Genomic DNA, 72,089 nt, shown 5'->3' with positions numbered 1-72,089 from the left:
CCCCTCGTTCATTATCGGTAGGAAGAAAGCGGATGCTGTACGGCGTGCATTGCAAGTCCTTTATTATGGTGCGTTCCAGTGTGTCCCATATAAAAATTGCGTTCAACAGTCAAGAAATATGTGACCAATGGTCTCAGGTCTTCTACAGTGCCAACAGTTTACAGTCCACGGGACGAAGATGCCTTTTTGCTCGATCAACTGCTTGACCGGGAGAGTCGCAGTGTGTACTTGAAAAAAAAAGCTTTTCACAGACGGCCTAACCGGCATTCGCTTTACCCTCTTCAAAACATCCTTACCCCCTCCATATGGATACAATGAGCGATACATTGGCACTGGCATACACACATCGACGATATCTTTGTACAGTTTCTTCCGCGTGACATTGCTCAGGAACTGTACCGAAAAGCGTGCCTGAAGGAAGCGGAAGGACAAAACGACCTCCCGTAAAAATCCGCGCCCGCCTGGCCCGTTGGCCAGAGTAGATGAGACAACAAAAAACGGCAAATGATCACGCAGTCTGGTTTGAATTACTGTCCGCAGAAATCCATCAGTTTGGTCTCGCACAAACAGAAACCTGGAAACCACTTGCTTCAAAAACAGGTGGGCTAAACCCAGCCCTCCACTCTTCACTGCGCGAAACAGATTGGTGTCACTCGTGCGCTCCCATGTTGAACGCCATATATACACAGCAAACACTCGGTGCAGTTTTTGTACGCTACCTCCCGACGCACACATGACTTGCAGAGCATACCAAATCTTTGCTACAAAAAATAGATTGCAGAAAGTTGATCTCGCAAATATAGAGAGGTCCCGCCCTACGAACGTCGCTGTTTTTTCCTTGATGTGTTCCGCTTAGTGCTTCCAGTATTCTGCGCTGTCTTTATAGTGCTGCAGAGGCACTCCGAGATACTTCGTTGGCGAGAGCGACCATTGCATATTCTCAAACACAGCTGGCATGAGGCCCCATTCACCGTGCCAGATACCGACTGATTTGCTCTAATTGATACTACTTCCCATCATCTTGCAGAACTTAGTTGCCACATTTACTGCCTTGCTGACACTGGGCTTGTCGGCGCAGAAAATCACAATGTCATCCGCGTATGATAAACGCTTAACTTCGCTTTAGCAAAACCTAAAACCGGTTAGCCTTGTTCTTTATAATGCCTAAAAAAATGGCACGAGCAACAAAGCAAATAATAAAGGTTACAAGGGACACCCTTGCCTAACAGACAATTTCACTTGAATTGAAGTGGTTGCCTTATTTATTATAATTCTGGTAAAATTATTAGCGTAACATAGCTCTATCTCCTCGAAAAGTATCTTGCCGACGTTGATGTGTTTCAAGACACTAAAAGGGACTTCGTGGGCGACTTTATCAGAAGCTTTTACTAAATCCAACTGAACCATTGCTACCTTCCCACAGTACGAATCACAGCACTCTAGAACAATTCTTGTCACCTGTATGTTCGTTTGGATAGAACGTCCTCTAATGCCACATGTTTGGTGCGGTCCCACTAGCTGTTGTACTACCCGTTGCAGTCCTTTACCTAATACTTTCGCAAAAAACTTATAATCTGTGTTAGCCAGCGTTATCGGTCGGTACGCACGCACCGACAACAGTGCAGTAGGGTCATCAGATTTGGTAATCAGCACCACATGCCTATGTACAAAAGATGGAGGCAATTATTTTGTGTTGTATGCTTCCTCTATCACACAATGCAGGACCACTGCCACCTTATCTTTAAAAGCTTTATAAAATTCTGAAACGAACCCGTCCGGTCCTGGTGCTTTTCCGGTGCTTAAGTCATCAATAACACTTTCTATTTCTGTTATGGTAATTGGTGCCTCTAAGCTTTCTTTCACTTCTTCTAGCTTTCGCATGAGCTTTAAGAACTCTGTTCCATAACCTTCTACGAGTTCTGGTTCCCGGCCAAACCGTTCACAGTAATAATCTACGAAAGCGCACTTAATCGATTCGCTGTCTCGCACAACTGTGTCTCTGAACGTTATCGCTCCTATTTCGTTGCGTGCAGCATAGCACCTTTCGTATGATATGGATAGTCGAGTGGGGGCTTCCCCTATGTACAATATTTCAGCACGCGCCCGTATTGCTGCTCCTCGGTATCTTTCTACATCGATTATCTCAAGTTCGCTCTTCACTTCTTTTATTTCTTTATCGAACCGATGCGGTGATGAAGATTCTTCGTTCAAAAGCAGTCCAACCTTTTTTTCAGTCCATTTTCTTTTTTCCTATTATCTTGCTCCGTACGCTGGCTCTTTCTATGGCAGATATTTTCGCTTCTTGTTTCAATAGTTCCCACGCATCAGTTTAGCATTGCGTCTTGCATGCAAGCACTTCGTTCATTTTGTCTTGCATTTTCTGTATAAAATAATCATCATGAAGAATCTGAACATTGAACTTCCACAGATCCCAATTGAATTTAGGTGGTTTTTTCGGACCCAACGTAGGAGTGACCAAACTGTGATCCCTAAAGGAAACATTTTTAACATCATAGTTCGTACACGCCGGCACCAGTGTTGCCGAAACGTAAATTCAGTCTAATCTGTCGAGGCTGCCTCGCTGCTGATGGGTAAAGTACTGCGACGTTAGATTAGACAAAGTAACCCACATCTGCCAGTGCTCTGTCTTCTACACACTCGCTCAGAAACACTCAACTCGCGTCTCGAACCGGTGCCTGTCTCGCTCGATCTTCTGATCTGCAAATATAATTAAAATCCCCAAACATGACAATGATCCTTTCATCACTGTTTAGATGTCGATCAACACTTTCAAAAAACATTTTTCGTTCACTTGCACTATTTGGAGCATATAAATAAATAACTCGGAACTTATTTGCATGTAGAACAAAGTCACACACAATGAGGCGGCCACTGTCACTAGCGTAAACTTTCTCTATGAACACTTCAAGGAAATTTTTAACAAATAAAGCACATCCACCCGCTGCGCCAATAGCGTGAAAAATGCACACATTATACCGCGCTCTGAAAGGTTCCTCCATGCGGTTCGTTGCCTCTTCACTTTCAACTTTCGTTTCTTGAACGGCAATTAAATCTAAGTCATGTTCTATAAAAAGTCGGCCAAGTTGGTACTGTTTCCTACGATTAGACAAGCCGCGCACGTTGAGCGTGCCCACGTGTAAACTTGTTTCTAGGTTGACTGCCATTTTTCATTAAAGAAGAACCCGAACCACACAGTATCACCTTCACTAGAGGAATCTATTATCAAAGTAGCATTTCCAGCAACCTGGACAGTCGCTCGCGCCCTTCGGCTGATTGAGGCGGCTCTTATTATGTCACCGCAAGAAAGTGTCTCTACCTTAGCCATTGTCGCTCACCGGCGGGTTCAACACACTCACTTGGCGTCGGGTCACGTCGGCGGCAGCACCGACGGCTTCCGCTCGGGCGGAATTTTGGGTGCCGGCTTCAATGTTGATCTTCGGGTGGGCGTAGTTTTCACAGGCGGCTCCCCGCCGACTTCTTTGCTTGTGTCGTGCGTGTCGTTGCCGCTATCGTCGTGAAGTCGCTTTGCCGCGGTGGCTCCGACGCTCGACATCACGTCTTCCGTTGCTTGTTGCGTGACGGTCGCAGTGTGAGAGGCGTTAGTCATCTTTTCGGGCTAGTCGTTGGTGGACGTTGTAGCGCTCCCCGGCTTACCCTCCTCTGTTGGTGCGCTCTGTCTGTGTCTCTTCATCCGCAGGAGGAAGTGGGCTAATGGCGTCTTGAGCTGGCGGTTCAGTCGCACCACCAGCTGCATCTTCTGCGTCGGCCTGATCCATGAGGTGCTCAGCTTGGACTTCATTGCTTGTGCCGAGTCCTGTTACATTGGCGTACGTTCGAGTACACTTGCTCTCATCATGGCCACAGCGCTTGCACACGGTGCAGCCCGGCACATTGCACTCTCGCCTGAGGCGGCCTCGACTGTTACACCTTAGGCATAACGGCGGGCGACCTGGTACGACCACTAGGGCAGTACTTCCGGCCATGCGTACTTGATGTCGCACATCCTCGATAGTCAGTCCGGGCTTCAGTTTAAGGCCGACTGTGCGCGTAGAAGGGCCCTTGTCAGCAATACCTTGATTCGCCAGCATTCCCGAGACAGGTCCGTCACTTTCCCGTACGGGGCCAGCGCAGAACGATTATCTTCGTCTGGAGCGTTATGCAGCCCCCAGTGCAGTTTAACCGCACATCCTGGTTGGTCGGGTCAATTACAAGGCATCGTTTGTCCTTAACTTTCACTTCGCCAACTTCCAGAATTTTCTTCGTCGCTTCTGGGCTACTGAAGGTGCCCGCCCACACGTGGTTCATCTGAAACGCCCCCAGAGCTAGCACCTCAGGGAGCATCCCCAGGCGAACCAACGTGTCACGAAAGTCTTCAACACAAAAAGGCCTGGCTTTCAAATCACCGTGAAGAAAGACGGTCTTCAAAACGGACGCACCTGTTGGAAATTGCGGCAGCACAACTTGATAATTCTGGGAATCTTGAGCAAAAAATTGTTTCCGCGGCCCAGCAGGGGCCGCTGACACCGCTCCAATGGAGCTCATGACAACGCGTTCGTTCGCTAGCGCGGCCGTAAGCAGAATAAGAGTCGCGCACTCTAATCTCGAGAAATTTCTTACGTAATGCGAGCGTGCGTTAAGGCTCGATATGAAACAACGTTTGGCGCACGCTCACTTCTAAGCATGTTATCCCATACAAATATACCCCTATTTTAGGCACTACACCCCACTGCGTTGGAACATCGCCTGTGCACTCATCATAACTTCGGTAGTGCTGCAAAGCTGAGATGGAGTATAGTAAGAGGGCTCGTGTCGGCTGCGAGTCGTTTAAGGCCCCAAAGTGAGGGAGAGCCGGGATCGCCACTGCTTACTTTAAGCACATAGGGCTTCAACGATGTCGTGGCCTCACACTCGTGGCCCTTTGTAGTCGAAGCCCGCGGGGCGATTTACAAAGTCTCACGAGAGTGCAAAGACTTCAACCGTGCCTTGGCTCGTGGCCCATGAAGTTTCGTTTTTCGTTCAACCGCAATCAATGGCGGTGAGACGTACTATCTTGTAGGTCACGTCACTCAAGTCAGGTATGAATGGCGTAACGCCCATTCGTAGTGCACCGAAAGTTCCTGGTGAAGGCCGCGCCGCCGTGACAAAAGGCGGCATCGTACTCTGTGGTCCCGTCAAAAAGAGCGCCTTTGTGTAGAAGACGCACCAGGAGGTAAACGAAACGATTTATAAAACGACAGAAATAGGAGCCGAACCCATGAAACTGCAGATCTCTTTTACGTTCATCATCATCATCATCAGCCTCAGAAGAAAGCGAAGAAGAACGCGCCGCTCGTATTGAGAAACGGGATGTAATACCTTTGAAACGGGGTGGATTGGCACCATGGTCGGCTACGCGTGAACACACGCTGCCTAGCGGAACTATCGCCGCCTAGCGGCATCTATCAGGGAAATTACGAAGCACGTCTACCCATTTTCGAGTTGTACCACTTCAAGATACGTCCCAAAACAAAATTTTCTACTTTTGGGGGGTCAGTGTGGGCCTAGAGTTCGGCTTGCGGTGCGATATGGTAACGCTCCAATTAGTAATTGCGTGTATACAATGTTTACGTATTATGTAATTGTGGTTTTATTTCTATATCACAGACAATAGGGTTTTATTTGCCTGCCAAATTTAGTATACAACTGTCCCCGGTTGGGTGCCCGTTGTTGCCGAGGTATATATAGCGGAACGAATGCATACAGGTATACCGGTCTCTTAACGGGACAGTTTTTCTACCAGTTTTAGAATATTTTTGGTAAGGGAGGATAGGAATGAGAGGGCACAACCAATTTTATAGACCGACATCTTGGATTCGAGAAACCGAAACTATGCCGACATTTTGTCCCCGGACGTCATACTCACATAGTTCCACCATATTGAACCGTGACGTCATCATTAGCACGTGGCAGGTGGTTGTTTCTACAATGCTATTGTAGATGGCGCTACAGCTGTCAATGTGAGATGCGTTGTTTTCTAGTCGAAGCCACAGATGGCGCTTTGACTTCAGGGTGGTAGGAGACCTCACGAAATCTCGAAACGTGATGAGTAGTTTCTGCCACAGATGGCGCTGTGATCAAGGGTGGTAAGAGGCCCCACGAAATCTCGAAACGTGATGAGGAAGAGCTAACGCTCTTAAAAGCCGATGTCGTAAGGTGCACTGAAAACTTCAAGCAAGGCAGGTGCTAAGCTGGGCATAAAGGGTTTGTAAAATTCACTACTTACACCGTCCGGGCCAGAAAACTTCTTTCGCTGTAGAGAAGAAATGGTCGATTGGACCTGATCTAAAGTAATAGATCCCTCAATGACGGCACGCTGCTCATCTTCAAGACGAGGAAATCCTTCTTTAAAGTGACAGAAATCGAGCTTATAGATTGGGTTACCACTACCACCAAAGAGCCGCAAATAATAGTTACAGAAAACACTAAGAACACATGGCGTGTCAGTGTATGTATCTCTTCCGTAACGAATTTCTAAAACATCCTCCGGAAAAGTAGCCTGCCTTTCATTATTAAACGCGCGGCGAGATGGTTGTTCATTAACGAACCTCCGTGCTCGAGATCCAATCAACGCACCCTGATATTTTTCTGCGCTAAACTGTCGTAACTGCGCTTTAATATTGTTGATGTCATCAAGATACAATCCCGGAGCAATTCTTTCAATCTCACGCAATTTGTTAGGGGTGCGCTTCAATTCACGAAGGTGAAGGCGCTTCTAGAATGTGATCCGTGATGCTTCATTAGCAAGATTTTTAGCCTGTTGTTTAAAAATATCTCACTTTTGAAAGACTGAGAAATCTGCACGTCCCACGTATCTTGGAACCAAGCAGATACAGCACGCTGAAAAAATTGGCAGTGTTTAGGTCTGGTTAAACCTGGAGTGACGCGATAGCTACAGCAGGTCGAGTGGAAGTCGCTAAGTCGCATTGCACTCAGTTTTTCGCCGCTCCGTTTCACTGGATACGCTTAGGTTCGGCTTGAAAGCGAAGACACAATTAACACAATTGCGCCGCCACACTGAAGGCTCGAAATGCCAGAATAATGTAGCTATTGCTACAAAATATCGGCCTCACCCAAAAGCCATGCATAGTATGTAATGTGTCAATAGAAACGTAAAACCTGCCAAGTAGAGCATTCGAAGAGGATTGCAAATGCGTGAAATATTACTCTCGCTTTTTAGTTCGCCAATTTCATCAAGGTTGTGCTCATAAACTAAGTCGGAGAGAACAGCAGAACTAGGGTCATAACGTCCGTGATATCGATATCGATTCTCATGGTTACATACACGATAGAAATCTCCGAGTAGTGAAATTACCCGATCCGTGCGCAGTAGGTTTGTCAATGAGAGAAAAGCCACTTTTTAAGCTTGATGCTTTATAGGCGCATATACACAAATAATACTCAACTGCTGAGCCGAAATGGCGAGGTCACAACATATGAGCCGCCACTCATCGTTAATTTCAAGTTCAAGTTTGTTGTTAATAAACATACAGTGCATTTGAGTATGTATTACAGAAAGAGGTTCAGGAGCGGAGAGCTGTAGAGGGACCTCTTGTGAGAAAGTTGTATTAATTTGTAAACGTTAGCTTTGCAAAGAACAAACAACATTTACAGCGAAAGAAGAAACAATAATGGCAATGCGACCGGTCATTCATATCCAATGCATTGCTCAAAAAAATGCAAGGATCCTCCAGACAAGCCTTTAGAATGGCTGACGATATTATATCCCGGTACAAACACCTCAAGAGAAGCTGCTGCATCTTCATCCGTAGCCAGCTTAGTCTCATAAATTGCAGCTACATTCACGCTACAGCTTTCAAATCAGGGCTATAACTGGTACAGCCGCCGTCGATTCCGCAAGCCTCTAACGTTAAGGGTAGCGACCTCAAAAGCTGTGACCTCCGTCATTTTTCTATGTACAATGTTCAACTCCATCTGCCGAAGCGGGAAGCGCCGCCGGTGAATTGGCGGCTTTTTGGGCTGTCATTGTCCTCTTTTTACAAGGCAACTTTCCTTTGCTCTCCGCCACTGTTACCCTGCTCGGATCTCCACTGAAACCGAGCTTCTCATCAACCGGACGCTTCAAAGGCGCGCTATCGTCCACGGAGATCCCTAGATCTTTTCTTTTCGAACACTCCGTATCGAGTTAATGCTGTCCATGTTGTTCGGGGCATCACTGATCATCATGCTGTCATTGCATATATAAAAGCTGAGCATATTAGAGCAAACAAATGTGTATCTAGGCGTGTCTTCTTTTACGACAAAGGTGATTTCACTAAAAGTTTCGAAAAACTACTAGATCACTTGCCCGTTTTTGAGTGGTTTTTTAATGAGTGTGTTGTGCACGAATTATGACGTTTATTTGTGATGAAACATTTGGAACTTAGGGATGCACACTTGCCAACTACAGACTCATCTAGGCTGAAAAAGCGTACAAGGCCATGGGTGACGTCCAGTATGGTCAGGATGATAAGAAAACGAAGGCGCGCGTATCTCAGATATAAGAGAACAAAGAGCGACGATCATTTCAGAAGATTGCTTGAAATAACGCGAGAGCACAAGTTAAAACTCAAAAGGGCGAAAGAACAATATTTTAAAACACTAGATGTTAAAATGAAGAAAAATCCTCAACTTTTTTGGCACTACATAAGGGAGTGTGGGTCAGACTCAGCTGGAATATGTAGAATAACTTGTAATATTCAGATCATATCAGATGACACAGAAAAAGCAACTTGTTTTAATAAGTTCTTTCAATCTGTTTTCTCGCCTAAGGATAAGAGTAGTCAGCGACAGTGCACAAGTTATGCACCGTTAATGCAACCAGTTGAAATAAGTGTAAGAGGAATAGTAGCGCTAATACAGAATATAGACGAAACAAAGGCATGCGGTCCGGACTGCATATCACTCCGTTTACTAAAGAGCTGTGCGCATCCTATTTCCAAATATCTATATCTTATTTATACAAAATCTTTGGATACAGGCTTCTTACCCGATGACTGGAAGATAGCTCATGTTGTCCCAGTTCATAAAGACGGATCAAGAAAGGACGTCTCGAATTACAGACCTATTTCTCTAACATCAATTTCGTGCAGAATCTTCGAACATATTTTATACAAAGCTATAATGAATCACTTGGTAAAAAACGACTTATTAGTAAAAGCACAACATGGGTTCCGCAAAGGTCTGCCTTGTACTACACAACTTGTAGAATTTTATCATGAACTTGCATCTGAAGTTGACGACGGCGGGCAGATAGACTGTATATTTTTGGATTTTCGGAAGGCGTCTGACCCTGTGTTACACCCACTACTTATCTATGAATTAACAATGTTAAACTTAAACACAGCTGTAATGACGTGGATTGAAAATTATTTGTCTAACCTCCGCCAACGTGTAGTTCTGAATGGCAAGGCCTCAGATTGTGTTGAAGTGACATCAGGTGTCCCTCAAGGATCGGTCTTGGGGCCGCTCCTGTTCTTGGTGTAAATCAATGATTTCTCACTTAATACTTCATTAAGTGAACGTCTGTTTGCAGATGACTGTGTTTTGTATAGAAAAATTAACACTGCAAGTGATGCTCTTCAACTCCAAAGTGATTTAACGCTAATACAGGCTTGGTGTTTGCAATAGAAAATGTATTTTAATACAGCAAAATGTGCCGACATTTGTTTTTCACGAAAAATACAAAATTCTGGCTCAGCATCACATAAATAATGCAATAGTTAGTCAGCAATGCACATATAAATACTTAGGCGTTCTAATGTCGTATGACTTTTCATGCAGTGTACATGTGGATCATGTGGTTAGCAAAGCTGGTAGGGGGCTGAATTTCCTTTCGACGTAATTTAAACTGTTAGCAACAAAACCTCAAGAAAACGGCTTTCATGTCGTGTGTGCGACCTATCTTGGAATATGCCTGTGTTGTATGGGACCCTGCACAGCAATCCTTGATTGACAAGCTGGAGAGGATCCACAACAAGGCAGCAAGGTTTGTCTTGGGAAGGTACGCGCGAAGAGATAGCTGTACGGAAATGAAAACTTATTTGCAATGGGAATCCCTTGCTCCTCGTAGAAGGAAGTTAAGGCTAAAATTATTCTACTCAATATTTCACAATTGAACCGGCATAAATCCGGAAATTTATTTTAAACAGCCCTTTTACATTTCAAAACGACATGATCATTCTTGCAAAATTCAAGAGTACCGAGCCAGGGAAAACTTACTTGCCGATTGATTTTCTGTCAAGACTTTGCAGCAGTGTAATTATTTATCGGAAGTGCAAGTGTGCTCTGTTAATGAAGAGGTTTTTTTTTGCAAATTTGTAACTCCCTGCTGTAACGCCTTCGGGAAATGCGGGGTAATTACTGAATAAAGAATAAATGAATAAAGAATAAAGAAGTGTCTGAGGCTTACGCCAATTATGTCTGGAGCACCACATCTTGCGCAGCTCGAAGGTCGGCCGCAGCTCTTTGCAGACGCCGGTCGTTGATTCCAGACGCAGTGCACTAAACCTCAGCGACGCACTACCGAGAGAGCAGCCTGGATGCACATCCACTGTCTCCTCGGCAGCCACCGGTGGCAGTTCTTGAGATACTTCTGCGGCAGAACGCGGCTGTGTAGCCAGTTCAAAATCATGTGCGCCATGCTGAAGCTGGCCAGACTCCGAAAGCTTAGGGTCGGGATGTTCAGTAGGTGGCGGCTTGATGTCTTGTGAATTGCCTCGCGTGGAACCTCAGTGTTGAGCTCCCGGAAGCGTCCACAACATCCAAAATGTCCATGATGTGCTCTGACACATCGTCTTCTTTGGACCAGGAGCCCTGACGTAACCTATCAGCGTACATAATGCCACAAGTATCCACTCTGTGACCAAAGCAACGACACTGCGTGCACCACGGCGTACGGCACTGTCGCCGGACGTGTCCAAGTCTGCTCCACCGAAGACACAGTGGAGGCCAGCCGGTATGGCTACCAAGGCCTGAACCTCAAATACACTACGGGTATGGGGGAAACCGCAACTTTCAGCGCGATCGACACTTCACGCTTTGCACTCTCTAGATACTCTATCTAAGGGCAGCGCCACTTTTCATGCTTCACTGAATGAACAGCGCCATACGGTTCCAAAGCTTCCACAATCCGGCGATGCTCCATGTGGCCCGGGAGCCAAAGCGGATTCAACTTAATGTTTCTTGTTTCGGTATAAATTTCGTGCATTTGAACTCTTTCACGCGCAGCTCCAGCAAGCCAACAAGCTTGTTTCAAGACGCTATTCTCATAAGTCGCCATCAAAACATGGTTCATTTGATATTGTCCAATGCAAACAATATCACGAAGGTCCACAACACGGGCGACGGCATCCCTGAAGTCAGCGGAGGCTTCCTATTCCAAGACCATTGCTCGATTAGCGGCCATATCAGTGCCATTGCCTCTCTAAAGCTTCACCGCTTCACCTAATACTGCCATCCTTAATGACCCATTCACTATGGATGAACTTCATGCGGCATTGCAGCTACACATAAAAGATCGTGCCCTGGGCCTGACGGTATAAGCTACACTGCTCTTTCTCACATGAAAAGTAAGGCCAAGGTTCACCTGCTAGAGTTTATAACACCTCCTGGGAGACCGGTAGCCTTCAAACGTGTTGGAAGCGTGCGCGTGTGATAACTATCCTCAAGCCTTGAAAACCATCATTTGACTTAAACGCTTACCGTCCCATTGCGCCTCTATGCTGCGACGAAAAACTGATGGAGAAAATGGTACGCTCCTGCCTTACCTGGGACCTGACGAATAGAGGAATTTACCCTTCGGCCATGTCTGGTTTCCTAAAAGGACGCAGCTGCATTGAAAACGTTATTGCCCTTACCAATTGTGTCAAACGCAGCAAAACAGAGCGGTCTATGATAATTGCTGCGTTTTTTGACGTGAAGGGAGCCTTTGGAAACGTCCCACATGAAGCAATTCTCCCAGCCTTACAATCAATTGGTATTGGTGGACGGATATATAACTGGCTTTGTGACTATCTGCACGGAAGATCGATTTTCATGTCAACAAGTAAAGGTGACACACCTCTGCATCAAATTTCTTGCGGAGTGCCTCGGGGGGGGGGGGGGGGGGGGGCCACCCTTTTCAACATCTCACTTGTTGGCTTGGAAAAATTCTCCCCTCCTACATTTGAAATATCCCTTTACGCCGATGACATCTGTATATGGTGTTCCGGACTCAGCAGGCGCATTGTGCATGCCCGATTACAGAGAGCAATAGGCTGCATGGAAATATTTTTAAGCAAGGTCGGCCTCTTTATGTTGCGAGATAAAAGCTCAGCAATTGCATTTTCAAGGCGCGATATTTCACGCTACGTGCTGAAAGTTGCTGGTACCCCAATGCCATACGTCACATGCCATAAATTCCTAGGGATGACATTTGACAGGTCGCTGTCATGGTCCCTACAGGCACAGCAGCTTAAAACCAAGCTCTGCTCTTACGCCTCTATCTTCCGTATGCTCTCCATCACCAGAAGAGGCTGCTCTACACCTTCATTACTGTGGCTATATGGTGCGCTCTGTGAAAGCCTCCTACGCTACAGTATCTCAGCTCTTCAGGGTATCTCGCAAACAAATATCCAACTCCTTGAAGCTATGCAAGCTAAGGGCTTGAGAATCTGCCTCGGCCTTCCCAAGGACACCTACATAGTCGATATTCTAGCAGAGTGCACACGTCTATCTGCATCAGTACTGCTAACCCAGGAGTTGCTTCGTGCCCAGATGCGGTTCTTCGCTCGTGCACCTCACCATCCACTCGCAGCGTACTACATAGAGGAAGTTTCGGACCTTCTCCCACCACGCCCTGCCCTGTTACGACCTGCGCCAGCACCACCAGCTCCCTGTTACGACCTCCTCCCCACCTTGGAGGTACATAGCAAGCAAATCAAGACAACAGTTCCTAGCACAAAAAGAAAAACAACCACCCCCGGTCCTGAACTTAAATATTTTGCTCTTTAACACACTTATGGATGCTACAGTGCGCACCGTCACATTTACACAGATGGCTCTGTCACATCAATCTCATCAGAATTGGTGTCTGGGTTCCCTCAACGCGCACCTCAATTTCGGCGGCTCTCAGTCACCGCACCGCGACTTCTGCTGCTGAGCTGGCTGCTCTTCGAGCAGCATTTACTTACTTTCTCCAACAACCACCAACAACGTCCCAAGGAGCGCAGGTAATTGGCCCAACAATGGAACGGTATTGGCAAGGCTTGCCCTACAAAGGTCCAGGATGGAACCATCCTGTTGCAATATTGGGCCGATGACCTTTGCTGCTTGGGGTGGGCTATTTTCAGCGACTGTCATGCTGCATTACAGTCTATAAAGTCATCAGGAAGCCTTCAGGAGCCGGTCGTCGACTACTTAAAGAGATTCCACTCCGAGGCCTGTGCGCTCAGCCGCCGTGTTGTGCTGCAGGGGTTACCCACTCACTGTGGCCACGCAGGCAACGATCACGCTGACGGTGCAGCGAGGTCGGCGCATCGCGACACCTCCTTGCTCCTACCTATAACATTTTCTCGCAGTGATGGAGCGAGGCTTCTAGCTAAGGAATCCTGGAAGACGCAGCGCTCTTTGTGGTGTGATCCGCAGCGTCAATATCGCTGCGGCCCCACTTGTGTGTATCGACCCACTTGTGACTTCCGCATGCTACGCAATATAGATGGACGTGATCGAAATTGCCTCCACCGAATTTTTCTTGATGTTGCCTTCACTGAATCATATTCACATAAAATTGGTTCATCAAATAGCCCTCTGTGCTCCACATGTTGTGTTCCCGAGAATCTTCCACATTTGATCTCCCGCTGCAAAGTCTTCAACAATCATCGCAAGGCACTTTAAGTGCTTTAGGACTCTGACAGGACGGCCCCGTGCACCTGGAGCATGTCATTGGACCCTGGGGGGACGTGGCTGCAGGTGTGCGCGGGAAAAAAGCATTTTCGTGTTTTTAAGAGACAAGGGTTTGGTGGACATTCTTTGACAATCATGTGTGTGTGTGTTTGTGAGTGCGTGAGTGTGCTTGATTTCGCCATTCACTCTTTATTTTTCTCTTTTTCTCTTTTTTCACCATCCTCTTCTCTAATCTTCTCTTCTTTCACCCTCACCTGGAGCAGCATGCCAGGCCGACAACCAGGCAGACCTCTCCTGTTCCAATAAAGTTTCTCCTCGTCCTCCTCTCTGAAGTCAGGAGCTTGTACGGACGGCCATTTAAGCCACCATGCGAAAACACGGTGTTGAGCACTTCATTACCGGATGGCAGACGAGGCAGCACAATTTTGTTGGTGTCCATGATGTTTTTAGAGGTTGCAAGTCCTCGGCGGGCCGATGTGCAGTTTCCAGCAGATAGCATGGTGAAAACGTGGCAATTCCGAGCGACCTCTTCTTCTTCTCCTCTGCGCCACGACATTTCGATGTTTGCAGGTAAATAAAGGAGCGTCTGGAGAGTGCAGAGTTGTCCTAGAAGCGCGAGTGAGTAATTATGGCCATATAAATTGCAAATATCGCAGTTAACCGAGCACAAAAGTAGTTTCCCGGTAAATTTTCTTCTTGCTTGGCGTGTCGTAGAGCCATCATGTGGCATCCACTAAAACCCCCGTTGCAATGTACGACGCTGGCCCAGCAGATGGCGCCATAATACAAGCCCGAATACTTTCGCATTACCGCGCGTAACCTGTCATAATGAATCCTTGAATTTTAGCCCCCCTTAACAAACTCGATTTACTTTTCGCGGGAGTAAAATCGAACAATGATGTTCTTATCCTGCTTAGCTGACACACGGTGGGCAGCATCACTGGGTCACAGGGCACAATTTTTTTTACAATTTCTTCAAGAATGGCTACTCAGTTATCGCCCTGAGTAGTAGGAACCCCTCTGATTTCCACATTGCTCATTCGGGAGTATTGCTCCAATTCGGATACTCTTTGAGCTAACTACTTTTCTTGGCGGCTTAGGTCTCTGTGGTCCTTCGCGAGTTGGGCTTGCTCGTCCTTCTTTTAATATAATTCAGTGAAATGCTCAAGGCTGCTGCGTAGCTCACCTGGGTCCGTATTCAGAGTTTGTGTCATAATAAAAAGCGTCATAATCTGCCGCAGCGGCTACACCTCATTCGTCGGAACTCTGGAAGCGGATGTGGTGGTTCGGATGTAGCGAAAAGGCTCGAAGAAATCGGACAGTGACGTAAGAAACATACCGTGCGCTCCTCTAGCAACAGAGGCTCAAGGACAGCCAACATGGCGGCGCGATCTGAACCGGAACCTCTCGCTTCGAAGTGAACTTGTCGGTGTTACTGCGTTTTTCAGCGCGTGAACTGGCTATAAATTGCGTACGGCAATTTCGCTTCGTCTTATCTTGCCTATAAGAAATTGGATAGACGAGAAATTTGCCCGTTTTTTATTTTGCTGGACGATTCAGTAGCTTCTAGACCTAACAAGCACCGGTTTGTTGTAGAAATTGTTCTCTTCATTCAAACCACATGGCGCAACTATAACCGGAGTTATCTCATCTGCGTATGTTGTAACATAAAGCATAATGACCATCAAAATACTTGCGTTTACTGCCCGCAAACATGCATTTCCTATTCTAGAACTCTCTATTAACTGTTAAAGCGTCCTGCATCATGATCCTGTGTAATGTCTGCCAGCGTGAAACCGCTCGTGTGTACGGATGGTCAGTCGTCAGCGACGCGCTGCTACACCGACGCGCTTGACATTCCAGAGGTGGTTTTTCAGCGCCCCTTACTGTTCTCGATAACCGCGGTGGTGCGGCTCGGTATTGAGCTCGCGAGTTAGCTTGCAAGTTAGTTTTCAGGCGTCAGTGTCGGCATGCCTGCACTTCGTACCAGGGCAAACTTTTGAAAACTTCGTCTGCGAAGACTCCTAACGCATCTATGAATAGAAACACAGCAAAAAGATTTTTTAGCTCATCCCTTTTATTTAATGGGTACAAAAAAATTAAAATATTGATGGTTGTTTAGCTCTGGTTGAACGTGGAGTGACGCGATAGCTACAGCTGGCCGAGTGGAACTTGTTCAGTTGAATTGCAAAGTCAGTCTTTCGCCGCTCCGTTTCGCTGGGCGATCCTTCTTCATCTTCATCCCACTTGACACGGCGCATGGGCACAGGTGTGGCAGCTCGGTTTCGCCGGCAGCAGCAGCTGCTCCGCACCACGTGCCTCGTCACGTGACCAACAGGTGAAGTACCACGTGATCAGCCACGGCGCCGCGCCACCGGCAGCTGCTCCGTACCACTTGACCAATCACGTGACAGCGTGGCGGCGCAGCCACGGCGTGGCAGTGCAGCCACGGTTAAGCAGCGCAGCCACAGGGTGGCGGCGCCGCCACGCTGAAGGCTCGAAATGCTACCGTAATGTAGCTATCGCTACAAAACTTGTAAGCGGTGTCTCGCGGCTCTTGCGGTGCCTGCGTCAAAAGAATGAAAAACGTAAATTACCATCTGCACAACCGTCCGATGACAGCGCCAACTTACCTTCAGCGATGTTGCAGACGGCAATTCGGCACGGCGTATTGGTTCAGCACGGCATGGAACGCGCATTGTGCAGCGTTGTGGTGCATGCTACAAATTTTCCTCTCCGTTCCCTTTTACCCTCAAGATAAATCTAAAACGCCGTGTTATGCGAACGAGTTAGCTGCAATATAATTACCATAGGCGATCGACCGCTGTAGCGCTGCCTTCCGTCACTGAAAAGCCATGCGTATTGCGTACACTATTTTCTTCTTTAAGTACACCTCCGGTCATTACGGGACAAAAAATGGTTTCTGAATTATTTTTCATATTTGTTGAAGTCCAGTGGGCAAATAAAGCAGCTTTCTTGCTACCACTTTACAGTGGAATCCGATGAGCAAATAAACTTGTGGCTGAATGTTTCTTCTCTCGCAAGGGTCTCGTTCCATTTGTCGGCAAAGAGCAATAGTGCCGCTGGAAATTTCCTTGCAGCAACTGCAACGCAGTGACATCCTGCCGGCGCTCACAGTCGCAACCGAACCGACGGCCGCTTCCGGCGTTTTGACCAATCAGGTATGGCCGCTTCGGCAGATTAAGACCCTTTTTATTATGACAAAAACTCGGAATACGGCGCCTACTTTCGCAACGCGTTCACATCTTTTGAAATCCCTGCAGTTTTACCCATCATGAAACAGCAAGTGGCAGCAGAGCGCGGCAGCAGCACAAAAAGTGATATGTATAATAGTAAGTAGCACACGCACCTGCGTAGGCGTAGAGTGAAAGTTAGGCGCTGTTGCACCGCCGCAACCACTGCTGCCAAGTGGTAGTCGGTGGGACGTGGCGCTGCTCTTGCAGAGGGGTCCAAAGGGAGAGGTATGGGCAGGATGCAATTTGGGGGCGCTGATAGGCAGTGAGGTGCTGCTGGATAGTCAGGTGGTGGCTAATGCTAAGTCATGGGCTGTCCGCTACACGTGCGCTACTGCAGATTCTAGAGATGCGTATCCGACCTGCGTAGACGCAGTGCTGTAGTTACGGGCTGTTGCACTGCCGCAAGCGCTGCTGCCAAGTGGACCTTAAGGATCACTTCTTCCAAGAATGAGACATCTACCTTTGCCCTTCTGAAAGAAATATGTCCGAAGATACCCCACACACCTTTTAGCAGGGACACTGTGTCCGAGCAAACGGAATTACGCCGAGAGTGAAGTGCAGCCGGTAGAGCCCGCTTATGCCACGAGGATCCCCCGTTGTGCCTACAGACCTAGTTGCAACACTGCTTGCCAGCGCCGCGCAATCACCTTTCTTTCGAAGCGTGTGCAAAACCGCTTTCCTTAAGCAAGGCCATCTTTGACCCGGTGTCTATCAGCAATTCCAGGCAGCAACAATTTATCTTGCAGCGCACAGTAGGGCAATCCTCTTCAGCAACACAAACTACCACATGCACACAAACCACCACATGCACACTTCATTATCCCCTGCTTCCTCCCTATGGACCTCAGGCTGGGGAGGGCTTCCTAGTTTTTTGTCATAGCACGTGGAGCCTCTTCTTACCCTTGCTTGGGACTGGTCTCACCTGCTCCAGTTTGTGCCTCCCCTCGGCGTATGTTTGGGCAGAGCCTTGCAATATGTCCGCGACTCTGGCAAGCGAAGCCCACGATTTCCTCAAAATTTCTCACGCCGCGCCTGAAGCTTTGTGGCGGTCTCCGGCTTACAACGAAGGGGTGCTGCTGAGTCCGCGCTTCATCTTTGCGTTTCACCCGCTGCGCCAGCAGCTCTTATAAGCAGTCTAACCGCTCTCTCAAAAGTGCAACCTCGGGGTTTGTCTCTGTTCTCTCGGCGACGCGTATTCTCTCTGTGCTCACCTTAGCGCCTCATTTTGTTCCTCATCCCATGCGGCCTCCACAGCACGGTCAAGATCGCTTGGCTTGTGCGAGAGGACGAACCGGTGCACGGGGTCTTGCAAACTGGCCATACACATAGCTGTCATCTCCTCGTTCAGTAGTTCGTCCTCGTATTTCTTCTTTAGCTGGTCTCCTTCCTCCTCCCTCCTTAGCGTATGGTGTGCTAGGCGATGAAGTCTCTATTCAAGCGATCGCAAGTCCTTCCCTACCATATGCCCGGCCTTGCGGGACCTCTGTAGACGCACACGACGGGGTTCAGCACCGAAGTACTCGAACGCGAGCTTCTTAAATTCCGAAAATGTCTTTGTGGGCTTTACATTTTTGTTTCGCCATGCAAAATCGTCAGTAGCCCCCATTCCCAGTAGTTACGCATTAGACCATGCTCCCGTTTTCCCAATGTCTTCTAGCATGGAAAAAAAAATATTGATGCGAACCCCCGTCTTATCACTCGTGAATATCGGAATAACGCTTCCTAATGCCAGCATGCTTGCTCCGAGCGTTGGCTGTGGAGTGGGGGCTCCCTCAGATACAGAAATTTTGTCCGCTCAAACTCTTCGTGTCTCAAGTCTCTCAAATAGAGGTCGAAGTACCACTATCAGTCCTGTGATTTTCCTTGGATAAAACTTTGAAGTCAGGAATGTCGCAACTTTGAGAGGACCTTTGTTTTTCAGAGCCCATTTCTGACACCACATGTGACGACTCCAATGCAGCGTGTGTCCGCACCGAACGGAGAGGCAAAAAGACAGCACTAGACTCCGTAGGAACAAAAAGGATATGCTTAAAAATTACATGTTATCGAGTACACAGTGCATAGGCTTGGGCGCCCAAGCTTACATGCCACTGCCAAGGCGCCGGAGTCTTCGTAAGAAGGAAAGCAGGGACTGCAGAGTGTACCTTGTCCGTTGGCTGAGGCTCAGCTTCTCCACGAAGGCTTGGTCGCTTGGGGCCCCGGACGACCGACCGCCAGGGGTGTCGTCTCAGACCTCCCTCGTCCCCCACTGATCACCTTTCCCCGCTTTTTCCCGTCCATTCTGGCCATACTTCATTCCAGGCTGGAGCGTCTCCATCGCCCTCCTCTCAGAGCCGGCGACTGTGGCGTTTCCCGCCCAACCCACATTTTCCCACCGGCTTGGGCCTGCTCTCCTAGGGCCGGCGTCACTGTCACTCTTGCGGAGATGCGCTTGACCACTTCAATGATTCTTGGCGTGGGAATAAAGATGACGGCCAGGCTGTCACCCTTCAGACACATAATGAGCCTTCGCCCCTGACACCCAACGATTGCTGGCACCCTAAGTCTCTTATCCCACAAAGGGAAGATGTCGCCGGAGATAGCGGCCCTCCACAGATGTGCAGTGCACTCTCACAGCACGCTCGTGGCATGAAAGCAAGCAGTCTCGCGTTACCCAGGCCGTCATGTCCGGCGTGTAGCATACAAAAACGCAGCTCCAAAGTCATGGCAGCGCGCCAGACCTCTCGGTGACAAAAGGCGAGCGCCGGTCACTGGCGATCCACTTCGCGCTAAGTAAGTTGTTACGCAAAAGCCTGCCGCATCTTTCTCACTTCAGGTGTCACCCTCTTCGACGGCAGCATTTGGTAAAACTTTGCCGCTTTGTCAGCACGGTCTCGCCTTTTTTTAAAGGATACAGGACGCACTGCGTCCTGTTTTACCGCGAGTACCACGACCGAACGGGGTGGGCGTAACCTGTTCGAGAACTCTTTTATGCTACCGGTGACATCAACATTGTCAGAGCAGATGCCCTTGTTAAGCTATTGAGCACATAATGAAACGGAAAAGAAAGGCTCGTTGTCACATACATGTAGTGCATACAAAGGATGTGAACAGTCACCGAAACCAAGGATAATATTATATGTGCTGATCAGTGAGAAACTGATGGTGTAATTATTCTGTCGCGAATAGACAATCCACGACCCGAAACCGCGACGACTATAGAGGTCATAGGTTCGAATTCCACCAGCAACATGCAATTGTTTTTGTTCCGCTTTTTAATTAGATATCGTTCAGCGACAAAATAAGCCCACTATCAATTTTCTATTGATCAACATCCCAAATTAAAATTAATACAAAAAAGATAGACACATTCTCCTATCCTCCATGATTTCGATGACTGTTCGCCTCTTTCGTATGCACTACATGTATGCCATAATGAGCCCTTGTCTGCTCAATATCATAAGGGGGCCTCGGCTCTGCTAGTTTTGTTGCCATTATAGCAGCATAAGAGGGCACTCGCACAGCTCCAGCCAACCGCGTTCAGTCAAGTTTCACGTGGCAGTCGTGGTCACACAATACGTACTACGAGCGCCGCTATAGGCTATGGTGGCATTGATGAATACTCTCAAGGTTAGTTTACAAGCAATATAAATACCTCCGAAAGCAAAGCACTGGATAGTTGCCGCTGTAGCTCAGTTGGGAGAGCAACGCACGCGAAATTTGGAGGTCGTGGGTTCGGATATCACCAGCTGCACGTGGTCAATTTCTCTTCTGCTTGCTTATCAGTTATGTTCCAGCGATAAAACAATTACACTGTAAATTTCCCATTGATCAACCCCACAAATTAAAGTTGATAAAAAAATAGAGAGGCATTCTCCTATGCTCCTTGCTTTCTGTGACTGTTCGCTTCGTTCGTATATGTATCGTAATGAGCTCCTCATTTTGCTTCCCTTGTCTGCTAACCTAACACCGCGTGCTACTGATTAAGATTTACATACTTGAGAAAGGCATCGACCAACAAAAACAACTCAGAGGTTGTACTATCGGGAAAACGATAAAATGTAACTAAGACAGTGCGACCAGTATAAACATAACCATTTCATAACCATTAGTCACAGCGAAAATTCTGACCAAGACTCACAGACTAGTCTCCGCTTCTCTAAACGCAGACGGCCCCTCCACAGCCGATATATAGGCTCATTAGAAAAGGTGTTATAACACGCATGCTACATACGTCTTCGGGTCATGTGTACCTTGTTTCAGTTCTCATTAATACACCCATACGTAACACCGCAGACACGTTCTGAAGGTGAGTAGATTTATTCTTCGCAGATCTCATGTTTAAATGAAAACATCGAATTGAGGTTTCGCAAGAAGAGAACGGATCAATTTCGATTTGTTTTGTATGTGGTGTTCATTGCAACCAGAACGTGCCAGCACACTGATAATTCTCAGCTGCTGCACGAATTCAATGCCACTAAATCACCTTGAGAGTACTCACCAAAGTTAATCACAAATTAACAATTGTCAAAATGATGCTCCAACGAGCGCTGCCACCGCCCACACTAGATGGTGCCGCTGAAATCTGTTTTAGTAACAGGTGCGCCTTGTGTCAGGCCCTCGGCAGTTGGCCACCAAACATCACCAGGTCTTTGCTTGTCACGTAGCAGCACGCAGCCCTCGTGTCAGCGAAGAGCGTTTGGCGAGCTAAATGGAATCATACACGATGAAGTTTCAATTCTCCAGATGATGTACCGACGAGCGCCGCTGCCGCTGGGCTGCACTGAGCCTTCTGGGGAAAAAAAACTGTACATGGTAACAGAAATATGGATGTGACGCTAAAAGAAAGGAAGAGGCCAGAAAGGTCCAGAAAACAAATGTGATGTTTAAGCTCTGTTTACTAATCACGTCGTTAACCTTGATTTCAGGATCATGGCAGAGAGGGTGTGGAAATTATTTGACGAAAACGCATATACAACCAATGTGTTCCACATTTACCGTTGTAATTGTCAATAATTTCAATGGCAATCATTGAAAATGCAGCCCTTGAATACTGCCAGGGTGAACCTTACAACATCGAACGCAAGAATACACAGATATAATACTACAAAATGAGAAGCAGACAACAACCCATTCTGGTTGTTATGATGAAGAATTGCCCTTTGTACCCTGGATTTTTTTGTTTTGGTCGCATATTTTTTCTGCACCATGTTGGCACAATGTCTAAGCCCTTATTAACACATTGCAAAAACTTAAAGCTCGTGGTGAAAGTATGAACCTATTTACAGGTACGGTGTCAAAATAGGACACCAGGGAACGGTTGGTGTAAATTACGAAAAAAAACCGCTTTGGATGCCCAATTCACAACAAAGAAGAAAGCAAAAAAATTTCCTAATTTGCAGCGCGGAAAAACTCTACGCAAGGTATTTTTTTTCACATTGTGAAGGATAGATGGACTTGCAGTCGCCACAACAAATGCCGCTCTCTCCTGTTCACCTTGCATTTTGTATCGCATCTCCTCGTTCTTTTCACTGACAGGCATGCGTTCAAGGCTAAAGCTGAGAGTACGTCACTTAAACATCATGAAAGTTCAAAACTTGCGTAGCCTTCCTGGAAACCGACAGTGAAAAAGATCAAGGCTTCCCGAAATTTGTAACGCCGTGTTCTATTGAGCTTCATGAAGCGCTTCAGTAACGCTCAGCACAAAACACTGCACATATAGGTTACGCTCAGCACAAAACACTGCACATATAGGTTCTCAGCTTGCGCCAGGCACAAAGCATCTGGCTTGCGGCAGCTTTCAAGCCAGATGTCTACTATATAACAATTCATAAGCTGGAAGGTAATTTGTCATGTCTGCATCTTGACCAAATGCTGTTCTGTACAGGCGACAAGAAATTCCCTCTCATCAATGGGCTCATGCGGGGCGGATATATATCGGCCGGGTAAAAAGCGGTAGCTGTGCGGTAGCAAGTTAGCGGTAGCTAGTTCTTTCAAACTGTGTATGAGCACACCAAATGCGTGTCCCGCAGAAAAAGCCAAACATGCTGCATTGCTCCAAGCTGGACGAGCGGAGGTTCGCGAGTTGCATTGTGAATGCCTCGACCGCTTCTTGCAGCTCACTGCCGATGCTCACAGAAAGGGGAGAGTGGTAGGAACAAAGTAATAAAAGCAGACCTTCAGGTGTCTATTTGTTCTGAATATTGCTTTGCTCCCGTTGCTGTCTCCGACATCCGCGTTGCCATTTGCAGGGTTTATCCCAACGTTCACCTTTCACGACAGCTAAAATTTGCATTTTCCAGTTCATCAGAGCTGACTAATATTTCTTCTATTTGGCCTCATGAATAATCATGTCAGCAGTACAACAAACTCACCAGTATAGGTGCATCAACTTCCTCTAGAAAGGTTACCTTTCATCAGTCAAAGTTCACCGCTAGCAACCATTGAGCTCTGGTAGTCGTGGTGAGGACCAATGAGCTACGACTTTCCTCTGTCAGCAATAAAATTCCACTAAGGAAGGGTGCCATGTAGGGAGACGCCATCTCGCCAGGGCTATTCACCACCTGTTTAGAGGATGTATTCAGAGCCCTGGACTGGGAATACCTCCGTAATCTGTGGTACGCTGATGACATTTCCTTGTTAAGTCACTCAGAGGATGAACTGTAAAACATGATGAATGGGTTGAATAGGCAGAGAAGAATGGTTTGTCTGAAAATTAATACGCATGAAACCAAGAAACGTTCAGCAGTCTTTACGAGAAATCCTTTTCCACTCATGGCTGCAGTTTCCGATTATCTGCGCCAATGTTTTCTTGTTACAGATCTTCCGAGCCATTCCTGTTCTTTTCTTTGGTGATCTAGCTTCGCATTGCACTGAGGCAGAACATGGCTGCTGACGCCAAGCACAACGTGTTCCCCTGGTGCCGGATGAGGAAAATGAAAAACGACCGTGAAGATAAAAATTTCACGAGCTCATAAAAAATATGTTCAAATTGCGGGACTGTATTGCGCACCAACGTGCCGTGCTTCCGTGACAAGTGCGACACCTGTGTGATGGAAAGTTGCGAGTGGCACTGTTCCGCCACAATCAATTTCTGCTGCTTTCGTATGCGTCAGCGCCCGAGCTCACACTGCTTCGCTGCACGGCACTCACAGATGGCAGTTTCACATCCGGCTATGTGCGCAGTTGGTTCTAATTGCGTCAGCAGGCTAACTGCATTACAACTAGAAAGAAATAAAAGAAAATCATGCCTGCATCCGTTACAACCACATCTTCAAACGCTTGTGGCACAATCCACCGATAGAAAATGCAGCTGTTTCAAGCGAGTGCTTAGGTTCCTCAAAAAACTACAGATTGCAACGGACGCTTCACTTGCCGGAAGTCCGCAGGTAGGCGATGGGCTAGGTTTTGGACTTGAAGAAAAAAACATTGAGTGGCATACCTCTTGGAGGAAACTGAAAATCGACGTATCATACCCATGATGACTGCCAAGTGCGTGGAATAGAAATGGTCCCGCCCATTTTACAAATAATTTTACGGAAAGCAACTTTTTATGAGTTGACGCACAAGCAACCATATAATTAGTGTGTCTGGAATAACTCGTGGGCCTAGCCATCATCCTACAGACGGGTTTATGACCTTTCGAGGGGAGATTTTGTGTGCAGGGGCAGTAGTGCAGCAATACTTGCACAAAACGCCTCTTAAAGTTTCTTCTTACAGTACCACCAATCATTGAGGGCGCTAGGAAGGTACTAAAAATATGTTTTGGTATGGAAGCACGCCAGATTTCATTATCAACTTTTTCTGTATTTTTGTATGTAAATGTGTTGCTGAGAACTGTGAGATGCGATATGTTAACGGTGTCATTGCACTGTTGTTGAGTGATGAGCATGTCAAGTTAGGGGACAAGGGGGCCGACACTGCGCCCAGCATGTATTCCTTTCATGTCAGCCTCGTATCAGAACTTGCTACCTAAATAAGATATTTCGTCTTTGTCTGAAAAGGGGGTGGGTTCGGTGTGGTTTATCCTGCAATATTTATCACGTGAGGAAAAGTGGGCCGGGGATGTGGCCATGTCACTCTTTAAATCCACCATGGAGGGGCAACAGAACTGAATGAATTTTACTTGAGGCAGCTTTCCCCAATCGCGACCTTTAATTCATATTGACTCCATCTTTTTGACAGCAAGGACGAGGAGCTTCAGAGCTGAATTCTTAAGCTAATTCCATGTTTACTGCTTCCATTTTTCAATAGCAAAATGGCAAGATCCCTTGTGGTGGCTCTTCTGTTCGCAATGATGGCTTATGGTAAGACCTCTTGATACGCGTCAGAAATTTTCAGATTGGTTTGCCCGTTTCCCGTAGCCGAAAGGAAAATATACGTACGAACCAGATGTATCGTAACATACCCGAAATGGCCTAGGTGGATCCTTTTCAACATCGAATCCGCTACTCAGTGTCCACACCTCCGGGGGTCGCGCCTTTGCCATAGTGGTTAACTGTGATCAGTGCCAACTGAAGAACTGCTGGCTGCAATTTTAAACGAAGTTTGCTCTCTAAACGGATTATGTACGTGTCACACATGCGCCAAATATGCATGTGTTTTGGCAGTCAAATAGATATTTATTATGCCACTAATGATTAATTTTTGTCATTTGTGATCTTTTTTAAAGCTCTGGTTCTGAATAATTCTTCAATGGAGCCAAAAAATGATAAACGTGCGGAGGGTAAGATTTCGTTTAATCTGTGCAGAGGCAGCCCTCTTTTTGGTTATGTAGTTTTTGCCGAAACACTAAATGCAAACATGCAAGTGCAACCAAACCAATGTATTGTTTGATTCACTACGCTTTTTGCTGTCTTTACTGGCGCCAACAATCAATTCTATTAATAACGCATATCAATGAAACGTGTATACACTTATCTGTTTAATGAGCAGAAACCTGTTTTTCTCTTATAAGCGGAGAGAAAGTAGCTATCGCGCAAAGAGCGAAAAAGAGCCAGTGGCCGCGCGAAGCATGAAAACCTCGCCTTAAGGTGCCACAGCGCCCCCCCCCCCCCCCCAACCTTGCTAACGTTTTACTGAAAGCTACCATGGACGCATTCGCATTAACAAAGGGGGCGGCCTCGAGAATTCGTTACCTAGCCGTAGACCTAGTGGCCCTGGTGGCCCTGGAAGTAGTTGAGTTCTGTGATTATGGGAAAATTACATTCGCATAGCTGCCCATAGTGCTCGCGTATTTCAATTTTGCGGCTTTATTGGGCCAAAATTCTCGGGTTAACGACTGTCGCGCCATCTCTCGTGTTCAAACAAAGAGCTGAGCGCTGCTCAGAACAGGAACGTACCACTGTGATAAAAGTTGCACGGTGCCACTGAGAGGTCATAGCATCGCCAGTTTGTTAGACTGCGTAAAGTGACTGGAGGAAACGTCAGGGTTTCGAAGTCGATTTTTGTAATTTCTTTCATGAAATAGTTCTGGTAACATACATAGGTGCATTTTGGCAGCTGCATCGTTACCGCTTGGGTGTCCATGCAGAGGGCGTCCTGTGCTACCCTAGCACCATTCCAAGTGGTAGAGGAGAGAATGACCAAGGAAATCCTGACTCGTCTGGAGCAGCGCACGATGCAGGCCATGGTGCCGCAACCTCGGGAAAAGCTGTTGGTGCTGGCGATGTCGAACGAGGCCGAGGGCTCGGGGATGCGATCAAAAAAGAAGTCGACGTTGTGGACAAGGGCGCTGAAGTCGTGAAAAATGTTTCCGATCTGTGAATGCCGCAAAAGACGCGAGCGATTAAAACTGATACGTGTCCACAAATTATGCAACGTAAAATCTTCGAATAAAGCAAGATAATTTGCTCTACGGATCTGGAGCAGGGTGTGGATGCACAACTTTTTCAGTTCCGTTCGGATACGGGCTTGACGGGAACACTCATTTCTGGTTCCAGTTCGAAGCGGTGCGAACCGGTTCAGCGCATTTTAAAACCTCGTTTCTTTATATTTGTCACGCAGCTATGGTTCTTTCCTTTTTTTTAAAGCAGTGACGACTTGGCCCGCTTGACATTGTAGTCCATGGCAAAAAATTTAACAAGAGTGGCTGATGACTATACTCCGTTTCATACAAGTGCAATACTGTGAAAGTTACGGTAGAAGTCCGGACGGGAAAATAAAGGGAGGCGTGTTACTCCACGCTTGTTCTGTGGCCGAGTGGTCTAAGGCACGAGGAAGGTACAGCGTGACGCCAGCAATAGGAGTCCATTTGATCAAGTTCATGACAAATGTGTCAAGTAGTAAGGCTGCAGAAAAAGGATTCACTATGTTTCGCTCACCCCAAGGAACGCACTACTTTATGGTCACGGATGCCGGCAGCGCAAACAAGTGCGCTAGCTTTGAAAGCGTTGCACCTGATGTATGAAAAGGAGTATAGCCTAGTTCAAATAGGCAAAAAAATTAAGTTGCCTGCGGACTTTTCGATGTATTTAAACTGTGAAGAGGATTTCTGTTGCATTTCTCTCAAGCGCTTCTTAAGATTTATGTAAATACAGCTTCCCAAAAAATTTGATAAGTATAAGATGGTTACGAGGATAGAAAATAATTTTTTGTGCAAAAGAAAGCACTTTGTGTTTGTAATCCTCATACGTTCATGAAGCAGTAAACAGCGGTCACTTTTTCATTTAGCAAGAACAGTTGACAGGGCTGCAGTGGATTCCAAACGTCTTTCCTTCACTTCCAATTGTATGTGACTGTAAACAAGTTTGGCAAGAAGAAACATCAAGTATTGATAATAAAATGATGCCTACGAATGCAGTTAAAGAGGTAAGGTGATTCCGACTTGTGACACTTCCAACAGCACTTCGCGGAACCGAGCAGACATTGCCACAGCAGAGGTCCGCCATGACACAAACTGATGGCGTGTACACACATCTTGCAGTTAGAGCGAATACACTTATAGAACGACCTAGGCGCTCATGGGTTGTGTATAGAACATTTGAGAATTTTTTAGCAGCAGCTGTGTAGTGGTCTTTTCGATGGTGGCGTGGACCGAACACTAGGCACCTCCACTCCCTATTTAGGTTTTGAGGTTTATTAAGGTAATACATAGTTCTTGCCCTTGAGGCAGGGCGAAAGGAGGGAACACATCCTCCTGACTAGGCCCTGGCCTCGGAGGGCACCGACGGTACAGCAACAGCGGCGCGTCAGCAATCGCTCTCCACAACAACAGTTATACAAGAACAAGCAGCATTATTACAACAAGCAACATGCAACAAGCAACAAGCAACAAGCAACATGCAACAAGTAACAGGTAACATTAGCAACAAGAGCAACCAACAAGCAACCCCTAATCCCCACCCAGTCTCCCCGTAGCAGCTTATTGCACCTGCCGACCCCACACTGTCAAAGAAGCATTCTCACACCTCTAACCCCATCGCCCACCTGATGACTGTTGATTGTCGCTGGCAAGCAGTCTCAAGGGAAGAAATATCTGATTTATAAATGTGAAATCATAAAATCATCTAACCCCATAGATGGTATAAAGCTGGCAGAGCTGTCAAAGTTATCCAAAAAGGCAATGGTAACCGATAACGATGCATATTATAGAGATAATCGACCGTGAGCTAATAGACAGTGGTATACAAACAGTGGCCACGAGAGAACCAGGCATTTGGAAAAAATGCGCTGGGGGATAAGGAGGGAAATGTTTTTACGAGCATGAATAAGAACTGAGAAGTCATGCATAGAACTGTGCAGTAGCCGAAATAATTAGGACCATATGTATGATGACGGAAACATGCAGCGATTGCGTAGAGGTAAAGCATCCGCCTCGCATGCAAGAGGACGATGGTTCGAACCCCAGGGCCGCGCAATTCTTCACTGTGTTTGAATTGTATATCCAGGCCTGGGGTGCGGCCTGATCTCGATCACCAGAACCGACAACGCATTCCCTCACCAGATCAGAATTCGGCCACCGCAGTGTAGTACTTCGCCATAACCTTCTATGAAAAAAACAAATAACCCTCGGCTCTCAGTCCGCAGCGGCTGCGGAGCAACTGACCAAGGCGGTGGTCTGACCTGTAACACAGCGGAGGTTGCTAAGAATCACTGGCTCTGGAGAGGTTGCAAGAGTGAACTGAACCTTGCAAAATTTAAAGCTAGAACCTTACTTATCGAGTGAGGGAAGCCCAAGAGTGCTGCTCGAAAAACTAGCGGGCATTAAACGGGATGTCATAGGGCTGTTGGAATTCAGGTAGCAGCATCCCACCGCTGCCACCAGTTGTTGGGATTCAGGTAGCTTGACTGGGCCGGAGAAGAGACGAGGACGATGGGAGGAAGAAAACTAGGAAAACTTTATACAAGGACTGTTTACATTATGTACAAGTACGGGCAACGAGAGTGCTTCTCAGTAAAGAGAGCTTCTTAGCAGTCGGGAGCCTCTGGTATCTCTGAAGAAGGGGCTCTCCCCTGGTACCAAACCAGCAGCTCCTTAAATACTCTTCGTATTCCCCAGATCCCAAGCGGGGTAATAGAGTTCTAAGAATGATGTCCAATCCCACGATGGCACTGATGGTACCACACACGGCAGGGCGGTCGTGATGTTTCCTCGCAGCTCGGTCGAGGGACAGGGAACAGGACCCGGTCACGTTGTCTTCCACGCGCCCTCCAGGTTGGCACGCACGTGTGTTCGGACCGCGCCCATGTTGACCCGGAAGGCGCCTGCATGACACAGGAATGCAGGCTGTCTCCCAGCAGGGGTTGAAAGATCTTGTACTGGTGACCGGAACGCTGAGGCTCTGTCGAAGGTGCGGCACTCGGGCAATTGTTCAACCCCAGCGTGACCGAAGGGGACAACACAGATTCTCACTTCGTCGTCTGAGGACCGGAACGAATACGCTTATGGTCGTCGCTGCTTCCGGCATTCCTGATTGATCACGTGGGGACGCTATTGTCTCTGCACCCGATGTTCCTGCAGCCACGTGTCTTCCAGAGGGCTCACCCACCCTCGCGGAGGTCCTCAGGGAATCCTCCCCATGCCTAACTTCGCCAAACTCTACAGCAGGACGGAAGCGCGGGCACAACAGGGCATAGTGAAGTTAGGAGGACAGGTGAGGCGTATACAGTACTAAAGGACGGGCACATATTCTGCTGTCGCAGATTAGCGGATAGAAGAGAACTAGGTGTGGGATTCCTAATCCATAACGATATAGCTGGCAACACAGAGAGGCTGTATAATATTAACGAGACGTTGGCAGCTATCGTAATTAAGCTCAACAGGAGGTTCAAGGTAAAGGTGGTGCAGGCCTACACGCCTACATCCAGCCATGATGAATACATTGTTGAAAGCTTCTATGAAGACGTTGAATCTGCAGTGAACAAAGTAACACCCCTGTACACTGCACTGATGGGCGATTTCAATGCGAATGTGGGAAAGAAGCAGGCTGCGACCAGGCTGTAGGCGTCGATGGGATATGTTCTAGGAATAGCAGGGCAGAGTTATTAGTAGAGTTTGGAGATAGAAATAATTTACGGATCATGAATGCCTTCTTCCAGAAACGAGAGAACAGGAAGTGGACCTGGAAGAGCCCCAATGGTGACACCCAAAAAGGAAATACACTTCATAATATGCGCTCACTCAAGCTTTGTGCAGAATGTGGAGGTCGTCGGAAAGGTACGGTGTAGCGACAGGAGAATGCTAAGGTCTCGAATTAGCCTAGATATGAAGAGCGAACTGAAGGAACTAGTGAAGAGGAAGACCCTTTACGGGTTGACTTTAAGAGAGAAAGCAGAGGAATTCAGCATTTCGCTGCAGAACTGATATTCGGCTCTAACTGAGGAAGACGATCTAAATCTGCAAAAAATGAACGATAATCTCCATTCTAGTGTTACGGAGTGTGTCCTAGAAGTAGGTGCTAGAATTGTTCGATAGGGTACCAGCAACCTGTCTCAGGAGACGAAAGATGTGATTATAAAACGCCAAAGCATGAGGGCTTCAAGCCCTAGAGACAAAATAGAACAAGCCGAGCTATCAATATTAATATATAAGCGCAAGGGGCAGCCGACGTAAGGAAGTTTAAATTGGAGAGATTCGCGCATGTGCTAAAGAAAGGAGGCAGTCTAAAAGCGGTGAAGAGGAAACTAGGCATAGGTGAAAACCAGATATGTGCGCTAAGAGATAAGGTCAATGTTATAAGCAATATGAATAAGATAGTTAATGTAGCTAATGAATTCTACAAATCTATACTGTAGCCAATGTAATCAGAACCTCAATGAGTGAGACAGCAGTGAAGAGCAACGCGTCATCCCGTCAGTAACGAAAGATGAAGTAAAGAAACCTTTAGGAGCAATGCGAAAGGGAGAAGCAGCTGGTGAGGATCGGGTAACAGCAGATCTGTTGAAGAACGGAGGGGAGATTGTCCTTGAAAGACTGGCCACCCTGTATACGCATTTTCTTATGACCTCGACCGTGCCAGAAGCTTAGAAGAGCGCAAACATTATCTTAATTCATAATAGGGAGACGCCATGAACTTGAAAAATTGCACACCGATCAGCTTACTCTCCGTTGCCTACAAGGTATTTACCAAGGTAGCCGCTAATAGAGTCAAGGCAACCTTAGACTTCAATCAACCAAATATTCAAGCAGGCTTTCTTAAAGGATATTGCACAACAGATCAGAATCACACTTTCGATCAGGTGATAGAGAAATGCGCAGAATATAACCAACCACTATATTTAACGTTTACTGATTACGAGAAAGCGTTTGACTCACTAGAAACCTCGGCAGTCATGCAGACATTAAGGAATCAGGGTGTAGAAGAGCCTTACGTGAAAATACTGGAAGATGCCTATAGCAACTGCACAGCTACTATATTCCTCCATAAAATGAGCAATAAAAATTCAATGACAAAGGGCGTCAGGCAGGGAGACACGATGCTAATGCTATTCAACACCTGATTAGAGTAGGTATTCCGAGGCCTGGATTGGGAACAGTTAGAGATAAAAGTTAATGAAGACCTAAATAATATGGGCTTTGCTGCAGACATTGCCTGGCTGAGTCACTGAGGAGATAAATTGCAAAGCATGATGAAAGGATTAGCCAGAGCAGAACGATGGGTTTATAAATTAACATGCAGAAAACAAAAAAAAATGTTCAACATCCTAGCAAGAGAACAACGTTTCGAAATTGGCAGCGAGGTGCTAGAAGTGGCAAATGAATTCGTCTTCGTAATAAATGAAGGCTATATATAAAATTTGGTTTTATTCTGCGAATTTCTCTATCACTTGATTGAAAGTGCGAATATGATCTATTGTGGAATATCCTTACGAAAGCCTGCCTGATCATTTGGTTGATTAAAGCCTAAGGTTGCCCTAACTCTATTAGCTATTACCTTAGTAAATACCTTGTAAGCAACAGATAGTAATCTGATCGGTCTATAATTTTGCAAGTCCTTGGCGTCTCCCTTCTTAAGAATTAAGATAATGTTGACATTCTTCCAAGCTTTTGGTACGGTTGAGGTTATAAGGCATTGCGCATACAGGGTGGCTAGTTTTTCTAGAACGATCTGCCCTCCATCCTTCAACAGATCTGCGGTTACCTGAGCCTCACCAGCTGCTTTTTCCTTTCCCATTGCTCCTAAGGCTTTCTTTATTTCTTCTTTCGTTGCGGGTGGGATGACGGATTGTTGTTTGCTACTGTCTATCATTAACCTTCCGATTACATTGGCTACTGAATAGATTTGTGTAGAACCCTTCGGCTTGTTTAACTATGTGATCTATTGCTAATGACATTGTCCTTCTTATCTCTTAACGCATACATCTGGTTTTTAACTAAGCCTAAAATCCTCTACAGCGCTTTGAAGCTACCTCCGTTCTTTAGAGCATGCTGGATTCTCTCTATATTAAACTTCCTTATGTCTGCTACCTTGCGCCATTTATTAACTTCGATATCTCTGCTAGTTATATTCTGTCTGTAGGGCTAGACGCCCTCATGGTTTGACGTTTCTTAATGTAGTTTGGTGGAGCAATTCGAAGCAGCCTATTTGTACACATAGCAGGAGTATGCACTTCGTGGTTGCCCATTCGCTCTGTGTGGGTCATATTCATGCGAGCTGGCAGCAGTGCCTTAATGAGATCTTTCTTCTGCTGTGATAGCTTGCCGGTATCCTGTAGAGCCTTCCTACGCCTACTTCTATATACTGTAGAGCCTTCCTACGCCTACTTCTATATATATATATATATATAGAAGTAGGCGTAGGAAGGCTCTACAGGATACCGGCAAGCTATCACAGCAGAAGAAAGATCTCATTAAGAAACGTCAAACCATGAGGGCGTCTAGCCCTACAGGAGTCTTGAGGAGTCTTGAGAAAGGACAGGCTCTGTCCGAAACGTCGACTCAAAATAAATCTATGGCTAAATGAAGCGTTTTCAACTTTGAATTTTTGCCTCTAGCAACCAAATACGTTTATCTTTCTATATATATATATATATACATATATATATATATATATATATATATATATATATATATATATATATATATATATATATATATATATATATATACATATACTTTGAATATTCTGTCACCTAAAGAAAATTACTTATAAAGCAGCAGAAAAACATCCATGCCACTGGTGGGATCCGAACCCACGACCTCTGAATATCGCGTCCGGTGCTCTAGTGCTTGGTTTCGGTGACTGTCAGCTTCCTTCATAGGTCTGTCAAACGGGCCCTTCATTTCATTTGCCCTATATATATATATATATATATATATATATATATATATATATATATATATATATATATATATATATATATATTCATTTGCCTTGTCTGCTAATATATATATATATATATATATATATATATATATATATATATATATATATATATATATATATATATATATATTTCAAAGTTGAAAACGCTTCATAGATTTATTTTGAGTCGACGTTTCGGACAGAGCCTGTCCTTTCTCAAGACTGAGGTTACAGGGGTTTTCTTCCTCTTCTCAAGGAGTTGGCACTGGCACACATGTAGGACACATGAACAAAAGAAAGAAACGGAGGCAAAGAATACTAGAAAAGATACAGATAGAAAGGGAAAAAAGGGAAACAAAAAAGAAAAACGTGTTGTCCCCCGCCGCCCACCCCGCAGCCGCGGGGAGCCGACCCTGAACGAGGAAAAAAAAAGAAAGGAAAACACGGAGCGGAGGGGATAATGGCAACCCATCAAGGCAACAGAGCGGCGGCGTGTAAGGTGCACAGGAGCAGACGGTGGCGGGATCGCCCTACACACAAAAGTTAAAGACGCGTGCACTCGCGTGCCCCGACAATAAAGAGTAAACAAATAAACAGAATAAAATGCAGACAGGGCCGGAGCTTCCGTCATCTGGAACCACTTCGGCAGCCAGAGCCAAGGCCGAATCAGCGGCGCCGTGAGCTTAACTAAACACACGTGCACTGTGCATGAAAACACCCAGACACACCGCAGTAAAACATCCGAGCTCATGCCAGTGTCGTGTGGCGGCTAAATGACAATGGCGGGAGCATTTAAGCGAGTAAGGTGTACAGAAACAGACGGTGGCGGAATTGTCCAACATATATAAATTGGAGATGCTTGCACTCGCGTGACCTGGCAGAAAAAGTAAACAAATAAACAGAATAAAATGCAGACAGGACAGGAGACTTCCGTCATCTGGAACCATTTCCGCAGCCCGAGTCAAGGTAGAATCAGCGGCGCCGTGAGCTTAACTACACACACGTGCACTGTGCCTGAAAACACCCACAAAAGAAAAAAAGTGGAAAAACATCCGAGTTCGGCCAAGTGTGGTGTGGGAGGTAAATGTGAACGGCGTGAGCACTTAGGCAAGGGTTTTTCAATTGCACCCCGTTGTCAAGGTAATCGAACTGGGAAGATAGGGGCAGGATGGTGTAGGGAATGAAGAAATTTTTGTGAGCTTGAAAAAGATGTCGCTAGCAAGAAACGACCGAGGTATGTCAAGCTGGCTCTCGTAATGTCAGCAACGGCCCTGCAAGGGGTGGATGGAGGACAATAGACCTGGACTTTCATTAATGCCGTGAGGAATTGTTTCAAATTTGTAAATGAAGTACGACTCGCGTTGTTCTCTTTCCCGGGTGTTGTGGAACCCACCCTGTAGGAGTGTTAACTTAATTGCATCAAATGGGTGGTTTCGCTCATTAATGTGTTTTGACAAGGGAAGGTTGGGTAGGGATAAGATATGCGCGCGGTGGTTATTAAAGCGAATTCGTAGAGGGTTGACGGTCTGTCCAATGTACTGCATACTGCACACACTGCATTCTAGGAGGTATATTACGTTGCAGGAATCACAATAAAATTAGGCCATTAATTTCCCATTTGAAGCCTGAAGCAGTGCTTACTGCACAGCTTGATGTTTGTATGTGTTTGCAGACCTGGCATCTACTTTTTCCACAAGGCCGGCACCCCAAAACCGTCTGGTTATTTGTTTTTGAGTGTACAAGAATATTTTTAAAGTTTTTTGGTCGTCTGTAGATCACGTGAGGGGGAGCAGTAAAAATTTTGGTGAGGCGCTTGCTTTGTTCGAGGATGTTAAAATGTTTTCTGAGGATTTTGTTTACGTTAGGTGGGTTACTGGTGAAGGTAAGTACGAGATTTGCCCGGTGGTCTGTTTCGTCATTGTAGCGACATCCCTCCAGTATTTGCTCTCGGTTGAGTTTAGATGCCTTTTCAATGGCATCGTCGACAATGGCGGGGGGGTATCGTTGCTTAATGAGGACTTCTCGCATGCGTTTGTAATTTTTTACGAAGTCCTCGTCTTGGGAACATATTCTTTTAAATCGATGTGCCTGAGAGTATGGGATGCTTGTTTTAGAGTGACGAGGATGGCAGCTTTGGAAGTGTAGGTATTGTTGGCGGTCCGTCAGTTTTCTGTATACACCGGTGGTAAGTGAGCCTTTGTTTACCGAAATCTCAACATCTAGAAAGTTAATTTTGGTGTTGGAGTACGTGTAAGTGAAAGATATGTTGGGGTGGACGAGGTTGAAGTTTTCAATAAAACGTATGAGTTCATGCTCTGTGTCAGTCCATATTAAAAAGATGTCATCCAAGTAGCGTTTCTATAGGGTGGGCTTAATGGGGCAATCTTTCAGAAATTTGGATTCAATACTATGCATGAAGATATTGGCGTAGGTTGGTGCCATTCTTGCACCCATGGCTGTGCCATTAATTAGCAAATAGTGTTCATTGTTAAATTCCAAGTTGTTATATTCGAGTACGATTTTTGCCAGTATTTCTAAAACACGTGGGGTAGGGGTTTCCTCCTTTCTGTTTTGTTCATACGCTTCGATCAGAGAGTTAATGCCATCGGAATAAGGAATGTTTGTGTAGAGAGAGACTACATCTAGTGTTGCCAGGAAGGCTCCTTCCGGGAGTTTGAGACCTGCTATTGCGCGAAAGAAATGGTTTGTGTCGCGTATGTATGATGCGTGTGTTGTTGGAAGATGTCTTATTAGTGTGTCAATGTAACTGGAAATTGGTTCTGTAATCGTGCCGATGCCAGATACTATAGGGCGGCCAGGGTTATTCTTTTTGTGGATTTTCGGTAACATGTAGAATCGGCCCGGCGACGGGTGTGGTGCGGTGAGCGCTTTAGATAACCGTAGGGATATGTCCCCATTCTTCGCAAGTTGGCCCAGGGTCTCCGCTACAAAATTTTGGTATTGCGCAGTTGGGTCTGCTTCAAGACGTTGATAGAAACTAATGTTAGAGAGTTGTTTTAAGCCTTCTTCCATGTATTTTTCGCTTTCCATGACAACTATACCACCTCCCTTATCCGCTGGCTTTATGATATCTGTCCTTCTGCTCAGAGCCTTCAATGCATCCCGTTCGTTTTTAGACAAGTTCTGCCTCCCTGGAGTGTGGTTCTTGTAGGCGTAAATAATGTCTTTCTGGACGGCGTTAATGTACATGTCCAAGTGTTTGTCCCTTCCTATACTAGGAGTCCAGTGGTGGTTAGTAACGACGAGTTCTCTGCTATCCGCGGTAACCCGCGCCCGATCGAAGAAGTATTCCCGGAGTCGCAACATTCGTGCAAAGTTGTCCAAATCTTTTAACACCGAGAATTCGCTGTATTTACCGGTGGTAGGGCAGAATGTAAGGCCTCGAGAAAGGATGGATATTTCCTCTGTCGTTAAGGCCCTGGTTGATAGATTAATAATATTGTGCTGGAAAGTAAAGTCGGCGCTTGGAACCGCAGGATTATTATTAGTAGATGCTGTCATTTCAGATCGTTCTACGCGTGTTTCTAGAACTGTTGATGTTTGTGTCGTTCTACTGGATTTGTTGTTGGAGTTTATTATAATAGTGGGGTTAATATTTGTAGCTGCCTCCGTTCTTGATTCTTTTTCGCTTGTTATTGATTTGGACCACACGTGTTGTGGAACCCCGTCTCGAATACATTTTTTGTGTTTGGTCTCGCGTACCTCAGTCGCTCTCTTTTCCTCAAAGAACATAAGCTCTGTGGCCTCTAGCGCGGTAAGGGTAATTTGTTGATGAGCACGACTCTCTTCCATTCTCAGAGCCACCAACGCCTTCTCAAAGTGGCCAATGGTAACTACAAGCAAATTTAAAGAGGCAGATTGTAGTATACGATTCCAATTAGCCTTCTCCTCTTCACACAGGTCACCCATTGATGGTGTTAGCGACACTTGTAAACCTTTTGGTACGATTTTTGATTCAAGATAGGCCTTTAGGCTTTGAATATGTAGTTCATGCCTAATTCGTTTATCCACAATTTTTCTTAATTTTAAAAATTTAGAGTTATTTGAGGAAGGCTGTCGGTAGGATGAGTGAGAGAGTGTCGGCGTACTCACGCGGCCTTAATGTCACTGTTGACGAACCCGTTGTGCCGAACCGCAGCGCTTTCGAAGATCGTAGCGTGATAGAGGGGTGCTGGGAAGCTCTTCTTTCCGGCTGGATATCGTATCAACCTGGCCCTCCACCGTGGAAGTCAGTTGACGCTGCGCTGCACTAGAATGGCCTGATGCTCCGCCTGGGCTTGCTGGAGTACTGGCGCCGCTCGCTCCGGATTTCGGTGTTGTGCTGGGAGTGGTGGGGGTATGCACATGGTTGGCCTTAGATGGTGGTTGTTGTCGGCGGGTTCCAGCGGATAAGCTTGTTGCTGAGGTGGATCTCTCGGCGGTGCTGTCTAGTGTAGTGTCCCTGGGCGACTTCGGGATAGCAGGAACAACTTTACTCTCCAATTTGCGAAGATGTGGTGGCCGCGTTGGTGTTGGCAGTAGAGGCCTGCGTTGGGTCATGGTTGATGTTGCAGCGGCCATCTCGGAGAAGAGCCTTGCGTTTTCTTGCGGTTTTTTGGGGCGGCACCCTTGTAGGACCCCTGTTTTACCCTCCTCTTCCTGTCGCTGCGTCTCCGCGATGGTCGGGAACCGTTGGTATCCGGCTTGCATGTATTCTTCCTGGTGGCTCTTGAGAACCTCTGAGTAGGTGCGAGCCACCTGGGTGTGACACTGCACGGGGAACCGGTTGAAATCGTCTCCTGCTGGCAGATGGTCTTGCCATTCAATCAGGAAATTTCGCTGGTAGTCAAGGAGGAGGTTATAAATATGCCATGACAAGATGGAAACTCCACCAAAACTTGGATGAACTCCATCTGCTGCGAGGACACTGGATGGTGGATAGGTCTCCAGCGAATGGCTGAGGAAAAACGCGTTGGTTTCTCGTCGACAAAGTTCAGAAAGCTGGTAGTTGAACCTCTCAGCCCGGCGATTCGATTTATCAACGAATCGCCAGTTACTGGACCGTCACCGGCGGTTAGGGGCGCGTGGTAGTACCAGCGTTGCATATATTACTTGAATTTTGGGTCGCTCAGTGCGGATCATGTTGAAGGCTTCTGCGTACCTTTCGATCGTGGTCTGGATGTCGTCGCAGCTGAGATCATTTGTTCCCAAATGCAGAATCACACCGATCACACTTGAAGGAACGAAGTCCAGTAGATTCTTGAGGTCGCTGATCTTGGCTCCAGGTTGGGTAATGAAGGCCGGCGAGCACCGACTCGCGGCGTCAAAGTGGTTGAAGAGGTGCTTAGTCTGTGAATCTCCAATTACTGCCCATTTTGGCGGATGAAGAGGAAATTTCCAAAAAACTGTTTTAGAAGCGTTGCTAGCAGCCATCGATGAAATGCAGTATAGAAAGATAAACGTATTTGGTTGCTAGAGGCAAAAATTCAAAGTTGAAAACGCTTCATTTAGCCATAGATTTATTTTGAGTCGACGTTTCGGACAGAGCCTGTCCTTTCTCAAGACTGAGGTTACAGGGGTCTTCTTCCTCTTCTTAAGGAGTTGGCACTGGCACACATGTACGGCACATGAACAAAAGAAACAAACGGAGGCAAATAATACTAGAAAAGATACAGATAGAAAGGAGAAAAAAGGGAAACAAATAAAAAAGAAAAACGTGTTGTCCCCCGCCGCCCACCCAGCAGCCGCGGGGAGCCGACCCCGAACGAGGAAAAAAAAGAAAGGAAAACACGGAGCGGGAGGGGATAATGGCTACCCATCAAGGCAACACAGCGGCGGCGTGTAAGGTGCACAGGAGCAGACGGTGGCGGGACCGCCCTACACACAAAAGTTAGACGCGTGCACTCGCGTGCACCGACCATAAAGAGTAAACAAATAAACAGAATAAAATGCAGACAGGGCCGGAGCTTCCGTCATCTGGAACCACTTCGGCCTCTGCTCTGGCTGCTCTGGCTCTGGCCTTGGCTCTGACTACCAGCGACATTTCCTGATAGAATGGCAAGAGCATCTGCCGGCAGGAGACGATTTCAGCTGGTTCCCCGTGCAGTGTCACACCCAGGTGGCTCGCACCTACTCAGAGGTTCTCAAGAGCCACCAGGAAGAATACATGCAAGCCGGAGACCAACGGTTCCCGACCATTGCGGAGACGCAGCGACAGGAAGAGGAGGGTAAAACAGGGGTCCTACAAGGGTGCCGCCCCAAAAAACCGCAAGAAAACGCAAGGCTCTTCTCCGAGATGGCCGCTGCAACATCAACCGTGACCCAACGCAGGCCTCTACTGCCAACACCAACGCGGCCACCACATCTTCGCAAATTGGAGAGTAAAGTTGTTCCTGCTATCCCGAAGTCGCCCAGGGACACCACACTAGACAGCACCGCCGAGAGATCCACCTCAGCAACAAGCTTATCCGCTGGAACCCGCCGACAACAACCACCATCTAAGGCCAACCATGTGCATACCCCCACCACTCCCAGCACAACACCGAAATCCGGAGCGAGCGGCGCCAGTACTCCAGCAAGCCCAGGCGGAGCATCAGGCCATTCTAGTGCAGCGCAGCGTCAACTGACTTCCACGGTGGAGGGCCAGGTTGATACGATATCCAGCCGGAAAGAAGAGCTTCCCAGCACCCCTCTATCACGCAACGATCTTCGAAAGCGCTGCGGTTCGGCACAACGGGTTCGTCAACAGTGACATTAAGGCCGCGTGAGTACGCCGACACTCTCTCACTCATCCTACCGACAGCCTTCCTCAAATAACTCTAAATTTTTAAAATTAAGAAAAATTGTGGATAAACGAATTAGGCATGAACTACATATTCAAAGCCTAAAGGCCTATCTTGAATCAAAAATAGTACCAAGAGGTTTACAAGTGTCGCTAACACCATCAATGGGTGACCTGTGTGAACAGGAGAAGGCTAATTGGAATCGTATACTACAATCTGCCTCTTTAAATTTGCTTGTAGTTACCATTGGCCACTTTGAGAAGGCGTTGGTGGCTCTGAGAATGGAAGAGAGTCGTGCTCATCAACAAATTACCCTTACCGCGCTGGAGGCCACGGAGCTTATGTTCTTTGAGGAAAAGAGAGCGACTGAGGTACGCGAGACCAAACACAAAAAAATTATTCGAGACGGGGTTCTACAACACGTTTGGTCAAAATCAATAACAAGCGAAAAAGAATAGAGAACGGAGGCAGCTACAAATATTAACCCCACTATTATAATAAACTCCAACAACAAATCCAATAGAACGACACAAACATCAACAGTTCTAGAAACACGCGTAGAACGATCTGAAATGACAGCATGTACTAATAATAATCCTGCGGTTCCAAGCGCCGACTTTGCTTTCCAGCCCAATATTATTAATCTATCCACCAGGGCCTTAACGACAGAGGAAATATCCATCCTTTCTCGAGGCCTTACATTCTGCCCTACCACCGGTAAATATAGCGAATTCTCGGTGTTAAAAGATTTGGACAACTTTGCACGAATGTTGCGACTCCGGGAATACTTCTTCGATCGGGCGCGGGTTACCGCGGATAGCAGAGAACTCGTCGTTACTAACCACCACTGGACTCCTAGCATAGGAAGGGACAAACACTTGGACATGTACATTAACGCCGTCCAGAAAGACAATATTTACGCCTACAAGAACCACTCTCCAGGGAGGCAGAACTTGTCTAAAAACGAACGGGATGCATTGTAGGCTCTGGGCAGAAGGACAGATATCATAAAGCCAGCGGATAAGGGAGGTGGTATAGTTGTCATGGAAAGCGAAAAATACATTGAAGAAGGCTTAAGACACTCTCTAACATTAGTTTCTATCAACGTCTTGAAGCAGACCCATTTGCGCAATACCAACATTTTTTAGCGGAGACCCTGGGTCAACTTGCGAAGAATGGGGACATATCCCTACGGTTATCTAAAGCCCTCACCGCACCACACCCGTCGCCGAGCCGATTCTACATGTTACCGAAAATCTACAAAAAGAATAACCCTGACCGCCCTATAGTATCTGGCATCGGCACGATTACAGAACCAATTTCCAGTTACATTGACACACTAATTAGACATATTCCAACAACACACGCATCATACATACGCGACACAAACCATTTCCTTCGCGCAATAGCAGGTCTCAAACTCCCAGAAGGAGCCTTCCTGGCAACACTAGATGTAGTCTCTCTCTACACAAACATTCCTCATTCCGATGGCATTAAATCTCTGATCGAAGCGTATGAACAAAACAGAAAGGAGGAAAACTCTACCCCACGTGTTTTAGAAATACTGGCAAAAATCGTACTCGAATATAACAACTTCGAATTTAACAATGAACACTATTTGCAAATTATTGGCACAGCCATGGGTACAAGGATGGCACCAACCTACGCCAATATCTTCATGCATAGTATTGAATCCAAATTTCTGAAAGATTGCCCCATTAAGCCCACCCTATACAAACGCTACTTGGATGACATCTTTTTAATATGGACTGACACAGAGCATGAACTCATACGTTTTATTGAAAACTTCAACCTCGTCCACCCCAACATATCTTTCACTTACACGTACTCCAACACCAAAATTAACTTTCTAGATGTTGAGATTTCGGTAAACAAAGGCTCACTTACCACCGGTGTATATAGAAAACTGACGGACCGCCAACAATACCTACACTTCCAAAGCTGCCATCCTCGTCACTCTAAAACAAGCATCCCATACTCTCAGGCACATCGATTTAAAAGAATATGTTCCCAAGACGAGGACTTCGTAAAAAATACCAAACGCATGCGAGAAGTCCTCATTAAGCAACGATACCCCCCCGCCATTGTCGACGATGCCATTGAAAAGGCGTCTAAACTCAACCGAGAGCAAATACTGGAGGGATGTCGCTACAACGACGAAACAGACCACCGGGCAAATCTCGTACTTACCTTCACCAGTAACCCGCCTAACGTAAACAAAATGCTCAGAAAACATTTCAACATCCTCGATCAAAGCAAGCGCCTCACCAAAATTTTTACTGCTCCCCCTCACGTGATCTACAGACGACCAAAAAACATTAAAAATATTCTTGTACACTCAAAAACAAATAACCAGCCGGTTTTGGGGTGCCGGCCCTGTGGAAAAAGTAGATGCCAGGTCTGCAAACACATACAAACATCAAGCTGTGTAGTAAGCACAGCTTCAGGCTTCAAATGGGAAATTAATGGCAACTTTGATTGTGATTCCTGCAACGTAATATACCTCCTAGAATGCAGCGTGGGCAGTATGCAGTACATTGGACAGACCGTCAACCCTCTACGAATTCGGTTTAATAACCACCGCGCGCATATCTTATCCCTACCAAACCTTCCCTTGTCAAAACACATTAATGAGCGAAACCACCCATTTGATGCAATTAAGTTAACACTCCTACAGAGTGGGTTCCACAACACCCGGGAAAGAGAACAACGCGAGTTGTACTTCATTTACAAATTTCAAACAATTCCTCACGGCATTAATGAAAGTCCAGGTGTATTGTCCTCCATCCGCCCCTTGCAGGGCCGTTGCTGACATTACGAGAGCCAGCTTGACATACCTCGGTCGTTTCTTGCCAGCGACATCTTTTCCAAGCTTACACAAATTTCTTCATTCCCTACCCCATCCTGCCCCTATCTTCCCAGTTCGATTACCTTGACGACGGGGTGCAATTGAAGAACCCTTGCCTAAGTGCTCACGCCGTTCACATTTACCTCCCACACCACACTTGGCCGAACTCGGATGTTTTTCCACTTTTTTTTCTTTTGTGGGTGTTTTCAGGCACAGTGCACGTGTGTGTAGCTAAGCTCACGGCGCCGCTGATTCTACCTTGACTCGGGCTGCGGAAATGGTTCCAGATGACGGAAGTCTCCTGTCCTGTCTGCATTTTATTCTGTTTATTTGTTTACTTTTTCTGCCAGGTCACGCGAGTGCAAGCATCTCCAATTTATATATGTTGGACAATTCCGCCACCGTCTGTTTCTGTACACCTTACTCGCTTAAATGCTCCCGCCATTGTCATTTAGCCGCCACACGACACTGGCATGAGCTCGGATGTTTTACTGCTGTGTGTCTGGGTGTTTTCATGCACAGTGCACGTGTGTTTAGTTAAGCTCACGGCGCCGCTGATTCGGCCTTGGCTCTGGCTGCCGAAGTGGTTCCAGATGACGGAAGCTCCGGCCCTGTCTGCATTTTATTCTGGTTATTTGTTTACTCTTTATGGTCGGGGCACGTGAGTGCAGGCGTCTTTAACTTTTGTGTGTAGGTCGATCCCGCCACCGTCTGCTCCTGTGCACCTTACACGCCGCCGCTCTGTTGCCTTGATGGGTAGCCATTATCCCCTCCCGCTCCGTGTTTTCCTTTCTTTTTTTTTCTTCGTTCGGGGTTTTCTCCCCGCGGCTGCGGGGTGGGCGGCGGGGGACAACACGTTTTTTCTTTTTTATTTGTTTCCCTTTTTTTCCTTTCTATCTGTATCTTTTCTAGTATTCTTTGCCTCCGTTTGTTTCTTTTGTTCATGTGTCGTACATGTGTGCCAGTGCCAACTCCTTAAGAAGAGGAAGAAGACCCCTGTAACCTCAGTCTTGAGAAAGGACAGGCTCTGTCCGAAACGTCGACTCAAAATAAATCTATGGCTAAATGAAATGTTTTCAACTTTGAATTTTTGCATCTAGCAACCAAATACGTTTATCTTTCTATACTGCTATATATATATATATATATATATATATATTAGCAGACAAGCCAAATGAAGTGAGGGGCTCGTTTGACAAACATATTGAGGAAGCCAATAGTCACCGAAATCAAGGTGCATAGGGGAATGCTTCTTTTTTATGTCTAGTGCCAATCAATTAGTTCTTAAAAGCAAATTACTTATAAAGCAGCAGAAAAAACAACCATGCCGACGGCGGGATCCGAACCCACGACCTCCGAATATCGCGTCCGGTGCTCTTACCAACTTAGCTACGGCGACGGCTGTCTAATCTGCTGCTGTCGAGGGTACTTATGTTTTGCGTGTAAGCGAACCTTGAGAGTGTTCACCAGCGCCACCCTCGTCCATAGTGGTGGACGTAGCACGTCCTGTAATACCGCAAGTGTGACGTAGAACGTCATCTAACGGCGAGGGCGGAAATTGTGCGAGAGCCCTCTTATGCTACCTATGGCATGAAGACTGCCAAAACCGAGACCCCCGTTAAGCTATTAGCAGACAAGGCAAATGAGGTGAGGGGCTCGTTTGACAAACATATTAAGGAAGCCAACAGTCATCGAAATCAAGGTGCATAAAGAAATGCTTCTTTTTTTTTATATCTATTGCCAATCAATTAGTTTTTTTTAATGAAAATTACTTATAAAGCAGCAGAAAAAACAACCATGCCGCCGGTGGGATCCGAACCCACGACCTCCGATTATCGCGTCCGGTGCTCTTACTGAGCTACGCCCACGGCTGTCTAATCTGCTGCTTTCGAGGGTATTTACGTTTTGCGTGTAAGCGAACCATGAGAGTGTTCACCAGCGCCACCCTCGTCCATAGCGGTGGACGTAGCACGTCCTGTAATACCGCAAGTGTGACGTAGAACGTCATCTAACGGCGAGGGCGGAAATTGTGCGAGAGCCCTCTTATGCTACCTATGGCATCAAGACTGCCCGAACCGAGACCCCCGTTAAGCTATTAGCAGAAAAGGCAAATGAAGTGAGGGGCTCGTTTGACAAACATATTATGGAAGCCAACAGTCACTGAAATCAAGGTGCATAGGGGAATGCTTCTTTTTTATATCTAGTGCCTATCAATTAGTTTTTGTAAAGATAATTACTTATAAAGAAGCAGAAAAAACAACCATGCCGCCGGTAGCATCCGAACCCACGACCTCCGAATATCGCGTCCGGTGCTCTTACCAACTGAGCTAGCTACGGCGACGGCTGTCTAATCTGCTGCTTTCGTGGGTATTTATGTTTTGCGTGTAATCGAACCTTGAGAGTGTTCACCAGCGCCACCCTCGTCCATAGCGGTGGACGAAGCACGTCCTGTAATACCACTAGTGTGACATCTAACGGCGAGGGCGGAAACTGAGCGAAAGCCCTCTTATGCTACCTATTGCATCAAGACTGCTAGAACCGAGACCCCCGTTAAGCTATTAGCAAACAAGGAAATGAAGTGAGGGGCTCGTTTGACAAGCATATTAAGGAAGCCAACAGTCACCGAAATCAAGGTGCATAGGGGAATGTTTGTTTTTTTATAACTAGTGCCAAAAAATTAGTTTTTTTTTTAAAACTACTTATAAAGCAGCAGAAAAAACAACCATGCCGCCGGTGGGATTCGAGCCGACGACCTCCGAATATTGCGTCCGGTGCTCTTACCAACTGAGCTACGGCGACGGCTGTCTAATCTGCTGCTTTCGTGGGTATTTATGTTTTGCGTGTAAGTGAACCTTGAGGAGAGTGTTCACCAGCGCCACCCTCGTCCATAGCGGTGGACGTAGCACGTCCTGTAATACCGCAAGTGTGACGTAGAACGTCATCTAACGGCGAGAGCGGAAACTGCGCGAGAGCCCTCTTATGCTACTATGGCATCAAGACTGCCAGAACCGAGACCCCCGTTAAGCTATTAGCAGACAAGGCAAATGAAGTGAGGGGCTCGTTTGACAAGCATATTAAGGAAGCTAACAGTCACCGAAATCAAGGTGCACAGGGGAATGCTTCTTTTTTTATATCTAGTGCCAATCAATTAATTTTTTAAAGAAAATTACTTATAAAGCAGCAGAAAAAACAACCATGCCAACGGTGGGATCCGAACCCACGACCTCCGATAATCGCGTCCGGTGCTCTTATCAACTGAGCTACAGCGACGGTTGTCTAATCTGCTGCTTTCGTGGGTATTTATGTTTTGCGTGTAAGCGAACCTTGAGGAGAGTGTTCACCAGCGCCACCCTTGTCCAAAGCGGTGGACGTAGCACGTCCTGTAATACCGCAAGTGTGACGTAGAACGTCATCTAACGGCGAGGGCGGAAACTGTGCGAGAGCCCTCTTATGCTACCTATGGCATCAAGATTGCCAGAACCGAGACCTCCGTTAAGCTATTAGCAGACAAGGCAAATGAAGTGAGGGGCTCGTTTGACAAACATATTAATGAAGCCAACAGTCACTGAAACAAAGGTGCATAGGGGAATGCTTCTTTTTTATATCTAGTGCCTATCAATTAGTTTTTGTAAAGATAATTACTTATAAAGAAGAAGAAAAAACAACCATGCCGCCGGTGGCATCCGAACTCACGACCTCCGAATATCGCTTCCGGTGCTCTTACCAACTGAGCTGGCTACGGCGACGGCTGTCTAATCTGCTGCTTTCGTGGGTATTTATGTTTTGCGTGTAAGCGAACCTTGAGAGTGTTCACCAGCGCCATCCTCGTCCATAGCGGTGGACGTAGCACGTCCTGTAATACCACTAGTGTGACATCTAACGGCGAGGGCGGAAACTGTGCGAGAGCCCTCTTATGCTACCTATGGCATCAAGACTGCCAGAAACGAGACCCCCGTTAAGCAATTAGCAGACAAGGCAAATGAAGTGAGGGGCTCGTTTGACAAGCATATTAAGGAAGCCAACAGTCACCGAAATCAAGGTGCATTGGGGAATGCTTCTTTTTTTATATCTAGCGCCAATAAATTAGTTTTTTTTGAAAATTACTTATAAAGCACCAGAAACAAGAACCATGCCGCCGGTAGGATCCGAACCCACGACCTCCGAATATCGCGTTCGGTGCTCTTACCATCTGAGCTACGGCGACGGCTGTCTAATCTGCTGCTTTCGTGGGTATTTATGTTTTGCGTGTAAGCGAACCTTGAGGAGAGTGTTCACCAGCGCCACCCTCGTCCATAGCGGTGGACGTAGCACGTCCTGTAATACCGCAAGTGTGACGTAGAACGTCATCTAATGGCGAGGGAGGAAACTATGCGAGAGCCCTCTTATACTACCTACGGCATCAAGACTGCCAGAACCGAGAGCCCCGTTAAGGTATTAGCAGACAAGGCAAATGAAATGAGGGGCTCGTTTGACAAACATATTAAGGAAGCCAACAGTCAACGAAAACAAGGTGCATAGGGGATGCTTCTTGTTTTTTATATCTAGTGCCAACCAATCAGCTTTTTTGAAAATTGCTTATAAAGCAGGAGAAAAGCCAACCATGCCGCCGGTGGGATCCGAACCCACGACCTTCGAATATCGCGTCCGGTGCTCTTACCAACTGAGCTCCGGCGACGGCTGTCTAATCTGCTGCTTTCGTGGGCATTTATGTTTTGCGTGTAAGCGAACCTTGAGAGTGTTCACCAGCGCCACCCTCGTCCATAGCGGTGGAAGTAGCACGTCCTGTAATACCGCAAGTGTGACATCTAACGGCGAGGGCGGAAACTGTGCGAGGGCCCTCTTATGCTACCTATGGCATCAAGACTGCCAGAACCGAGACCCCCGTTAAGCTATTAGCAGAAAAGGCAAATGAAGTGAGGAGCTCGTTTAACAAACATATTAAGGAAGCCAACAGTCACTGAAATCAAGGTGCATAGGGGAATGCTTCTTTTTTATATCTAGTGACAATCAATTAGTTTCTTAAAGAATATTACTTATAAAGCAGCAGAAAAAACAACCATGCCGCCGGTGGCATCCGAACCCACGATTTCCGAATATCGCGTCCGGTGCTCTTACCAACTGAGCTAGCTACGGCGACGGCTGTCTAATCTGCTGCTTTCGTGGGTATTTATGTTTTGCGTGTAATCGAACCTTGAGAGTGTTCCCCAGCGCCACCCTCGTCCATAGCGGTGGATGTAGCACGTCCTGTAATACCACTGGTGTGACATCTAACGGCGAGGGCGGAAACTGTGCGAAAGCCGTCTTATGCTACCTATGGCATCAAGACGGCTAGAACCGAGACCCCTGTTAAGCTATAAGCAGACAAGGCAAATGAAGAGGCGGGCTCGTTTGACAAGCATATTAAGGAAGCCAACAGTCACCGAAATCAAGGTGCATAGGGGAATGCTTCTTTTTTTATATCTAGTGCCAATAAATTAGTTTTTTTTGAAAAAACTTATAAAGCAGCAGAAAAAACAACCATGCCGCCGGTGGGATCCGAGCCCACTACCTCCGAATATCGCGTCCGGTGCTTTTACCAACTGAGCTACGGCGACGGTTGTCTAATCTGCTGCTTTTGTGGGTATTTATGTTTTGCGTGCAAGCGAACCTTGAGAGTGTTCACCAGCGCCACCCTCGTCCATAGCGGCGGACGTAGCACAACCTGTAATACCGCAAGTGTGTCGTAGAACGTCATCTAACGGCGATGGCGGAAACTGTGCGAGAGCCCTCTTATGCTACCTATGGCATCTAGACTGCCAGAACCGAGACCCCCGTTAAGCTATTAGCAGAAAAGGCAAATGAAATTAGGGGCTCGTTTGACAAACATATTAAGGAAGCCAACAGTCACCGAAATCAAGGTGCATAAGGGAATGCATCTTTTTTTATATCTAGTGCCAATCAATTAGTTTTTTTAAAGAAAATTACTTATAAAGCAGCAGAAAAAACAACCATGCCGCCGGTGGGATCCGAACCCACGACCTCCGATTATCGCGTCCGGTGCTCTTACTGAGCTACGCCCACGGCTGTCTAATCTGCTGCTTTCGAGGGTATTTACGTTTTGCGTGTAAGCGAACCATGAGAGTGTTCAACAGCGCCACCCTCGTCCATAGCGGTGGACGTAGCACGTCCTGTAATACCGCAAGTGTGACGTAGGACGTCATCTAACGGCGAGGGCGGAAACTGTGCGAGAGCCCTCTTATGCTACCTATGGCATCAAGACTGCCAGAACCGAGACTTCCGTTAAGCTATTAGCAGACAAGGCAAATGAAGTGAGGGGCTCGTTTGACAAACATATTAAGGAAGCCAACAGTCACCGAAATCAAGGTGCATAGGGAATGCTTCTTTTTTATATCTAGTGCCAATTAATTCATAAATTTTTTATAGAAAATTACTTATAAAGCAACAGAAAAAACAACCATGCCGCCGGTGGGATCCGAAAACACGACCTCCGAATATCGCGTCCGGTGCTCTTACCAACTGAGCTACCGTGACGGCTGTCTAATCTGCTGCTTTCATGGGTATTTATTTATGCTTTGCGTGTAAGCGAACTTTGAGAGTGTTCACCAGCGCCACCCTCGTGCATAGCGGTGGACGTAGCACGTCCTGTAATACCGCAAGTGTGAAGTAGAACGTCATCTAACGGCGAGGGCGGAAACTGTGCGAGAGCCCTCTTATGCTACCTATGGCATCAAGACTGCCAGAACCGAGACCCCCGTTAAGCTATCAGCAGACAAGGCAAATGAAGTGAGGGGCTCGTTTGACAAAAATATTAATGAAGCCAACAGTCACTGAAATCAAGGTGCATTGGGGAATGCTTCTTTTTTATATCTAGTGCCTATCAATTAGTTTTTGTAAAGATAATTACTTATAAACAAGCAGAAAAAACAACCATGCCGCCGGTGGCATCCGAACTCACGACCTCCGAATATCGCGTCCGGTGCTCTTACCAACTGAGCTGGCTACGGAGACGGCTGTCTAATCTGCTGCTTTCGTGGGTATTTATGTTTTGCGTGTAAGCGAACCTTGAGAGTGTTCACGAGCGCCACCCTCGTCCATAGCGGTGGACGTAGCACGTCCTGTAATACCACTAGTGTGACATCTAACGGCGAGGGCGGAAACTGTGCGAGAGCCCTCTTATGCTACCTATGGACTCTAGACTGCCAGAACCGAGACCCCCGTTAAGCTATTAGCAGAAAAGGCAAATGAAGTGAGGGGCTCGTTTGACAAACATATTAAGGAAGCCAACAGTCACCGAGATCAAGGTGCATAAGGGAATGCTTCTTTTTTTATATCTAGTGAAAATCAATTAGTTTTTTAAAGTATATTACTTATAAAGCAACATAAAAAACAACCATGCCGCCGGTGGGATCCGAACCCACGACCTCCGAATATCGCGTCTGGTGCTCTTACCAACTGAGCTACCGTGACGGCTGTCTAATCTGCTGCTTTCATGGGTATTTATGCATTGCGTGTAAGCGAACTTTGAGAGTGTTCACCAGCGCCACCCTCGTGCATAGCGGTGGACGTAGCACGTCCTGTTATACCGCAAGTGTGAAGTAGAACGTCATCTAACGGCGAGGGCGGAAACTGTGCGAGAGCCCTCTTATGCTACCTATGGCATCAAGACTGCCAGAACCGAGACTCCGTTAAGCTATTAGCAGAAAAGGCAAATGAAGTGAGGGGCTCGTTTGACAAACATATTAAGGAAGCCAAGAGTCACTGAAATCAAGGTGCATAGGGGAATGCTTCTTTTTTATATCTAGTGCCTAACAATTAGTTTTGTAAACATAATTACTTATAAAGAAGCAGAAAAAACAACCATGCCGCCGGTGGCATCCGAACCCACGACCTCGAATATCGCGTCCGGTGCTCTTACCAACTGAGCTAGCTACGGCGACGGCTGTCCAATCTGCTGCTTTCGTGGGTATTTGTGTTTTGCGTGTAATCGGAACTTGAGAGTGTTCACCAGCGCCACCCTCGTCCATAGCGGTGGACGTAGCACGTCCTGTAATACCACTAGTGTGACATCTAACGGCGAGGGCGGAAACTGTGCGAGAGCCCTCTTATGCTACCCATGGCATCAAGACTGCTAGAACCGAGACCCCCGTTAAGCTATTAGCAGACAAGGCAAATGAAGTGAGGGGCTCGTTTGACAAGCATATTAAGGAAGCCAACAGTCACCGAAATCAAGGTGCATAGGGGAATGCTTCTTTTTTATATCTAGTGCCAATAAATTTGTTTTTTTTTGAAAATTACTTATAAAGCAGCAGAAAAAACAACCATGCCGCCGGTGGGATCCGAACACACGACCTCCGAATATCGCGTCCGGTGCTCTTACCAACTGAGCTACGGCGACGGCTGTCTAATCTGCTGCTTTCGTGGGTATTTATGTTTTGCGTGTAAGCGAACCTTGAGAGTGTTCACAAGCGCCACCCTCGTCCATAGCGGTGGACGTAGCACGTCCTGTAATACCGCAAGTGTGACATAGAACGTCATCTAACGGTGAGGACGGAACTGTGCGAGAGCCCTCTTATGCTACCTATGGCATCAAGACTGCCAGAACCGAGACTCCCGTTAAGCTATTAGCAGACAAGGCAAATGAAGTGAGGGGCTCGTTTGACAAACATATTAAGGAAGCCAACAGTCACCGAAATCAAGGTGCATAGGGAATGCTTCTTTTTTTATATCTAGTGCAAATAATTAATTAGTTTTTTATAGAAAATTACTTATAAAGCAACAAAAAAAACAACCATGCCGCCGGTGGGATCGGAACCCCCGACCTCCTAATATCGCGTCCGGAGCTCTTACCAACTGAGCTACGGCGACGGCTGTCTAATCTGCTGCTTTCGTGTGTATTTATGTTTTGCGTGTAAGCGAACCTTGAGAGTGTTCACCAGCGCCCCCCTCGTCCATAGCGGTGGACGTAGCACGTCCTGTAATACCGCAAGTGTGACGTAGAACGTCATCTGATTGCGAGGGAGGAAACTGTGCGATAGCCCTCTTACGCTACCTATGGCATCAAGACTGCCAGAACCGAGAGCCCTATTAAGCTATTAGCAGAAAAGGCAAATGAAGTGAGGCGCTCGTTTGACAAACATATTAAGGAAGCCAACAGTCACCGAAATCAAGGTGCATAGGGGAATGCTTCTTTTTTATATCTAGTGCCAATCAATTAGTTTTTTAAAGAAAATTACTTATAAAGAAGCAGAAAAAACAACCATGCCGCCGGTGGGATCCGAACTAACGACCTCCGATTATCGCGTCCGGTGCTCTTACTGAGCTACGCCGACGGCTGTCTAATCTGCTGCTTTCGTGGGTATTTACGTTTTGCGTGTAAGCGAACCTTGAGAGTGTTCACCAGCGCCACCCTCGTCCATAGCGGTGGACGTAGCACGTCCTGTAATACCGCAAGTGTGACGTAGAACGTCATCTAACGGCGAGGGAGGAAACTGTGCGATAGCACTCTTATGCAACCTACGGCATCAAGACTGCCAGAACCGAGCGCCCCGTTAAGCTGTTAGCAGACAAGGCAAATGAGGTGAGGGGCTCGTTTGACAAACATATTAAGGAAGCCAACAGTCACCGAGATCAAGGTGCATAAGGGAATGCTTCTTTTTTTTATATCTAGTGACAATCAATTCGTTTCTTAAAGAATATTACTTATAAAGCAGCAGAAAAAACAACCATGCCGCCGGTGGGATCCGAACTAACGACCTCCGATTATCGCGTCCGGTGCTCTTACTGAGCTACGCCGACGGCTGTCTAATCTGCTGCTTTCGTGGGTATTTACGTTTTGCGTGTAAGCAAACCATGAGAGTGTTCACCAGCGCCACCCTCGTCCATAGCGGTTGACGTAGCACGTCCTGTAATACCGCAAGTGTGACGTAGAACGTCATCTAACGGCGAGGGCGGAAAACTGTGCGAGAGCCCTCTTATGCTACCTATGGCATCAAGACTGCCAGAACCGAGACCCCCGTTAAGCAATAAGCAGACAAGGCAAATGAAGTGAGGGGCTCGTTTGACAAACATATTAAGGAAGCCAACAGTCACTGAAATCAAGGTGCATAGGGGAATGCTTCCTTTTTTATATCTAGTGCCTATCAATTAGTTTTTGTAAAGATAATTACTTATAAAAGCAGAAAAAACAACAATGCCGCCGGTGGCATCCGAACCCACGACATCCGAATATCGCGTCCGGTGCTCTTACCAACTGAGCTAGCTACGGCGACGGCTGTCTAATCTGCTGCTTTCGTGGGTATTTATGTTTTGCGTGTAATCGAACCTTGAGAGTGTTCCCCAGCGCCACCCTCGTCCATAGCGGTGGATGTAGCACGTCCTGTAATACCACTAGTGTGACATCTAACGGCGAGGGCGGAAACTGTGCGAGAGCCCTCTTATGCTACCTATGGCATCAAGACTGCCAGAACCGAGACTCCGTTAAGCTATTAGCAGAAAAGGCAAATGAAGTGAGGGGCTCGTTTGACAAACATATTAAGGAAGCCAACAGTCACTGAAATCAAGGTGCATAGGGGAATGCTTCTTTTTTATATCTAGTGCCTATCAATTAGTTTTGTAAACATAATTACTTATAAAGGAGCAGAAAAAACAACCATGCCGCCGGTGGCATCCGAACCCACGACCTCGAATATCGCGTCCGGTGCTCTTACCAACTGAGCTAGCTACGGCGACGGCTGTCCAATCTGCTGCTTTCGTGGGTATTTATGTTTTGCGTGTAATCGAACCTTGAGAGTGTTCACCAGCGCCACCCTCGTCCATAGCGGTGGACGTAGCACGTCCTGTAATACCACTAGTGTGACATCTAACGGCGAGGGCGGAAACTGTGCGAGAGCCCTCTTATGCTACCCATGGCATCAAGACTGCTAGAACTGAGACCCCCGTTAAGCTATTAGCAGACAAGGCAAATGAAGTGAGGGGCTCGTTTGACAAGCATATTAAGGAAGCCAACAGTCACCGAAATCAAGGTGCATAGGGGAATGCTTCTTTTTTATATCTAGTGCCAATAAATTTGTTTTTTTTTTGAAAATTACTTATAAAGCAGCAGAAAAAACAACCATGCCGCCGGTGGGATCCGAACACACGACCTCCGAATATCGCGTCCGGTGCTCTTACCAACTGAGCTACGGCGACGGCTGTCTAATCTGCTGCTTTCGTGGGTATTTATGTTTTGCGTGTAAGCGAACCTTGAGAGTGTTCACAAGCGCCACCCTCGTCCATAGCGGTGGACGTAGCACGTCCTGTAATACCGCAAGTGTGACATAGAACGTCATCTAACGGTGAGGACGGAACTGTGCGAGAGCCCTCTTATGCTACCTATGGCATCAAGACTGCCAGAACCGAGACTCCCGTTAAGCTATTAGCAGACAAGGCAAATGAAGTGAGGGGCTCGTTTGACAAACATATTAAGGAAGCCAACAGACACCGAAATCAAGGTGCATAGGGAATGCTTCTTTTTTTATATCTAGCGCAAATTAATTAATTAGTTTTTTATAGAAAATTACTTATAAAGCAACAGAAAAAACAGCCATGCCGCCGGTGGGATCGGAACCCACGACCTCCGAATATCGCGTCCGGAGCTCTTACCAACTGAGCTACGGCGACGGCTGTCTAATCTGCTGCTTTCGTGTGTATTTATGTTTTGCGTGTAATCGAACCTTGAGAGTGTTCACCAGCGCCCCCCTCGTCCATAGCGGTGGACGTAGCACGTCCTGTAATACCGCAAGTGTGACGTAGAACGTCATCTGATTGCGAGGGAGGAAACTGTGCGATAGCCCTCTTACGCTACCTATGGCATCTAGACTGCCAGAACCGAGAGCCCTATAAAGCTATTAGCAGAAAAGGCAAATGAAGTGAGGCGCTCGTTTGACAAACATATTAAGGAAGCCAACAGTCACCGAAATCAAGGTGCATAGGGGAATGCTTCTTTTTTATATCTAGTGCCAATCAATTAGTTTTTTAAAGAAAATTACTTATAAAGAAGCAGAAAAAACAACCATGCCGCCGGTGGGATCCGAGCCCACTACCTCCGAATATCGCGTCCGGTGCTCTTACCAACTGAGCTACGGCGACGGTTGTCTAATCTGCTGCTTTCGTGGGTATTTATGTTTTGCGTGTAAGCGAACCTTGAGAGTGTTCACCAGCGCCACCCTCGTCCATAGCGCTGGACGTAGCACGTCCTGTAATACCACAAGTGTGACGTAGAACGTCATCTATTGGCGAGAGAGGAAACTATGCGAGAGACCTCTTATGCTACCTATGGCATCAAGACTGCCAGAAGCGAGAGCCCCGTTAATGTATTAGCAGAAAAGGCAAATGAGGTGAGGGGCTCGTTTGACAAACATATTAAGGAAGCCAACAGTCACCGAAATCAAGATGCATAGGGGAAAGCTTCTTTTTTATATCTAGTGCCAACCATTTAGCTTTTTTTGAAAATAACTTATAAAGCAGGAGAAAAACCAACCATGCCGCCGGTTGGATCCGAACCCACGACCTCCGAATATCGCGTCCGGTGCTCTTACCAACTGAGCTACGGCGACGGCTGTCTAATCTGCTGCTTTCGTGGGTATTTATGTTTTGCGTGTAAGCGAATCTTGAGAGTGTTCACCAGCGCCACCCTCGTCCATAGCGGTGGACGTAGCACGTCCTGTAATATCGCAAGTGTGACGTAGAACGTCATCTAATGGCGAGGGAGGAAACTGTGCGATAGCACTCTTATGCAACCTACGGCATCAAGACTGCCAGAACCGAGAGCCCCGTTAAGCTATTAGCAGACAAGGCAAATGAGGTGAGGGGCTCGTTTGACAAACATATTAAGGAAGCCAACAGTCACCGAGATCAAGGTGCATAAGGGAATGCTTCTTTTTTTATATCTAGTGACAATCAATTCGTTTCTTAAAGAATATTACTTATAAAGCAGCAGAAAAAACAACCATGCCGCCGGTGGGATCCGAACTAACGACCTCCGATTATCGCGTCCGGTGCATTTACTGAACTACGCCGACGGCTGTCTAATCTGCTGCTTTCGTGGGTATTTACGTTTTGCGTGTAAGCAAACCATGAGAGTGTTCACCAGCGCCACTCTCGTCCATAGCGGTGGACGAAGCACGTCCTGTAATACCGCAAGTGTGACGTAGAACGTCATCTAACGGCGAGGGCGGAAAACTGTGCGAGAGCCCTCTTATGCTACCTATAATGCTTCCTTTTTTATATCTAGTGCCTATCAATTAGTTTTTGTAAAGATAATTACTTATAAAGAAGCAGAAAAAACAACAATGCCGCCGGTGGCATCCGAACCCACGACATCCGAATATCGCGTCCGGTGCTCTTACCAACTGAGCTAGCTACGGCGACGGCTGTCTAATCTGCTGCTTTCGTGGGTATTTATGTTTTGCGTGTAATCGAACCTTGAGAGTGTTCCCCAGCGCCACCCTCGTCCATAGCGGTGGATGAAGCACGTCCTGTAATACCACTAGTGTGACATCTAACGGCGAGGGCGGAAACTGTGCGAAAGCCGTCTTATGCTACCTATGGCATCAAGACTGCTAGAAGCGAGACCCCCGTTAAGCCATAAGCAGACAAGGCAAATGAAGTGACGGGCTCGTTTGACAAGCATATTAAGGAAGCCAACAGTCACCGAAATCAAGGTGCATAGGGGAATGCTTTTTTATATCTTGTGCCAATAAATTAGTTTTTTTTGAAAACTACTTATAAAGCAGCAGAAAAAACAACCATGCCGCCGGTGGGATCCGAACCCACGACCTCCGAATATCGCGTTCGGTGCTCTTACCAACTGAGCTACGGCGCGGCTGTCTAATCTGCTGCTTTCGTGGGTATTTATGTTTTGCGTGTAAGCGAACCTTGAGGAGAGTGTTCACCAGCGCCACCCTCGTCCGTAGCGGTGGACGTAGCACGTCCTGTAATACCGCAAGTGTGACGTAGAACGTCATCTAATGGCGAGGGAGGAAACTATGCGAGAGCCCTCTTATACTACCTATGGCATCAAGACTGCCAGAACCGAGAGCCCTGTTAAGGTATTAGCAGACAAGGCAAATGAAGTGAGGGGCTCGTTTGAAAAACATATTAAGGAAGCCAACAGTCAACGAAAACAAGGTGCATAGGGGATGCTTCTTGTATTTTATATCTAGTGCCACCCAATTAGCTTTTTTTGAAAATTGCTTATAAAGCAGGAGAAAACCCAACCATGCCGCCGGTGGGATCCGAACCCACGACCTCCGAATATCGCGTCCGGTGCTCTTACCAACTGAGCTCCGGCGACGGTTGTCTAATCTTCTGCTTTCGTGGGTATTTATGTTTTGCGTGTAAGCGAACCTTGAGAGTGTTCACCAGCGCCACCCTCGTCCATAGCGGTGGACATAGCACGTCCTGTAATACCACTAGTGTGACATCTAACGGCGAGGGCGGAAACTATGCGAGAGCCCTCTTATGCTACCTATGGCATCAAGACTGCCAGAACCTAGAGCCCCGTTAATGTATTAGCAGACAAGGCAAATGAAGTGAGGGGCTCGTTTGACGAACATATTAAGGAAGCCAACAGTCAACGAAAACAAGGTGCATAAGGGAATGCTTGTTGTTTAATATATATAGTGCCAATTAGTTAATATTTTTTGAAAATTACTTATAAAGCAGCAGAAAAACCAACAATGCCGCCGGTGGGATCCGAACCCACGACCTCCGAATATCGCGTCCGGTGCTCTTACCAACTGAGCTACGGCGACGGCTGTCTAATCTGCTGCTTTCGTGGTATTTATGTTTTGCGTGTAAGCGAACCTTGAGGAGAGTGTTCACCAGCGCCACCCTCGTCCGTAGCGGTGGACGTAGCACGTCCTGTAATACCGCAAGTGTGACGTCTAACGGCGAGGGCGGAAACTGTGCGAGAGCCCTCTTATGCTACCTATGGCATCAAGACTGCCAGAACCGAGACCCCCGTTAAGCTATTAGCAGAAAAGGCAAATGAAGTGAGGAGCTCGTTTGACAAACATATTAAAGAAGCCAACAGTCACTGAAATCAAGGTGCATAGGGGAATGCTTCTTTTTTATATCTAGTGCCTCTCAATTAGTTTTTGTAAACATAATTACGTATAAAGAAGCAGAAAAAACAACCATGCCGCCGGTTGCATCCGAACCCAGGACCTCCGAAAATCGCGTCCGGTGCTCTTACCAACTGAGCTACGGCGACGGTTGTCTAATCTGCTGCTTTCGTGGGTATTTGTGTTTTGCGTGTAAGCGAACCTTGAGTGTGTTCACCAGCGCCACCCTCGTCCATAGCGGTGGATGTAGCACGACCTGTAATACCGCAAGTGTGACGTAGAACGTCAACTAACGGCGAGGGCGGAAACTGTGCGAGAGCCCTCTTATGCTACCTATGGCATCTAGACTGCCAGAACCGAGACCCCCGTTAATCTATTAGCAGAAAAGGCAAATGAAGTGAGGGGCTCGTTTGACAAACATATTAAGGAAGCCAACAGTCACCGAAATCAAGGTGCATAAGGGAATGCTTCTTTTTTTATATCTAGTGCCAATGAATTAGTTTTTTTAAAGAAAATTACTTATAAAGCAGCAGAAAAAACAACCATGCCGCCGGTTGCATCCGAACCCAAGACCTCCGATTATCGCGTCCGGTGCTCTTACTGAGCTATGCCGACGGCTGTCTAATCTGCTGCTTTCGTGGTTATTTACGTTTTGCGTGTAAGCGAACCATGACAGTGTTCACCAGCGCCACCCTCGTCCATAGCGGTCGACGTAGCACGTCCTGTAATACCGCAAGTGTGACGTAGAACGTCATCTAACGGCGAGGGCGGAAACTGTGCGAGAGCCCTCTTATGCTACCTATGGCATCAAGACTGCCAGAACCGAGACCCCCGTTAAGCTATTAGCAGAAAAGGCAAATGAAGTGAGGAGCTCGTTTGACAAACATATTAAAGAAGCCAACAGTCACTGAAATCAACGTGCATAGGGGAATGCTTCTTTTTTATATCTAGTGCCTCTCAATTAGTTTTTGTAAACATCATTACGTATAAAGAAGCAGAAAAAACAACCATGCCGCCGGTTGCATCCGAACCCAGGACCTCCGAAAATCGCGTCCGGTGCTCTTACCAACTGAGCTAGCTACGGCGACGGCTGTCTAATCTGCTGGTTTCGTGGGTATTTATGTTTTGCGTGTAAGCGAACCTTGAGAGTGTTCACCAGCGCCACCCTCGTCCATAGCGGTGGACGTAGCACGTCCTGTAATACCGCAAGTGCGACGTAGAACGTCATCTAACGGCGAGGGCGGAAACTGTGCGAGAGCCCTCTTATGCTACCTATGGCATCAAGACTGCTAGAACTGAGACCCCCGTTAAGTTATTAGCAGACAAGGCAAATGAAGTGAGGGGCTCGTTTGACAAGCATATTAAGGAAGCCAACAGTCACCGAAATCAAGGTGCATAGGGGAATGTTTGTTTTTTATATCTAGTGCCAATAAATTAGTTTTCTTTGAAAACTTCTTATAAAGCAGCAGAAAAACAACCATGCCGCCGTTGGGATCCGAACCGACGACCTCCGAATATCGCGTCCGGTGCTCTTACCAACTGAGCTACGGTGACGGCTGTCTAATCTGCTGCTTTCGTGGGTATTTATGTTTTGCGTGTAAGCGAACCTTGAGGAGAGTGTTCACCAGCGCCACCCTCGTCCATAGCGGTGGGCGTAGCACGTCCTGTAATACCGCAAGTGTGACGTAGAACGTCATCTAACGGCGAGGGCGGAAACTGTGCGAGAGCCCTCTTATGCTACCTATGGACTCTAGACTCCCAGAACCGAGACCCCCGTTAAGCTATTAGCAGAAAAGGCAAATGAAGTGAGGGGCTCGTTTGACAAACATATTAAGGAAGCCAACAGTCACCGAGATCAAGGTGCATAAGGGAATGCTTCTTTTTTTATATCTAGTGCCAATCAATTAGTTTTTTAAAGAATATTACTTATAAAGCAACAGAAAAAACAACCATGCCGCCGGTGGGATCCGAACCCACGACCTCCGAATATCGCGTCCGGTGCTCTTACCAACTGAGCTACGGCGACGGTTGTCTAGTCTGCTGCTTTCGTGGGTATTTATGTTTTGCGCGTAAGCGAACCTTGAGAGTGTTCACCAGCGCCACCCTCGTCCATAGCGGTGGACGTAGCACGTCCTGTAATACCGCAAGTGTGACGTGGAACGTCATCTAACGGCGAGGGCGGAAATTGTGCGAGAGCCCTCTTATGCTACCTATGGCATCAAGACTGCCCGAACCGAGACCCCCGTTAAGCTATTAGCAGAAAAGGGAAATGAAGTGAGGGGCTCGTTTGACAAACATATTATGGAAGCCAACAGTCACTGAAATCAAGGTGCATAGGGGAATGCTTCTTTTTTATATCTAGTGCCAATAAATTTGTTTTTTTTTGAAAATTACTTATAAAGCAGCAGAAAAAACAACCATGCCGCCGGTGGGATCCGAACACACGACCTCCGAATATCGCGTCCGGTGCTCTTACCAACTGAGCTACGGCGACGGCTGTCTAATCTGCTGCTTTCGTGGGTATTTATGTTTTGCGTGTAAGCGAACCTTGAGAGTGTTCACAAGCGCCACCCTCGTCCATAGCGGTGGACGTAGCACGTCCTGTAATACCGCAAGTGTGACATAGAACGTCATCTAACGGTGAGGACGGAACTGTGCGAGAGCCCTCTTATGCTACCTATGGCATCAAGACTGCCAGAACCGAGACTCCCGTTAAGCTATTAGCAGACAAGGCAAATGAAGTGAGGGGCTCGTTTGACAAACATATTAAGGAAGCCAACAGTCACCGAAATCAAGGTGCATAGGGAATGCTTCTTTTTTTATATCTAGTGCAAATAATTAATTAGTTTTTTATAGAAAATTACTTATAAAGCAACAAAAAAAACAACCATGCCGCCGGTGGGATCGGAACCCCCGACCTCCTAATATCGCGTCCGGAGCTCTTACCAACTGAGCTACGGCGACGGCTGTCTAATCTGCTGCTTTCGTGTGTATTTATGTTTTGCGTGTAAGCGAACCTTGAGAGTGTTCACCAGCGCCCCCCTCGTCCATAGCGGTGGACGTAGCACGTCCTGTAATACCGCAAGTGTGACGTAGAACGTCATCTGATTGCGAGGGAGGAAACTGTGCGATAGCCCTCTTACGCTACCTATGGCATCAAGACTGCCAGAACCGAGAGCCCTATTAAGCTATTAGCAGAAAAGGCAAATGAAGTGAGGCGCTCGTTTGACAAACATATTAAGGAAGCCAACCGTCACCGAAATCAAGGTGCATAGGGGAATGCTTCTTTTTTATATCTAGTGCCAATCAATTAGTTTTTTAAAGAAAATTACTTATAAAGAAGCAGAAAAAACAACCATGCCGCCGGTGGGATCCGAGCCCACTACCTCCGAATATCGCGTCCGGTGCTCTTACCAACTGAGCTACGGCGACGGTTGTCTTATCTGCTGCTTTCGTGGGTATTTATGTTTTGCGTGTAAGCGAACCTTGAGAGTGTTCACCAGCGCCACCCTCGTCCATAGCGGTGGACGTAGCACGTCCTGTAATACCGCAAGTGTGACGTAGAACGTCATCTAACGGCGAGGGAGGAAACTGTGCGATAGCACTCTTATGCAACCTACGGCATCAAGACTGCCAGAACCGAGCGCCCCGTTAAGCTGTTAGCAGACAAGGCAAATGAGGTGAGGGGCTCGTTTGACAAACATATTAAGGAAGCCAGCAGTCACCGAGATCAAGGTGCATAAGGGAATGCTTCTTTTTTTTATATCTAGTGACAATCAATTCGTTTCTTAAAGAATATTACTTATAAAGCAGCAGAAAAAACAACCATGCCGCCGGTGGGATCCGAACTAACGACCTCCGATTATCGCGTCCGGTGCTCTTACTGAGCTACGCCGACGGCTGTCTAATCTGCTGCTTTCGTGGGTATTTACGTTTTGCGTGTAAGCAAACCATGAGAGTGTTCACCAGCGCCACCCTCGTCCATAGCGGTTGACGTAGCACGTCCTGTAATACCGCAAGTGTGACGTAGAACGTCATCTAACGGCGAGGGCGGAAAACTGTGCGAGAGCCCTCTTATGCTACCTATGGCATCAAGACTGCCAGAACCGAGACCCCCGTTAAGCAATAAGCAGACAAGGCAAATGAAGTGAGGGGCTCGTTTGACAAACATATTAAGGAAGCCAACAGTCACTGAAATCAAGGTGCATAGGGGAATGCTTCCTTTTTTATATCTAGTGCCTATCAATTAGTTTTTGTAAAGATAATTACTTATAAAGAAGCAGAAAAAACAACAATGCCGCCGGTGGCATCCGAACCCACGACATCCGAATATCGCGTCCGGTGCTCTTACCAACTGAGCTAGCTACGGCGACGGCTGTCTAATCTGTTGCTTTCGTGGGTATTTATGTTTTGCGTGTAATCGAACCTTGAGAGTGTTCCCCAGCGCCACCCTCGTCCATAGCGGTGGATGTAGCACGTCCTGTAATACCACTAGTGTGACATCTAACGGCGAGGGCGGAAACTGTGCGAGAGCCCTCTTATGCTACCTATGGCATCAAGACTGCCAGAACCGAGACTCCGTTAAGCTATTAGCAGAAAAGGCAAATGAAGTGAGGGGCTCGTTTGACAAACATATTAAGGAAGCCAACAGTCACTGAAATCAAGGTGCATAGGGGAATGCTTCTTTTTTATATCTAGTGCCTATCAATTAGTTTTGTAAACATAATTACTTATAAAGGAGCAGAAAAAACAACCATGCCGCCGGTGGCATCCGAACCCACGACCTCGAATATCGCGTCCGGTGCTCTTACCAACTGAGCTAGCTACGGCGACGGCTGTCCAATCTGCTGCTTTCGTGGGTATTTATGTTTTGCGTGTAATCGAACCTTGAGAGTGTTCACCAGCGTCACCCTCGTCCATAGCGGTGGACGTAGCACGTCCTGTAATACCACTAGTGTGACATCTAACGGCGAGGGCGGAAACTGTGCGAGAGCCCTCTTATGCTACCCATGGCATCAAGACTGCTAGAACCGAGACCCCCGTTAAGCTATTAGCAGACAAGGCAAATGAAGTGAGGGGCTCGTTTGACAAGCATATTAAGGAAGCCAACAGTCACCGAAATCAAGGTGCATAGGGGAATGCTTCTTTTTTATATCTAGTGCCAATAAATTTTTTTTTTTGAAAATTACTTATAAAGCAGCAGAAAAAACAACCATGCCGCCGGTGGGATCCGAACACACGACCTCCGAATATCGCGTCCGGTGCTCTTACCAACTGAGCTACGGCGACGGCTGTCTAATCTGCTGCTTTCGTGGGTATTTATGTTTTGCGTGTAAGCGAACCTTGAGAGTGTTCACAAGCGCCACCCTCGTCCATAGCGGTGGACGTAGCACGTCCTGTAATACCGCAAGTGTGACATAGAACGTCATCTAACGGTGAGGACGGAACTGTGCGAGAGCCCTCTTATGCTACCTATGGCATCAAGACTGCCAGAACCGAGACTCCCGTTAAGCTATTAGCAGACAAGGCAAATGAAGTGAGGGGCTCGTTTGACAAACATATTAAGGAAGCCAACAGTCACCGAAATCAAGGTGCATAGGGAATGCTTCTTTTTTTATATCTAGCGCAAATTAATTAATTAGTTTTTTATAGAAAATTACTTATAAAGCAACAGAAAAAACAGCCATGCCGCCGGTGGGATCGGAACCCACGACCTCCGAATATCGCGTCCGGAGCTCTTACCAACTGAGCTACGGCGACGGCTGTCTAATCTGCTGCTTTCGTGTGTATTTATGTTTTGCGTGTAATCGAACCTTGAGAGTGTTCACCAGCGCCCCCCTCGTCCATAGCGGTGGACGTAGCACGTCCTGTAATACCGCAAGTGTGACGTAGAACGTCATCTGATTGCGAGGGAGAAAACTGTGCGATAGCCCTCTTACGCTACCTATGGCATCTAGACTGCCAGAACCGAGAGCCCTATAAAGCTATTAGCAGAAAAGGCAAATGAAGTGAGGCGCTCGTTTGACAAACATATTAAGGAAGCCAACAGTCACCGAAATCAAGGTGCATAGGGGAATGCTTCTTTTTTATATCTAGTGCCAATCAATTAGTTTTTTAAAGAAAATTACTTATAAAGAAGCAGAAAAAACAACCATGCCGCCGGTGGGATCCGAGCCCACTACCTCCGAATATCGCGTCCGGTGCTCTTACCAACTGAGCTACGGCGACGGTTGTCTAATCTGCTGCTTTCGTGGGTATTTATGTTTTGCGTGTAAGCGAACCTTGAGAGTGTTCACCAGCGCCACCCTCGTCTTTAGCGCTGGACGTAGCACGTCCTGTAATACCACAAGTGTGACGTAGAACGTCATCTATTGGCGAGAGAGGAAACTATGCGAGAGACCTCTTATGCTACCTATGGCATCAAGACTGCCAGAACCGAGAGCCCCGTTAAGCTATTAGCAGACAAGGCAAATGAGGTGAGGGGCTCGTTTGACAAACATATTAAGGAAGCCAACAGTCACCGAGATCAAGGTGCATAAGGGAATGCTTCTTTTTTTATATCTAGTGACAATGAATTCGTTTCTTAAAGAATATTACTTATAAAGCAGCAGAAAAAACAACCATGCCGCCGGTGGGATCCGAACTAACGACCTCCGATTATCGCGTCCGGTGCATTTACTGAACTACGCCGACGGCTGTCTAATCTGCTGCTTTCGTGGGTATTTACGTTTTGCGTGTAAGCAAACCATGAGAGTGTTCACCAGCGCCACCCTCGTCCATAGCGGTTGACGTAGCACGTCCTGTAATACCGCAAGTGTGACGTAGAACGTCATCTAACGGCGAGGGCGGAAAACTGTGCGAGAGCCCTCTTATGCTACCTATGGCATCAAGACTGCCAGAACCGAGACCCCCGTTAAGCAATAAGCAGACAAGGAAAATGAAGTGAGGGGCTCGTTTGACAAACATATTAAGGAAGCCAACAGTCACTGAAATCAAGGTGCATAGGGGAATGCTTCCTTTTTTATATCTAGTGCCTATCAATTAGTTTTTGTAAAGATAATTACTTATAAAGAAGCAGAAAAAACAACAATGCCGCCGGTGGCATCCGAACCCACGACATCCGAATATCGCGTCCGGTGCTCTTACCAACTGAGCTAGCTACGGCGACGGCTGTCTAATCTGCTGCTTTCGTGGGTATTTATGTTTTGCGTGTAATCGAACCTTGAGAGTGTTCCCCAGCGCCACCCTCGTCCATAGCGGTGGATGTAGCACGTCCTGTAATACCACTAGTGTGACATCTAACGGCGAGGGCGGAAACTGTGCGAAAGCCGTCTTATGCTACCTATGGCATCAAGACTGCTAGAACCGAGAGCCCTGTTAAGGTATTAGCAGACAAGGCAAATGAAGTGAGGGGCTCGTTTGACAAACATTTTAAGGAAGCCAACAGTCAACGAAAACAAGGTGCATAGGGGATGCTTCTTGTATTTTATATCTAGTGCCACCCAATTAGCTTTTTTTGAAAATTGCTTATAAAGCAGGAGAAAACCCAACCATGCCGCCGGTGGGATCCGAACCCACGACCTCCGAATATCGCGTCCGGTGCTCTTACCAACTGAGCTCCGGCGACGGTTGTCTAATCTTCTGCTTTCGTGGGTATTTATGTTTTGCGTGTAAGCGAACCTTGAGAGTGTTCACCAGCGCCACCCTCGTCCATAGCGGTGGACATAGCACGTCCTGTAATACCACTAGTGTGACATCTAACGGCGAGGGCGGAAACTGTGCGAGAGCCCTCTTATGCTACCATGGCATCAAGACTGCCAGAACCGAGACCCCCGTTAAGCTATTAGCAGACAAGGCAAATGAAGTGAGGAGCTCGTTTGACAAGCATATTAAGGAAGCCAACAGTCACCGAAATCAAGGTGCATAGGGGAATGCTTCTTTTTTTATATCTGGTGCCAATAAATTTGTTTTTTTTTGAAAATTACTTATAAAGCAGCAGAAAAAACAACCATGCCGCCGGTGGGATCCGAACACACGACCTCCGAATATCGCGTCCGGTGCTCTTACCAACTGAGCTACGGCGACGGCTGTCTAATCTGCTGCTTTCGTGGGTATTTATGTTTTGCGTGTAAGCGAACCGTGAGGAGAGTATTCACCAGCGCCACCCTCGTCCATAGCGGTGGACGTAGCACGTCCTGTAATACCGCAAGTGTGACGTGGAACGTCATCTAATGGCGAGGGAGGAATCTATGCGAGAGCCCTCTTATGCTACCTATGGCATCAAGACTGCCAGAACCCAGAGCCCCGTTAATGTATTAGCAGACAAGGCAAATGAAGTGAGGGGCTCGTTTGACGAACATATTAAGGAAGCCAACAGTCAACGAAAACAAGGTGCATAAGGGAATGCTTGTTGTTTAATATATATAGTGCCAATTAGTTAATATGTTTTGAAAATTACTTATAAAGCAGCAGAAAAACCAAGAATGCCGCCGGTGGGATCCGAACCCACGACCTCCGAATATCGCGTCCGGTGCTCTTACCAACTGAGCTACGGCGACGGCTGTCTAATCTGCTGCTTTCGTGGTATTTATGTTTTGCGTGTAAGCGAACCTTGAGGAGAGTGTTCACCAGCGCCACCCTCGTCCGTAGCGGTGGACGTAGCACGTCCTGTAATACCGCAAGTGTGACGTCTAACGGCGAGGGCGGAAACTGTGCGAGAGCCCTCTTATGCTACCTATGGCATCAAGACTGCCAGAACCGAGACCCCCGTTAAGCTATTAGCAGAAAAGGCAAATGAAGTGAGGAGCTCGTTTGACAAACATATTAAAGAAGCCAACAGTCACTGAAATCAAGGTGCATAGGGGAATGCTTCTTTTTTATATCTAGTGCCTCTCAATTAGTTTTTGTAAACATAATTACGTATAAAGAAGCAGAAAAAACAACCATGCCGCCGGTTGCATCCGAACCCAGGACCTCCGAAAATCGCGTCCGGTGCTCTTACCAACTGAGCTAGCTACGGCGACGGCTGTCTAATCTGCTGGTTTCGTGGGTATTTATGTTTTGCGTGTAAGCGAACCTTGAGAGTGTTCACCAGCGCCACCCTCGTCCATAGCGGTGGACGTAGCACGTCCTGTAATACCGCAAGTGCGACGTAGAACGTCATCTAACGGCGAGGGCGGAAACTGTGCGAGAGCCCTCTTATGCTACCTATGGCATCAAGACTGCTAGAACTGAGACCCCCGTTAAGTTATTAGCAGACAAGGCAAATGAAGTGAGGGGCTCGTTTGACAAGCATATTAAGGAAGCCAACAGTCACCGAAATCAAGGTGCATAGGGGAATGTTTGTTTTTTATATCTAGTGCCAATAAATTAGTTTTTTTTGAAAACTTCTTATAAAGCAGCAGAAAAAACAACCATGCCGCCGTTGGGATCCGAGCCGACGACCTCCGAATATCGCGTCCGGTGCTCTTACCAACTGAGCTACGGCGACGGCTGTCTAATCTGCTGCTTTCGTGGGTATTTATGTTTTGCGTGTAAGCGAACCTTGAGGAGAGTGTTCACCAGTGCCACCCTCGTCCATAGCGGTGGACGTAGCACGTCCTGTAATACCGCAAGTGTGACGTAGAACGTCATCTAACGGCGAGGGCGGAAACTGTGCGAGAGCCCTCTTATGCTACCTATGGACTCTAGACTCCCAGAACGGAGACCCCCGTTAAGCTATTAGCAGAAAAGGCAAATGAAGTGAGGGGCTCGTTTGACAAACATATTAAGGAAGCCAACAGTCACCGAGATCAAGGTGCATAAGGGAATGCTTCTTTTTTTATATCTAGTGCCAATCAATTAGTTTTTTAAAGAATATTACTTATAAAGCAACAGAAAAAACAACCATGCCGCCGGTGGGATCCGAACCCACGACCTCCGAATATCGCGTCCGGTGCTCTTACCAACTGAGCTACCGTGACGGCTGTCTAATCTGCTGCTTTCATGGGTATTTATTTATGCTTTGCGTTTAAGCGAACTTTGAGAGTGTTCACCAGCGACACCCTCGTCCATAGCGGTGGACGTAGCACGTCCTGTAATACCACTAGTGTGACATCTAACGGCGAGGGCGGAAACTGTGCGAGAGCCCTCTTATGCTACCATGGCATCAAGACTGCCAGAACCGAGACCCCCGTTAAGCTATTAGCAGACAAGGCAAATGAAGTGAGGAGCTCGTTTGACAAGCATATTAAGGAAGCCAACAGTCACCGAAATCAAGGTGCATAGGGGAATGCTTCTTTTTTTATATCTAGTGCCAATAAATTTGTTTTTTTTGAAAATTACTTATAAAGCAGCAGAAAAAACAACCATGCCGCCGGTGGGATCCGAACACACGACCTCCGAATATCGCGTCCGGTGCTCTTACCAACTGAGCTACGGCGACGGCTGTCTAATCTGCTGCTTTCGTGGGTATTTATGTTTTGCGTGTAAGCGAACCTTGAGAGTATTCACCAGCGCCCCCCTCGTCCATAGCGGTGGACGTAGCACGTCCTGTAATACCGCAAGTGTGACGTAGAACGTCATCTGATTGCGAGGGAGGAAACTGTGCGATAGCCCTCTTATGCTACCTATGGCATCAAGACTGCCAGAACCGAGAGCCCTATTAAGCTATTAGCAGAAAAGGCAAATGAAGTGAGGCGCTCGTTTGACAAACATAATAAGGAAGCCAACAGTCACCGAAATCAAGGTGCATAGGGGAATGCTTCTTTTTTATATCTAGTGCCAATCAATTAGTTTTTTAAAAGAAATTACTTATAAAGAAGCAGAAAAAACAACCATGCCGCCGGTGGGATCCGAGCCCACTGCCTCCGAATATCGCGTCCGGTGCTCTTACCAACTGAGCTACGGCGACGGTTGTCTAATCTGCTGCTTTCGTGGGTATTTATGTTTTGCGCGTAAGCGAACCTTGAGAGTGTTCACCAGCGCCACCCTCGTCCATAGCGGTGGACGTAGCACGACCTGTAATACCGCAAGTGTGACGTAGAACGTCATCTAACTGCGAGGGCGGAAACAGTGCGAGAGCCCTCTTATGCTACCTATGGCATCTAGACTGCCAGAACCGAGACCCCCATTAAGCTATTAGCAGAAAAGGCAAATGCAGTGAGGGGCTCGTTTGACAAACATATTAAGGAAGCCAACAGTCACCGAAATCAAGGTGCATAGGGGAATGCTTTTTTTTATATCTAGTGCCAATCAATTAGTTTTTTAAAGAAAATTACTTATAAAGAAGCAGAAAAAACAACCCTGCCGCCGGTGGGATCCGAGCCCACTACCTCCGAATATCGCGTCCGGTGCTCTTACCAACTGAGCTACGGCGACGGTTGTCTAATCTGCTGCTTTCGTGGGTATTTGTGTTTTGCGTGTAAGCGAACCTTGAGAGTGTTCACCAGCGCCACCCTCGTCCATAGCGGTGGATGTAGCACGACCTGTAATACCGCAAGTGTGACGTAGAACGTCAACTAACGGCGAGGGCGGAAACTGTGCGAGAGCCCTCTTATGCTACCTATGGCATCAAGACTGCCAGAACCGAGACCCCCGTTAAGCTATTAGCAGAAAAGGCAAATGAAGTGAGGAGCTCGTTTGACAAACATATTAAAGAAGCCAACAGTCACTGAAATCAAGGTGCATAGGGGAATGCTTCTTTTTTATATCTAGTGCCTCTCAATTAGTTTTTGTAAACATAATTACGTATAAAGAAGCAGAAAAAACAACCATGCCGCCGGTTGCATCCGAACCCAGGACCTCCGAAAATCGCGTCCGGTGCTCTTACCAACTGAGCTAGCTACGGCGACGGCTGTCTAATCTGCTGGTTTCGTGGGTATTTATGTTTTGCGTGTAAGCGAACCTTGAGAGTGTTCACCAGCGCCACCCTCGTCCATAGCGGTGGACGTAGCACGTCCTGTAATACCGCAAGTGCGACGTAGAACGTCATCTAACGGCGAGGGCGGAAACTGTGCGAGAGCCCTCTTATGCTACCTATGGCATCAAGACTGCTAGAACTGAGACCCCCGTTAAGTTATTAGCAGACAAGGCAAATGAAGTGAGGGGCTCGTTTGAGAAGCATATTAAGGAAGCCAACAGTCACCGAAATCAAGGTGCATAGGGGAATGTTTGTTTTTTATATCTAGTGCCAATAAATTAGTTTTTTTTGAAAACTTCTTATAAAGCAGCAGAAAAAACAACCATGCCGCCGTTGGGATCCGAGCCGACGACCTCCGAATATCGCGTCCGGTGCTCTTACCAACTGAGCTACGGCGACGGCTGTCTAATCTGCTGCTTTCGTGGGTATTTATGTTTTGCGTGTAAGCGAACCTTGAGGAGAGTGTTCACCAGCGCCACCCTCGTCCATAGCGGTGGACGTAGCACGTCCTGTAATACCGCAAGTGTGACGTAGAACGTCATCTAACGGCGAGGGCGGAAACTGTGCGAGAGCCCTCTTATGCTACCTATGGACTCTAGACTCCCAGAACCGAGACCCCCGTTAAGCTATTAGCAGAAAAGGCAAATGAAGTGAGGGGCTCGTTTGACAAACATATTAAGGAAGCCAACAGTCACCGAGATCAAGGTGCATAAGGGAATGCTTCTTTTTTTATATCTAGTGCCAATCAATTAGTTTTTTAAAGAATATTACTTATAAAGCAACAGAAAAAACAACCATGCCGCCGGTGGGATCCGAACCCACGACCTCCGAATATCGCGTCCGGTGCTCTTACCAACTGAGCTACCGTGACGGCTGTCTAATCTGCTGCTTTCATGGGTATTTATTTATGCTTTGCGTTTAAGCGAACTTTGAGAGTGTTCACCAGCGACACCCTCGTCCATAGCGGTGGACGTAGCACGTCCTGTAATACCACTAGTGTGACATCTAACGGCGAGGGCGGAAACTGTGCGAGAGCCCTCTTATGCTACCATGGCATCAAGACTGCCAGAACCGAGACCCCCGTTAAGCTATTAGCAGACAAGGCAAATGAAGTGAGGAGCTCGTTTGACAAGCATATTAAGGAAGCCAACAGTCACCGAAATCAAGGTGCATAGGGGAATGCTTCTTTTTTTATATCTAGTGCCAATAAATTTGTTTTTTTTGAAAATTACTTATAAAGCAGCAGAAAAAACAACCATGCCGCCGGTGGGATCCGAACACACGACCTCCGAATATCGCGTCCGGTGCTCTTACCAACTGAGCTACGGCGACGGCTGTCTAATCTGCTGCTTTCGTGGGTATTTATGTTTTGCGTGTAAGCGAACCTTGAGAGTATTCACCAGCGCCCCCCTCGTCCATAGCGGTGGACGTAGCACGTCCTGTAATACCGCAAGTGTGACGTAGAACGTCATCTGATTGCGAGGGAGGAAACTGTGCGATAGCCCTCTTATGC

Source organism: Amblyomma americanum, chromosome 3 (genome assembly GCF_052857255.1).
Source record: "Amblyomma americanum isolate KBUSLIRL-KWMA chromosome 3, ASM5285725v1, whole genome shotgun sequence".
NCBI lineage: Eukaryota > Metazoa > Arthropoda > Arachnida > Ixodida > Ixodidae > Amblyomma > Amblyomma americanum.
The sequence above is the reverse complement of the archived record's forward strand: the minus strand, read 5'-3'. Positions refer to the sequence as shown.